The sequence below is a fragment of the Lissotriton helveticus genome, chromosome 8 (assembly GCF_964261635.1).
Source record: "Lissotriton helveticus chromosome 8, aLisHel1.1, whole genome shotgun sequence".
NCBI classification, from domain to species: Eukaryota; Metazoa; Chordata; class Amphibia; order Caudata; family Salamandridae; genus Lissotriton; species Lissotriton helveticus.
The window spans coordinates 1,548,520,515-1,548,592,603 of NC_136069.1; the positions used below are offsets into that span (position 1 = coordinate 1,548,520,515).

General features: G+C 44.5%; 1 protein-coding gene across 1 annotated transcript; it reads left to right on the plus strand.

The window, feature by feature from the left end:
* Positions 1-28,287: 28,287 nt before the first annotated feature.
* Positions 28,288-47,610, plus strand: LOC144772044 (P2Y purinoceptor 2-like). The gene is made up of 2 exons (XM_078656245.1): positions 28,288-28,325; positions 46,270-47,610. The coding sequence occupies exons 1-2, from the start codon at positions 28,317-28,319 to the stop codon at positions 47,272-47,274; spliced, it is 1,014 nt and encodes a 337-aa protein (XP_078512371.1). The 5' UTR covers positions 28,288-28,316; the 3' UTR covers positions 47,275-47,610.
* The last annotated feature ends 24,479 nt before the right edge of the window (positions 47,611-72,089 follow it).

Here is a 72,089-nt window from a genome sequence, read left to right on the forward strand (position 1 = left end):
CATTTCAGACAGACTCTCAAAAAATTGGTCTACGGCTTCAGGTGAAAGTTTGACCTAGTTTGAAAATGCCGCAACAGTACAGTCGTGAGAATGATTGCTATCATCGATGTCAGGATCAGCAATGCTCACAGAAGGTCGTACCTGGGTGATGCTGCTCTCACCTCGTACGTCACTGCCACCTAATCGTAGTGGTGAAGTCTCAACGAATGCCGTCATCAGAATGGGTAGCCGCTGGGGCCAACACGATGCATGAGCCGTTACAGGACTTAGCAAAGTATCTGTATCCAATGGTACTGCTGATGGTAGTGTAAGACCGACGTCCAACACGCATTCTTCTCCGCATAGCATACATCGAAGCACAGGTAAGATGCAATTCTGCCAGATGGGTCTGAATGAAAGAAACCAGGTCATATTCAGATCTCGTAGCCGGGCTAGTCCAAGGACTTTAGTTATGGGGTCCCGATAACGTATAGCTAGGATCGTTTCTTCCATCGTTGCTGGAGTCTTGTCTGCGATTTGGCTTGCCATAACGGAGCAGAAGAATAACAAATAAAATTCCTGCTACGAGTCCCAAAAGAAGTGGTAGGCCGGCAACGACAGAATGGACAAAATTAGGAAAAATGCCCAGAACTGTTTTGAAGGGTGTTAACAGTCCCGAAAAAATTGTCTTAAATACATGTGGGATACCACTGGTATCTGACATATTTAGGATTTGGCTTAGCATTTCTACGAAATGCACGGGGCAATTTGTTGAAAAAAGGGTATGTATCTCTGCCGTTGTCCTTGCGACTTGCAGATCATACGTTTCTTTTGATGACGTTAAGGGCACAGTTGTCTGTAAAAGAACAGACTTTATTCTGCTTAAAGTATCAATTCGAATAGAAGAGATATTCAAAGAAGGCCAAATTGTTGCCTCCGTATCTGGAGTGCTGTTTGGATACAATACTTGCATACAGCAAGTGACCATGGAACTCACGCTGACGAGATAGGCTTTTCCTGGCACCATGCCACAACAGCTGTGGTCATTTATTAGAATATAACTCCCGTTAGAAAGTTGTCTAAAGAATGGCTCTATCTGTGTTGTAGGAGTGCTGTGCAGGTGACATGAAAGGTTATTTGAATACCCATCACAGGCCCCGTGTAAGTTAATACCTTGACACAGAAGTATACCGCTTAGTGATCTTTTACAATGTTTACCACTAAGAAATACATTCTGTTTCTTTTCACTGTAACATGTGTGTGTATAAGGTAATTTCCATGTTGACTTGATGTACCCTTTACCCAACCTTTCATACTGGCCCGCTGGTATATACTCTTGGCAGTATTTAAATTGGAAAGTTTTTATCGGAATTGTAATTATTCCGTGTATTATCCATTCAATGACAGGTCTTTCTGACATTGTCAATGGTAATCTCTCAAGTTTTTCATTGCTCAGAATCGTATAGTCTGCTCCTTTTTGTGCCAAACTGATTTGTTTATCAGTAAGGTTAAAGATAGAGAATAAGGATGTTGTGTTGATTAAACGCCATGGTACGTAGCCTGAACGCAGATTTTGCAACGTCCAGCCAAGCTGCACAATAGAACGCAATTGGGACTGACCGTGTTGTAACATCAGTAAGTCCTGCTCTATTATATCAATAGCAGATGATACAATACTGTCCAGTGAATATATTCTGGAGGACAGAGTCGTTAACCCATTGTCCACAACAGAAAGTGATTTTTGCAAATTAATACGATCAATTTCTCGTATTTTTTCTGCTGTTTCAATTTGCATTACTTTCCAAGCTTCGTTGTACGCAGCGTATATACCGGCCGCTATGAAACGTTTTTGACGCTGTTTGCGTGGTCCCATTATGAAATCACGCAAGTCAGCACCGTCTTTAAGTAAAGTCAAGTGTTGCTTAATTTCAGCCAGTGTGAATTTCTGTAGCCATTCGAGGCAGAGTTTCCCTACACTGTATGTTGTTACTATCCCTGGATGTTGTCTCTGGGAGTATCTTGGGTCTGACCTGTTCAGTTTTAACCCCTGTAACTTCTTCAGGAATCTATCTTGACAGTTATTTGTGTCTGTGGGCCAGATCAACCATTTTTTCCAATCAGGATGTGTTCTGTTTTGGTTTAAAATTTTAGGTACGTCTTTCTCCATGTCTGTAGTGCTAATATTATCAGGTATTGGCTTTGGAATAGACGGTTTGTTTAAGTCTTTAATTTTGGCTAGGCCAAGACAGGTTGTCTGTTGAATGGTATCATTCAAGAATATTATTTGTTCTAGGATCATGCAGGCTCTAAATAATGCTTCTAGGCCTTGTACCTGCCAATCTTTTGTACCGCAGATGGTTTTTGTTTCAATATTGTTCTTCCAGAAATCAAAACCGAATGTATTAATTTTTTCATAAAATGTTTCAGAATAAATCAATTTAGTATTTGTCAACATTGTTTTCATTCCTGTCTTATTTAACATTTTAAAATAAAACGTTTCTGCATCACTTGTGTTAAACCCTGAGAAGTATGGGAATTTCTCATAAAATGTTTTCGAACTGCTTTTTGGTGGAGTTGCACAATGTTCCCATTGCTTATAATTAAAAACATTTCTAGGTTGAGCAGATTTATGCAAATAGTTATGTGCAAAGTGATTATAACAATACATTTCTTCATAATTTGATGAACCGTGTAAGTAATCATGTTCTGTAAATTTTGCTGACATTACTAAATCTGACATCATATCATTAATACTTTCAAAGTCCCAATCATCAGAGAATGTACTCTGTTTTACAAAGTCACTTAATGAAACCTTGAACTGATGTAGATATTTCAAGAGCTCAACCGGGCCATAGATTTCATAATCCGTTTTGTCCCATGCTATTGGATTGGCTGTGATATTCACTGATGATAGTTCTCGTTTCTCGATGTGAGATGACTTGTGTGGCTTTAGGACCAAGTTGATGTTCTGACTTGCTGTGTCCATTGTACTGTATTTTCCTTCAATGAATTGTCCAAAACAAAGAACCATGATGAGCCAAAGCAGGAGGAAAAGTTCACCTAACACAATCCAAAATTCAATCCATGGAGAAATCAGATAGGTTTCTTTGAGTTGATGAATGAGTTCAGTTACTTTGTCTTTAAAAGTTTTATTTCTGGCGTTTCTTCTTGTTCGCTTGGATCTTCAGAAAAATTATCGAAATTGATGAAGTAGCCAGATGCAGTTCTGTCAATTGTTGGAATTGCCTCCGGATTCTCATTTGCTTTTGGATTTTTCTTCGTTTCTTTAGCATAGTCTGAGGCTACATCATGGTAGACTGGTGTTTCTTGACGAACTGTTGCAATTTGGGTATCAAGAGGCACAAGTTCCATGGCATTGTTGCATAGTCCTTTTTTATTCACTGCAGGTTTATCGAATGTGATCAGTTTGAACCTCTTGTATTGTAGCAAATTTTGGTACTCTGCTATTTCTTGGGAGTCCACTGGGCCTACTACTTATTATTGGCCACATGATTGTGGTTTTACCAGGTCGATTGATACAACTCGGTTCTCTTTTTTACCAGCAAGGGGCGGTAGTACAACTGATCTTGTTCCGCTGACAGCTAAGACAGGTACTGCTTTTCTGTAAGAAGGCCCAAATTCCTTCTTTACCGCGATCTTCTCTCTGACCAGATCCCCAATCTTTGGAATCCAGACAGGCCTTGCTGGGACAGGTGGTTTATCTTCAGTGACTGTTGGCTGCTGTTTTAACTTTACGTTGCTCAGGCCTTTTCTTGTTTCATTTAAGTCCTGTAAAATAGCCAAACGATCTTTGATATCAAAGCATTTTTCTTCTACCACTGAAGTCTGACTATCAAGGTCCTGAATATGCATTCTAGTCCCGAACAATAGTTCGCACGGACTGAAACCTTTCAGAGAATTTCTTGGCAGATTATTAAGACTACGTTGGACACTTGTTAAATGTTGGACCCACCCATCACCCGAACCTAATACCCTCGCCGTTATAGATTGCTTTATGTCCCGTTTTTTTCTTTCCACTACCGCATTTCCCTCAGGATGGAAGGGACAAGAGTACGGCAATGCAATGCCCATGCTGGTCATGGCCTCCTTATAAGCTCGAGAGCTAAAAGCAGGACCCTGGTCAGAATGTAGCATGCCAATTGCGTATGTGCCAATAAAGACTCGCAAATCTTTTATAACAGTTCTGGCGTCAGCCGAGCGCTGGGGCCACATCCAAATGAATCTCGTGCAGGAATCCACTGCGACCATGATATATTTATAGTTGCCATCCCTGTGTAAGGAACCACAGTGGTCCAGGTAAACACAGGCAAATGGTTTATCTGAGATTAGAAGGGGCGTCTGTGCTGGTCGTTTCACTGTTGATACTTTCATTCTTTGGCATATTTCACATTCTAGAACATAGTTCCTAGTTTGTTTTCTCATGCTTGGCCACCAATATCTCTGTTTTAATAACGATATTGTGGCGGAAACACCAGCGTGTGCAGAAGCCAGCCCTTTGTGTGCCACTGTAATTAGTCCTAACCTGTGTTCCATGTTTGAAATTGCCCTATCCCCCACTCCAGGGATTCGAGCAAATGGAACATTATTCGCATCAGTTATGTATGAGTACTTTACTGGAAAGCCTTTCGGGAGTGATTTTATATCATCTTTTACCGTAGCACTGACAGCTTGCATTATATCGCTGTCTATTTTTGTTTTTGACCGGGTGATAGCAGCTACGGAAGCCGTTTGCACAGCTGCCTTCACGGCCTCATCAGCCAATGAATTCCCCGCAACGTGAACGCCATCACGTTGATGACTCAGTGTATGGATCACGTGAGTCTTTTGTAGTTCTTTCTGTAAAAGAACTACTTGTTCCCAAAGCGTTTTATGCTTGATTGTGCCACCTTTTGCATCTTTGAAACCGTTTTGAACCCAGTTCTGCAACTATTCATTATAAGACTGAACGCAGTAATATGAGTCGCACACTATTAGTGAGGAGAATTCGCGATCGGTATTTTCAAGCGCCATCTTAAATGCTAGTAGTTCAGCTCGCTGAGCTGTACTATCTCCTAGAGATTGGGTTTTAGTGACCAGTGGTCTAAATTTTCCTTCGTGCCAACGACCTTTAACAATCGCGCACGCAGCACTGTAAGCTTGTTTACCCCCAACTGCGGGTTGTGCTGATCCGTCTGTATATATTATACAGCCGTAATGTTCCAGAGGCAGGATTTCGGTCGGCAGAGGACATTCATATTCATATTGGAGAAATTCTTGTGTTTTTAAATTTGGATCCAATTTGTATACTACGTCTGTTGCAGCAAGAGAATTAACCCATTGTATCCATCTTGGATGTAGTGCTTTAGCATTTGGAAAGCTTGCTTTTGTTACTGCTTCTAGGGCAGGTACTGGTGTAACGATTATTATTCGTTTACCTTGTGCTAGGGCTCTTTCTTTTGCTACAGCAGTTTGAACCGCAGTTAGAATTTTTTCAGTTGAACTGAATTTCATTTCAGCTTGTGTGTACAAGTGTGATTTGTAAGCTATTAGTACCGTTTCTTCCTCATTAGAGGTTAGGTACGTGAATCTGCATCTTCCTGGGATGACTCGGATTACAAGGTTGCGTATGTTTTCGCGAGTTTGTAATTTTGTTTTAGCTAACATGTCTGTTTGCAATGATCTCAAAATTTCTGTGTGTTTCTGAGTCCACTTGATTGGTTTGAAATCAGGTTTTATTAGTTCATAGAGAGGTTTAACCCTCTCCGCATAATTTAGAATGTACGTTCTTCCGAAATTCAGGAAACCTAGTATCCATTGTAAGTTCTTCAGCGTTTTAGGTGCTTGGAGTACAGCGCACTTCTCTAAGAAGTTGTCTGCTAGGCTTTTGCCTTCACTTGATAATTCATATCCTAAAAACAGGACAGTTAGATGGGCAATTCGTGACTTTTTAAAGTTGAATTTGTAACCCTCAGCTGCGAACCCAAGTATTATGGTGTTCACTCTTTTCAAGTGAGTATCCAGGTCATCATCTGTTAGATAGATGTCATCGACATAAGATAATGCCTCATCATCATATATTTGTAGTAACTCTATTACTCTTGCTGAGAATAATCCTGGGCAATTCTTGAATCCCTGTGGGAGTCGACAGAAATATTCATGTGACCCCATTATTGAGAAAGCGGTCAAATATCTGCTTTCAGGTGCAATGTTTTGACAAAAGAATCCATTAGAGATGTCTAATGTCTTTTGCATTTTTTACGCACGATGTTATTCATTAGTGCTGCACTGTGTGAGTTTTTTACTGCAAAAGTTTTGCAACATGAGTTAAGGTGTCTGTAGTCCAAAACTAGATGATATGAATCGTCTTGCTTGGAGACAGGAAACAAAGGATTGTTCAGTTGTGAGGTGCATGTTTCAATCACCCCCTGGTATTCAAGTTGATCTAAGATCTCCCTGACTTGCTTTTTAGCTTCTTGTTTAATTGGGTACTGCCTTTGTGCAGTGGGTTGACATTTTAACTGGATTTTGAGAGGAGGAAAGTCCTCATCCCATCCTACATGATTTTTATATAACGCAGGAGCTTGGGCTACTGCCCATTTTCTTGCATATGTATATTTTCTATGAACTGGAATATGATTTGAGAAGGCAGGCATAATCATTTCTTCGCCATGAGGGCACTCCCTGACAAATGGCCAGTCTTTCTCAGCTAAAAGGATGTCATAGCCTTTCGAAAGATTATCCCAAAAGAGACCTCTAACTTGACTGGTCTTATCTCCCTCTATATGTAAAGTTATCTCGTATATTTTATGAGGTTCGCTAACCCTGGTATCCGCAGTTTCCACCTGAATGTATTCATTTGTGTCCACTGTCTCCAGAAGATTCATCAGGATCTTGCGAGCTATGGTCACTTCTGCTGCGCTGTCTAGCATTGTCTGGGCCCACTCTCCGTTTTTCAGTTGTGTCCTCAGTATTCTCGGCATGTTTAATTATTTTAATACTGGCTAGCTTCTTTCTAGGAAATTGTAATTTTTTACTTTGATTGAGCTGGCTCCTTGTCTTTGGACTGGACATGCTCTTCCCTGTGTTCTGACCGTCCTCTTCTTTCCGATTTCTGAGAGGAAGTCTGAAAAGATCGAGAGGGACGTGTATCAATATCTTGATATCTATCAGGTTTTTTTAAATTATCCCTATTTCTAAGGTTGTATCTTTTCTCAGAGGGCTCCCTCTGGGGAGACTTGTTTCCTCGGTCAGGAGATCTTTCTCTTCGTTGAGGAGACCTTCCTCTGGACTGAAATCTTTTTTCTTTTGGAGTGGATTGTTTATTTCCATCCCAACTCTTTTTTGGAGTATTTAGATTATTTTTAATAAATATTTTTTCAGGATTTTCAGTTAGTTGGGGTTTTACTGGTTTCTCACCCAAACTATCTCTACCTAGTTCTTCATAGGACTTTTCTATGATTCTGGCAAGTTCAAATGGTTGTTCTGCTATATCTGTTTCTTTCAATTTCTGGCGGATCGCCACAGATGCTGCTTCTCCTTTTATGTTGGCTAATAATATAGCCGAGACCTGCTTGAAGTCTTATAGTAATTTCATACCCAGAGTTAAAGCAGGTTCTGGACCGTATTCATTTTGAATCTGTCTTAGCACATCTGGTATTACCGCCATGGACGGTACACCATGTGTTTTTGTGTAAATGGAAGCAAAGACTGTGCCCCAAGTGTCACAGTCCTCCACATGTGGTGCGATCCCCATTGGAAGACAGATAGTCAGAATTCTGTGTTTCTCAGTAGGTGTAGTATCAGGAAATACTGCCTCTATTTGAGTGATTTTTTGTGCTAACCAGAATGGAATTTGTTCCCGTTTTGCAGGTGTTTTACCAAGACAGGATTGTATGTTCTGTGGTGTTATTTTGTTTGTGTTCCCCTGATGAGGGGTCAGCTGTGGAATGTTAATTGCTGGTTGGACTGTTGACGTCCGCATTACATATTGGACTAATTGTCTATGTATTTTAATTAGCTGTTTTAGCTGAGCTAAAAGATCCCGATCTGTCATTGTATCAATGTCGGGGTGTGGTGTGTAGCTGGCTAGAACCGGCCACGTTGCTCCTGGTCTACCTAGTGGACCGAGCCTGGTGATGTGATTGTGATGTTTTAGGGCGCCTTTAAACCAGAGCAGGTGCTCTTGGTAATTTAATGGGATTTCAACATCCTCGAAAGGAGTATATACATCCGGAGGTTCCTCTGTTTTGTAATAGTGGAATTCGTGTGTTACAGCGTTTGCTGCTGGAAAGTTTATCCATGAATAGAATACCTCTGTCTGCCGATATTCATGGGCCTCTACCACGAATATGACTATACCACCTCTTGATGTCAGTCCATTTTCTATAAGTTTGATAGTTATAGTTTTTCTTACATTTACCGGAATGATTATAACATTCGGGTCGCTTTCCCGGAGACTTGTGTCATCCGCTAGGAGTTGAGCTGCTATTCTAGCTGTCTCCCTTTCGTTTTCACTTTCCATCATTTTTACTAACAGAAAGGTTTTTGTTGCAGATCAAGTTTCAAGGTAACAAAGATTAGGTGCACAATATTTTGGAATACTGTATCCTTCAACGTTGACTAAACCACAAACTATACACAGGAATCTCTTGCTACTAAGTTCCGGCGGATTTTAACCTTTTACCCACTCCAGACGTCTTTTGGAGAATTTACGGGAAAAGGGTTCTGTGTGAAAAAGCACGACTGAGTTACTCTACTGTCTTGCGTTAGATTATCGCCTTACCAAACGTTGGGCGCCATGTAGTGTAGTTCCTATATTCCCAATAGGCTCTGCGCATTGGAATAATATAAACAGCAGTGTAGACGTAGGACTGAGGTCGACTAGGTCTCTACTGATTATATTAGACTTAAGGTTTGCCAGCTAGCTCAGAGGTCACTAGAAATTTCTCGAATAAACAAGGAGGAGTTTAACTTCCCTGGATAGACAAGAAGGGATTAGCTTCTGACAACCATAAAACATGACAACTTTGCTCCCTCAGAATAAGAGTGTATCTCTAGAGTCGTGTGAAAACAATAGACAGCTATTTTACTCAGTCAATCATGCATACTTAGTTTCACCAGAGTGCAGAGAAAAGAGAGACGGGCGTTTTCAATAAAAGGTGTTATTTATTGAGCAGTCTTCTTTCTCATGCAAGAGAAATGAATTGCCACAATTGCAATACTTAGTATAAAGTAAAGTGCGTACAGTAAAAGGAGTATTATAAAATAATACTGTAAAAGCATTAATATGGTTTCTTAGCCATATGATACTTTAAAATAGATAAAATATATAAATATACATTGACTAACGTACTCAACTGGTGCTTCTAAATACGCCTACCCCGTGTACCTGACCTAAGCCTAATACGTGGGAAGGAGTAAGTAAGTAGCAGTTTAAGTTAAGTTGGTTTTGCCAAGGAATCTGAATCAAGAATTCTCTTTAAGGGTTTAGTCAGCTCCGTACCTGGGTAATAGAAAGCAGGAGGTCTGGTATCTCTCTCTCAGGACTCGATATCCCAGTAACCCGCGAGGGTATCTGGAAACACCGGAGCTGGATTTCTCGGCAGGAGAAAAGACAGCGTCTCTCAGTGCGTCAAAGGGGAGGGGCGGTGTCCGTGGGCTCTCGCATCAGCTGGGCTCTCAGGCAAGTAGATAGCCGCTCTGCTCCAAAACCACCGTGTGTTTGCTTAAGGCAACGTTGGTATATTTGTACGTGAAAGGTGCCGGGTTTGACGTAAGGTTGGACATAAGACGTCAATAAAGATGTCACTAAGAACTGGCCATTCTTAGAGTGCTCACAGGAGTTCTAGGACGAAATCAAAACAAAAGCAATGGGGAATTCCCAGGTTGCTGGAGGTTTGGTTTGTTTACAGAACTCGTTGTACCTTCTAGGAGCCTGGGGAAGTAGCCTTGCTTAATTTGGACAGCATGGGCTATGACTAAATATGGATATGAACCTTATGCCTTTATAAGGATATTATTTATTATAACCACATGAGGGCATAAATCAGGAATATCGAATTAGGGTCCTAGATAGAACTACAACAGTGGGATGGGTATGCCCAGACGTGGGTCCCTTGCTCACTGTGCCACTGGATTCAAGCTAGCCTGGCTGAAGAAGGGTGACATACCCTGAAACCGGTCCCAGGATGCTTGTTTCCAGTCCAGGGAGGACCTGGCCTGGCAGTTCGGTCTGGACTGTTCCCATGGGGCACAGGGTCAAGACTGATTTGCATATGGCTGGGTCCAAACTGGGGTGGCCTAGTGGGCAAAAGAACGATGTGTTTAACCCAGATCTTTTGACTGGGGGAGAATGTTTGCATTGTTGGCATTTGGTCCATAATTTGTTTGCTGCTTTTGCACTTTTAGAAAGTTGTCATTTTCCTGACTTAGCCGTTTAGTGCCTGTAGCCTCTGGCTGGTCACTTGACTGGGTATAGCTGACAGTTGGACTTTGTGTATTTCTCCTATACAGCCACATACAACAGGGAGCTAAGGTAAGTCTGGATGGGCAGTCACTGGCACGACGGGAAGGAGGAGCTGGGCTCAGCACCACTTACACCTGAATAGGCTGTGTCCTGCTTCCATACAAAGGTCTGCATACCCCTTAGTGTTAGTCTGGAGCCAGGACAGGGAAGGCAGGATGCCTGGGGACTTCAAAGAGAAACATCTAGAAGCATCTCCTCCACTTCAAAGGCACAGCTGGGTATAAATACTGGATCTCAGATTCCACCACTTCAGTACACATCTGGACCTGTGGATACTCTGCCAGGAAGAAGGACTGTTGTGCTACTGAAGGACTCCCACTCTGATGGACTGCATTCTGCTGGACTACTGCCTTGCTGTGCTGCTGCTTACCTATGCTTACTGGCTGCCTGCTGCCCTCCTGCCTGGGTGAGAAGGACGGGGCCTACTTCTCTTGAACGCAGAACCCCAGAGTGACTCCAAGAGGTAGTTGGCTGGCCTCCTTATTTGAGTCTCAGAGACAGAAGGCTCCAATAACCTTTCACCTGCACCTGGACTCTGCCATCCGTGAGTCTAATCAATAAACAAGGAGGGGCCCCCTGAAAAAACAGATGAAGGGCAAACTAGCAGGGGAATAAAAAATATTGGACAAGAAAGAATAGAGTGCCCTTAATGGATAATTCTGGCCCACTGAGGGTTCTGTTTTACAAAAAATGCAGTGCCAAACTCACCCCGACCAGAAGCAAATCAAACTGTCCAAGGCCAATTCATTATAAAACAAACTTAGTTTTTTTATTTATTCATTTTTTTTAGGATATAAATACACCATCTTTAGTCACAGAGGACATGATAACATAAATATTACAACCTACAAGTGACAGTTCAAAAAACGGTTGTGACAAACAATTTTATACACTCAATTTCACACACCCATTCGTGCCATCAAACATTCAAAAAGACTCATATCTCTCCATGCATTCTAGAATCATTTAATACATCCATACATTCCCACACATACTCATACATTCAACATTCATCATCCACATAATATATAACAGTTGCCAGATATTGAATGATGCACTAGGTCCCGAAAGGGTCACTCCGTGGGCAACCGGAAATAGCAGGACCAACTTTAGGCGCCAACGTGCGTTTCGGTGCTCTGCCGGATTACAGGCCACACCTTCATCAGGGCACACAGCATAAACAAACAAACAGGTGCACAACCGCAAGTAATCCTAAAAGAAGGAAGGACCTTCTTCACCAGTTAGGCCCAGGGCCCATCTCAGGAGCAGCGTAGCATGAGCGACTAAGCAGCGAAGGGCGATTTCCCAGAGAAGGAATTGCTAGTGTAGAACACGATATGATGACAGTCCAGATTAGCTTGTTCACAAATAATCAGATACCATGTGAAAAAAATAGACATCAACCACAAGGGTAGTCTGGTAAGCCATACACCATGGGCGAAACAGGGTCAGCAAATTCCAGAATCGAGGAGTAGGAAAATGCGAGTCTTTACATCCAAAGATGCAGTTCAATAAAGATCTGTGAGGATACGAAGCTCTTACAGCCCGAATGCCACACGAGTAAATCCTAAGGTGTCCACAAACTTCACGGGGGAATATATTCTCCAAAGATCTCCTAACCGGCGCTGGAACCGTCACAAACAAGACATTGGGCGGAAAACTCCAAACAGCTCTTTGGATGTAAAGACTCACATTTTCCTACTCCTCGATTCTGGAGTTTGCTGACCCTGTTTCGCCCATGGTGTATGGCTTACCAGACTCCCCTTGTGGTTGATGTCTATTTTTTTCTCATGGTATCTGATTATTTGTGAACAAGCTAATCTGGACTGTCATCATATCGTGTAGTGCACTAGCAATTCCTTCTCTGGGAAATCGCCCTTCGCTGCTTAGTCGCTCATGCTACGCTGCTCATGAGATGGGCCCTGGGCCTAACTGGTGAAGAAGGTCCTTCCTTCTTTTAGGATTACTTGCGGTTGTGCACCTGTTTGTTCGTTTATGCTGTGTGCCCTGATGAAGGTGTGGCCTGTAATCCGGCCGAGCACCAAAACGCGCGTTGGTGCCTAAAGTTGATCCTGCTATTTCTACCTCGCGTTCTCCGGTTGCCCACGGAGTGACCCTTTCGGAACCTAGTGCATCATTCAATATCTGGCAACTGTTATATATTATGTGGATGATGAATGTTGAATGTATGAGTATGTGTGGGAATTTATTGATGTATTAAATAATTCCAGAATGCATGGAGAGATATGAGTCTTTTTGAATGTTTGATGGAACGAATGGGTGTGTGAAATTGAGTGTTTAAAATTGTTTGTCACAACCATTTTTTGAACTGTCACTTGTAGGTTGTAATATTTACGTTATCATGTCCTCTGTGACTAAAGATCGTATATTTATATCCTAAAAAAAATGAATAAATAAAAAAACTAAGTTTGTTTTATAATGAATTGGCCTTGGACAGTTTGATTTGCTTCTGGTCGGGGTGAGTTTGGCACTGCATTTTTTTGTAAAACACGACCCTCAGTGGGCCAGAATTATCCGTTAATGGAACTCTTTTCTTTCTTCTCCATACATCTGTGAGTCTACCCTGCCAAGTGTTGCCACCCCAGTCCTGGACCCTTGGAAGTTGGCTTAAGTTGCTTTGCAAACATCTGTGGATCCAGCAGGATCCACGCATTCCCTCTGATCCCCCAAGCAGAACTGAAGCATCGCTGCTGATAGGTGGATGGGACCCGTCGAACTACAATGCAGCCACAGCCTGCATGGAATTTGGAACCTCCGCTGCTTGATGCATCCTCAGTGCAGGCCCTCAATTCTCTCATTGATGACATCCTCAACAATGACTACAGACTCTGCATCTCAACCCCACAGCTCTGCAGAAGCGATGCATCATCCCGACTGCACGATAAATCCCCTACTCCAAAATTTACAATGCAAGCCATCATTGATGAGATCTTTAATGAAGTAGTGTGGCTCACTGGTTAGAGGCGGCAGACCCGAGAGCAGAGGACGGCCCGGGACCAGGGTTCGATTCCCGGCGCGGCAGGTTTCTGGACCAGGGTCAGCGGACTCGATAATTCTCTCGCCTCGGTGCCCACTCTGATCAGCGTTCACACTCGGCAACTCTGGGCATTAGCTTGCCTCAACTTCACTAACGGCCCCACCAGACCGCTGGGGATGCCTGGTCTCACCCTGGAGATACCCATTAAGGGACCATCTCACAGGGAAGCCAGGAAGGGTTTCGCAGCGGTCGAAGCGCCTTGGGACCCTACGGGTAAGTAGTGCGCTATATAAATGCCTATACATTTACATTTACATAATGACGATGCAACAGGACCTTGCAGCTCAGCCTAGCTGCAACTCGGAACCAACGCATCACTTCGTTAAGCGAGCCTCCACACTCCATCGCAGTCGGCCTGAACTTGTGACTATGTCCCGGTCTGGCACAACCAGATAGCCACAATTGGTTTTTTATGCCTTTTGGCACTATTTGCACTAAGATCTTGAAAACTGAATATCTCCGGTTCTACGGATTGGATTTTTGTATTTTTGGTCTTGTTTTAATAATGAAACATTACACTCTGTTCTGGGCTTCTTTTGTGCTGTGTGTTCACTGTGTTATTGGTTGAAGTGTTGCACAAATACGTTACACATTGCCTCTGAGTTAAGCCTGACTGCTCTGTGCCAAGCTACCAGAGGGTGAGCACAAGTTATTGTAGGGTTTGCTTTTGGGTGTTTGCTTGTGACTTCACCTTGAAGAGAATTGTGTTTGTTGCTTGTGGATGATTTACCCCCCTCAACCAGTAACCAAATTTCTTACATCAACTCCACCAGATTCACTACATTGACATCAGAAGGATGAAAGTCTGACTGAACCTGCTGGAATTCAAATGTGTGACCATTGGTTAAGACAGAGAACTTTGCAGTGGATGCATTAGCCCTCTGAGTTACCAGAACATAACATGCTGCCACATGAAACCAATAGCATGAGTAAGGTCCACCACTCCGTAGCAATAAAGACATGCAAGAATGAGAGTGCCTCTAATCAAGATCAAAAATGTAGAACAAATCAAAATTTATAATGCTAATTGGCATGGAGATTTCTCCATAAGTGGAAACTGTACTTAGGGTCTAATTTTGGCAGAGGGCTACAGACTCAATTTGTCCCACAAATGTGGTGATAGTGTATCTTGTCTCAAAAGTGCAACAAATTAGAGATAATTGAAATTAGTGAAAAATCTACTAGGCAAATACCAAAAGTACATCCTTGTTTGCACCTGACATAGGAGGGCAATTAACTGATTTTGCCATTGGTGCAAAATGTGCCATGTTAAAAGTAAAAAACGGGTACAAAATTGGCAACCTATGTGCTGGTGTTTACTGCTATTTATGATATATCTTAAAAATATGACATTTATTTATTTATTTATTTTTAGAGGTTTCTATAGCGCAAACCAGACCCAAGTAGGGAGCAGAACACTTTACACAGTGAGCAAGGTATAAGTAACACATTTACTAAAATATAGCACATTTAGTAAAACATAGCATATAAGAACAACGCATATAAAGTAATAACATAGTATAACAGAGTTCGGGGAATAACCATAGAGTAGAGAACTGTTCTGAGCACAAAGAGTCGATTCGAGATTGTGCACGTCTTAGTTTCGAAAAGTCAGTACGGAGAATTTAGACAAGTTTGAGGTTGTAAGCTGGCGTGACATTTGTGTGGAATTTAAGGGAGGAATTTGTTCATCAAGAATGATTTTGTTTCCTTTTTGAAGAGGGATGTCGAGGCAATTTTTCTGATGGATGGCGGAAGTGAGTTCCAAATTCTTGGCGCTGCTCCAGAGAAAGCTCTGTTGGAGGTTTTAGTCTTGTTGAACCGTTAATCCTTGCTATCTGCTCGCAAGATATTACTCATCATCAGTATTGTTTCTGCAAGACGCAGTTCGTGAACATGAATGTCAAAATATTGATAATACTCTATATTGAAGACATAATATCGCGGGTACCAGAAAATTAAGATTTGAAAATATCACGGCTAAATGTATTATTTTTTTAACTGTAATATCAAAGTTGTAAATATTATTAACCGTTTGATTATGATGTTGCATATATTTTGAGGTTTTTCTTATATTGTTTAAGGGGTATTTATTATAATTTTATTTAATGTTTTATTTTCATTGTTTCAGTTATGTTTTATGGGGTATTGGGTGAGTGTTCTTTTATTTGGATTCTACATTTATAATTGTTTAAACTTTTTCTGAATGTTTGAAATGTATTTTTAATTTAATTTTTTTTCTAATTGTGTGGTTTAAAAGGGGTATTGGGTGGTTAGTATTTTAAAGATAATTTCTTTCAAGTATTTGTTTCGGTGTTTAGATACATTTTTTCATTTTATTTTGATTTCTTTTAATAACATTTTTATTTATTAAGCTGTGGGGGTTTATTGGATTTTTGGGAGTACTATTTGAAAAAGTTACTTATTTTAAATATATTGTGCATAGTTTGAATAACTTTAAAATATTTCAGTAAATATCTAATTTCTATGTATTATTTTTTTTCACTAAGGTTGGTGCATTTTGTTACACTTTCTGTGGGTACATTTTTAAAATATAATTATTTAAATAATAGTTTTTTTTGTTTGTAATTATCATGTTCATTTAATGTAAAGTATACTTATTTATAAGTGGTTATGTGTCATGTTTCTTGATAACATAATTATAACATAATTATATTTTTAACCTTGCATTTATTGCCCCTTTATTTAGTTAAAATTTACATTTTCTTAAAATTGTTTAATATTTAATGCGTTTTAATAAAGTCTTAACATTTGTGTTTATTTTTTAGTAATTTGCATTTATTTTAAATACATTTGGAATAATACATGTTATACATTTCTTTTTAATGTAATAAATACTTGGATTTTGGATTTTACGTTGTCACGCCCAAACTGCTCTTCTGATTTCTGTTTTTCACGTCACCTGCTTATCTCATTACCACACAGTTCTGTTCCTTGCAAGATATTTCCAACATATATCACTGCTACTTTCTGTGAACGGCTCTATTCATTCAATATCTAAAAACACCAGTGCAAGCTTTGGTCTGCGTGCAACTGGCTTAGAGTGCAGAGACATGGAGCATAGTAGAGTATAGTAGATTGTTGTAGAGTAGAGTGTAGCAGCATAGAGTGTAGTGATGCAAGGTAGAGTGGAGTGGTTCAGCATAGAGTGCAGTGGGGTAGAGAGTGCAATGGTGCAGAGTAGATTAGAGTGGCATAGAGTGAATTGGAGTTCAGGGGTGTAAAGTGGAGTGGTACACAGTAAAGTGAATAGGCATAGAGCGTATTGGCCTAGAGTGCAGTTGCTTAGAGTGCAGTGTTGCAGAGTACAGTGGTGTAGAGTGCAGTGGTGTAGAGTGCAGTGGTGTAGAGTAGAGAATAGTGGCATAAAGTTCATCAGAATAATGTAAAGTGGTGCACTTTAGAGTAGAGATGCGTAAAGTGAAGTGGCACGCAGTGGTGTAGAGTGAAGTGGTGCTGAATAGAGTGCAATGACGTAGAGTGGAGTGGTGCAGAGTAGAGTGCAGTGAGTGGTGCAGAGTAGAGTGGAGTGGTGTAAAATGGAGAATGCATGGTGTGGGAGTATGCTGTCATTACAGACACAATATTTTCAATTGAATTGACCATAACATTTGCACAGACATGCAGTTTTGCTGATACAAGTATACAGCTTCCAAACCATAATGACTGAAAGTGTCATCACCTAGTGCAGTGGTTCCCAAACTTTTGACTCCTGAGGACCCCCATTGAGTCACCACTGGAAGCCGGGGACACCCAAGCAATTTGTATGAGTTAAATTTCAAATATTAAAACAGTAATTCGAACAAAATATACACGTGTGCACACAAAACAAATACTCAAAGTACTAAGGATTTTGGGGCCAGATGTACGACCATTTAATTTAGCGCCTCGCAATTGGCGACACATTGCGAGTATAACAACACAAAAGGACTGTCAATGGTCTGTACAACTTATGGGGGCAAAGAAAAAATGTGACTGACTCTGTGTCTACCTGTAAATTGTGTTCCAAGTTACTGGACAATATCGTCCTGTATATGTGTCAATATTGAGAGACAGCATGCCATACTCTCAGTAGGAAAGGCACAATTGTGTGTTCTACTATTAACAACCAGTGGCATATAAACGGTAACAATAAATTCACAAACAGGTAATTTATGGAGGCGAAGAAAATTAAAGTGAAATTTATTACACAATTTTATAACAATTCATATAAAAATTAATTTAAAAACACATCACATGAGTTAAAAGATTTATCTTCAAATACATAGTAAAACAAGAAGAATCAAACAAGGTCGACGCGGCGTTTCGGCTTTCTTTTAGTATGCCTTCATCAGGACTGATTCTAAACAAGTAAAACATTAAGAACACACAGTTACCAACCATTTAAATTTAAGCAAGTTTAGCCTCTTTTGTACACGTACAATACAGTGCAATCATGGTTTTTCCCATCGTTATACTATTTTTACAAGACATTATGGAACTGGTTGTATAGGATTTTATCATTATCTACATGTACAAATGTACAAATTCTGTTTTCTTTAAAAACAACATCCATATCACAGTGTATTTTATCTACAACAATATTCTTTTGCCTCTCCCTTGGATATCAATCCAATACTATACTCTTACAATATTGACACTAATGTCGTGCATCCTCATTTAGCACTGGCATACCTTTTTTTGGGGGCGTGACTAGCTGAAAACTGCTAGGCTGGTTCCCAAAGATTATGAACTCCTGATATTGTTCTCAGGCTGCAGGGTGCTTTAATCAATTTGCAATGCCTGCTGTTTGAAAATGACAAAATTAGGGTCTCATTATTAACCTCATACTCCATCCCTTGTAGGACTGTATGAATTGGTAAGTGATGATGTTGTACTAATAACATACCTATATCGTGATCAAGGACTTCCCTGGTTCCTTTGGTCACCTCTGTTTCTTTTAGAGACAGGATTTCTTAATTCTGTAAATATAAGAATGGAATTTGCCAGTTCTCCTTGGTTTCTTACAGAGCCACCCCACCAGATTTGAGGAAATGTGTTGTCAAAGACCTATTACCTGTTCATGGAACGTGATCCTGTTTATATATCTACCAGGAGGAGCCACCGTTTTTACATAGATCGTGTGGATTTTTCTTCCTAAAAGGTTAAAAACAATATTCAAAGGATGGCTACTCCCATTTGGCCATTTCATACTATTGATAAGTTTGTATTACTATCTTTCACTCACCATTGGAGCTGCGTGCTCAATCGTTGCAGTCTGGAGCCTCTTATAATTTTAAGCTGCCTTGTGAATTAGGATCGATCATAAATTCGGGGATGGCCTCATGGCTTTGAATACTGCAGTATCAGCCAATGGAATCGTTTTTACTAAAACAGGAAAAGGAAACTGCATTATCAGCCAATGGAATCGTTTTTACTTGCCTGGAACAGAGAGAAAGTTAATATGTGTTACATGGGCCAATGAGGATGCTCCATAGCTGTAGGACCAGAGTGGAAACTGGAGTATCAGCCAATGGAATCGTTTTTACTAGAACAGGAAGTGGCTGCTTCTCAAAGGAAGTATGCCACGGTACTTGGACCAGCCCACACACAGGGTAGCTGTAGGACCGTAGTGGAAACTGCAGTATTAGCCAATTATAAAATATTTCTGAGTAGTTTTGTAGGAAGACCTGCACAGACTGAAAGGGATCACCCATGTTAGTGGGTACAAACCCAGGTCCTCTATTAAGAACTTGTTTCACAGGGTCACTGAGGGTCCAGGAGCTAATATTCACTATGAGACTCTCCCCTCTGTGAAGGGTCCTGCTTGTTGTTGTTGTTGCTGCAGATGGCCCTTCCTGCTTCGGGTGTAGGGAAAGGATGGTTCGTCTTCCAAATGAACCTGGGGCTGGCCTCTCCTTCTGCCTCTGCTTCGTCCACGGCCCTGTCCTGAAACAGCCTGGTCATTAAACCATTGTGGTGGAGGCTGAAAATTGGGCATTGGTTGCGGGAATTGTGACTGATGATATCCCCAAGCAGCCGGAGGCCACCACAGACCTTTTTGGTCAAAATTACCTCCTTGTCTGGCCCCCCTACGATTGGGCCTATTGAAACGAGCTCTTCCCTGCCCCGTTGATGTACTACTACGCGGTGAGTCTGAGTCACTGAAGTGTGGGTCTAAGGAAGATGTAGAATAGTTAGACCCATGCTGTTTCCCCTTCTTGTTGTAATCTGGAGGATTATAGGTGTCGCTTGTGTATGGATACATTTTCTCTAAAGAAGATTTGGCCAGATCTTTACGAAATTTTTCAATTTTGGAAAAAAGTATAGACTCTTTGTACTCCTTGTTCGCTTTGGTAGTTTCATGAGAATTTTTCTTAAAGACAGTATTGGTTAAAGTGGTCTTGATCTTCCCCTCTAGGGTTTGTATTTCTATCAAGATGGCATCTGCCACTCTTTTGGCTGTGGTGATAATCAAGATCAACCAGTCGCGGGTACATCGCATGCGATGAGCGACCAGTCTTTCAAAAACGTCTTATCTGTAAGAAAAAGCCGGGGAGCATTGGTGACTATAAGTCCTGTAGGAGCGCACTTCCCATGGAGATATTCAGCCATAATCTGCCCGTGGATGCATGTACGTGAATAGGTTTTCTTTAAAGTCAGAACGGTACCCCAATCGCCCTGCTGACTTGGTCCTCCCGTTGGTAGGGCATCCAGAATACTAGGATTCTCTGAAAGAATGGAATTGAGTTTCTCATCGTCAAACGACAAGCCGGTGAAGTCCGCCATCATACAACCTCAGAATAAATTGCCTAGGCGAGCAAATGCAACTCTAAAGTGAGAGCTGCTCAAAATATATATATTCAAGAAAGAAGACCCGCAGCCGTGGCTACTCTAGAACGTCAAAAACAAGGTTGGTGGAGGGTCTAAGGGGAAAATTATTTAAAGACCAAAGGGCAGACAAACCCCTTATTCACAGTATAACAACACAAAAGGACTGTCAATGGTCTGTACAACTTATGGGGGCAAAGAAAAAATGTGACGGACTCTGTGTCTACCTGTAAAGTGTGTACAACAAAAAGGAAATGAATCCCATCAGCCCACCCATATGGCAGAGCTTCATCATCTGGGATAGAACCAAAGATGGTCTGGTTAGGGAGCCACACACCTGTTCGAATTATGTGCTTCTCCAAACCCAAGGAACCACCAGTGATGGATCATATCAAAAATCAAATCAGTTTGGAATGGTGTGGGATGTTACATTGCAGTGAGAAAAAATGTGTGCAAAAAAAATCAAAAAGTGAGACGTAAAATTGGCTACCATGATTTGAGGAAATCTTTATTAGGGAAAATCATGGTGTCAAAATTAAAATGAGTGTGAGACAGTTTGACACAATAACTGTCTATTAAGGATGGTATTTGGTCAACATGTTTCAGCCATTGTAGGAAAGTTAAGCCTAACGGGCTTTCGTCAGGACCTCTTAAACACTACTGCAATTAAGCTTAACCTAAGCTTAGTGAAAAAAGCAAAAATTAACACAAATAAATGATACCAAACATCCTACCGTACATTGGATTTTCCAGACGGGTATGTCTGTTTCATAAAGTATTTAGGATTCTTTCCTAAAAAGGAAGATACACAACAAATAGGTAGAACACAGACACACATTTCTATTATTTTTGCGCCATATGTTTCTTTATGCCAATAGGTCATTCTCCAAAACGCTAGAGATATGTTTTTTTATTTATTTTTACTCACCCAAAAATGCTTGGGAGAAAGCCTCACCTCATCCTGGCCACTGCTCAGGGTTGGAGGCCCCGCTCTAATTCGTGAAATAAAATAGTGGGTGTCTGGTTAGATCACATCCATACTAATGATTCACTGGCACAAAGTGCTAAAAACCTAGGCATTGTTTCTGAGTACATGACAGACAGCAACTACAAGGGCTGCCGTGAGAGTGAGACACAGTTAGTAACAGATCTCTGATTCTAACACTATATCAATGTAAGAGCAGTGAAAAAGGCTCTTCAAGGCTGGCTGATAGCGAACCTAGTTCTTTTAGTAACAATAATACATAAGGAGCTCATCAAAAGTCCGCTTTGTAATTGTAATCCAACAGCCTGTATGCTCATATCCAGAGCGCTCTCCTAAGAATGAAAATAGAGAAACGCTTCGCTGTGTAAAGCTGGAAAATGAGCGCTCTCCTAAGTATGAAGTAGGAAACCGCTTCGCTTTACAGAGCTGCATGAGCTTAGCTGGCGTCTCTTCCTCACCTGTCCGTCGGTACCCCTGGACTGATCCTGAGCCGAGGGGGAGGTACCGACTGGATCAGGGAGGAAGTTAATATATGTTACATGGGCCAATGGGGATGCTCCATAGCTGTAGGACCAGAGTGGAAACTGTGTTGTCAGCCAATGAAATCGTTTTTACTTGACTGGAACAGGGAGGAAGTTAATAAGTGTTAATAAGTGTTACATGGGCCAATGAGGATGCTCCATAGCTGTAGGACCAGAGTGGAAACTGCAGTATCAGCCAATGGAATCGTTTTTACTAAAACAGGAAAAAGAAACTGCGTTATCAGCCAATGGAATCGTTTTTACTTGCCTGGAACAGGGAGGAAGTTAATATGTGTTTTACATGGGCCAATGAGGATGCTCCATAGCTGTAGGACCAGAGTAGAAACTGCAGTATCAGCCAATGGAATCGTTTTTACTAAAACAGGAAAAGGAAACTGCATTATCAGCCAATGGAATCGTTTTTACTTGCCTGGAACAGAGAGGAAGTTAATATGTGTTACATGGGCCTATGAGGATGCTCCATAGCTGTAGGACCAGAGTGGAAACTGGAGTATCAGCCAATGGAATCGTTTTTACTAGAACAGGAAGTGGCTGCTTCTCAAAGGAAGTATGCCACGGTACTTGGACCAGCCCACACACAGGGTAGCTGTAGGACCGTAGTGGAAACTGCAGTATTAGCCAATTATAAAATATTTCTGAGTAGTTTCGTAGGAAGACCTGCACAGACTGAAAGGGATCACCCATGTTAGTGGGTACAAACCCAGGTCCTCTATTAAGAACTTGTTTCACAGGGTCACTGAGGGTCCAGGAGCTAATATTCACTATGAGACTCTCCCCTCTGTGCTGGGTCCTGCATGTTGTTGTTGTTGCTACAGATGGCCCTTCCTGCTTCGGGTGTAGGGAAAGGATGGTTCGTCTTCCCAATGAACCTGGGGCTGGCCTCTCCTTCTGCCTCTGCTTCGTCCACGGCCCTGTCCTGAAACAGCCTGGTCATTAAACCATTGTGGTGGAGGCTGAAAATTGGGCATTGGTTGCGGGAATTGTGACTGATGATATCCCCAAGCAGCCGGAGGCCACCACGGACCTTTTTGGTCAAAATTACCACCTTGTCTGGCCCTCCTACGATTGGGACTATTGAAACGACCTCTTTCCTGCCCCGTTGATGTACTACTACGCGGTGAGTCTGAGTCACTGAAGTGTGGGTCTAAGGAAGATGTAGAATAGTTAGACCCATGCTGTTTCCCCTTCTTGTTGTAATCTGGAGGATTATAGGTGTCGCTTGTGTATGGGTAGATTTTCTCTAAAGAAAATTTTGCCAGATCTTTACGAAATTTTTCAATTTTGGAAAAAAGTATAGACTCTTTGTACTCCTTGTTCGCTTTGGTAGTTTCATCAGAATTTTTCTTAAAGACAGTATTGGTTAAAGTGGTCTTGATCTTCCCCTCTAGGGTTTGTATTTCTATCAAGATGGCATCTGCCACTCTTTTGGCTGTGGTGATAATCAAGATCAACCAGTCGCGGGTACATCGCCATGCGATGAGCGACCAGTCTTTCAAAAACGTCTTATCTGTAAGAAAAAGCCGGGGAGCATTGGTGACTATGAGTCCTGTAGGAGCGCACTTCCCATGGAGATATTCAGCCATAATCTGCCCGTGGATGCATGTACGTGAATAAGTTTTCTTTAAAGTCAGAACGGTACCCCAATCGCCCTGCTGACTTGGTCCTCCCGTCGGTAGGGCATCCAGAATACTAGGATTCTCTGAAAGAATGGAATTGAGTGTCTCATCGTCAAACGACAAGCCGGTGAAGTCCGCCATCATACAACCTCAGAATAAATTGCCTAGGCGAGTAAATGCAACTCTAAAGTGAGAGCTGCTCAAAATATATATATTCAAGAAAGAAGACCCGCAGCCGTGGCTGCTCTAGAACGTCAAAAACGAGGTTGGTGGAGGGTCTAAGGGGAAAATTATTTAAAGACCAAAGGACAGACAAACCCCTTATTCACAGTATAACAACACAAAAGGACTGTCAATGGTCTGTACAACTTATGGGTGCAAAGAAAAAATGTGACGGACTCTGTGTCTACCTGTAAAGTGTGTACAACAAAAAGGAAATGAATCCCATCAGCCCACCCATATGGCAGAGCTTCATCATCTGGGATAGAACCAAAGATGGTCTGGTTAGGGAGCCACACACCTGTTGGAATTATGTGCTTCTCCAAACCCAAGGAACCACCAGTGATGGATCATACCAAAAATCAAATCAGTTTGGAATGGTGTGGGATGTTAAATTGCAGTGAGAAAAAATGTGTGCAAAAAGAATCAAAAAGTGAGATGTAAAATTGGCTACCATGATTTGAGGAAAACTTTATTAGGGAAAATCATGGTGTCAAAATTAAAATGAGTGTGAGACAGTTTGACACAATAACTGTCTATTAAGGATGGTATTTGGTCAACATGTTTCAGCCTTTGTAGGAAAGTTAAGCCTACCGGGCTTTCGTCAGGACCTCTTAAACACTACTGCAATTAAGCTTAACCTAAGCTTAGTGAAAAAAGCAAAAATTAACACAAATAAATGATACCAAACATCCTACCGTACATTGTATTTTCCAGACGGGGGATGTCTGTTTCATAAAGTATTTAGGATTCTTTCCTAAAAAGGAAGATACACAACAAGGGACAACAAATAGGTAGAACACAGACACACATTTCTATTATTTTTGCGCCATATGTTTCTTTATGCCAATAGGTCATTCTCCAAAACGCTAGAGATATGTTTTTTTTTATTTTTACTCACCCAAAAATGCTTGGGAGAAAGCCTCACCTCATCCTGGCCACTGCTCAGGGTTGGAGGCCCCGCTCTAATTGGGATTCATTTCCTTTTTGTTGTACACACTTTACAGGTAGACACAGAGTCCGTCACATTTTTTCTTTGTCCCCATAAGTTGTACAGACCATTGACAGTCCTTTTGTGTTCTTATACTGTGAATAAGGGGTTTGTCTGTCCTTTGGTCTTTAAATAATTTTCCCCTTAGACCCTCCACCAACCTTGTTTTTGACGACACATTGCGAGTGGCAAATTGCGAGTCGCTAAATGAAATGTTTAACACTGTTTGGGATTCCCAATGGGGTCGCAAATTGAAAGGTTCATTAATATTAATGAGCCTCTCGCAATTTGCGAGCCCATTGGGAATGCCAGCCCTCCCAGGAATGGTGGCCTGCTGGGTTCTGCAGGCCACCATGTCTGGGACTGCTTTTAAATAAAGCAGTTTTAAAATTTTTAAAAATGCAGCCCGTTTATAATGCATTTAAAAAAAAAAGAAAATGAAATGTTTTTGTTTCATTTTCTAAGGGCAGGCAGAGGTCCCTGGGACCACTGCCTGCCCTTAAAAAATAATTTTGCATGCATTTGCAAAGGGGAAGGGGCCCCCGGGGACCCCTTCCCATTTGCGAATGCATTAACATCTACTTGAAGTAGGTGGTAATTGCAAGTGTTTTGCGACTGCAAAACATTTGTACATGGTTTTGAGACTCGCTATTTGGAAGGGAATGCCCCTTCCAAATGGCAAGTTGAAAAACCTATTTAGCGAGTCGCAAACAAATTACGACTCGCGAAATAGGCAATGTACATGACCCAATAGGTTTTTGCATGCGCAGAAGGGTTCGCGAACCCGTTTGTGCATATAAAAACGGATCGTACATCTGGCCCTTAGGATTTTATATTGAAGTAATAGCCCCTCTGTCACATGTATTTCATTTGTTTTATAGCATCTCTCATACCATTGTAGGATGTCAGAGCACTTTACATCACACATATAGAGACATTGAATCATACATGTAAATCAGTGTTTATATAAAATGTTTAAAGAGTGCTTGGTCTGGAAAAGCACAAACTCAGGATTCAGACCATAACACAGTGGCTAGCACTGATTTTAACATTAAAAATGTATTTCCACCCAAATAAATCTGTTTAGCAGCATCAGGATAATGAATAACTGGGAAAAAACATAAGTTACTAAATGGTACTATGCAGTTTGCAAGCAGCTCTTTGATGACAGTTTATAGGTCCCTCTGCTACATTACGATTGTCACTTAAGAAGTGCACAGTAACAAAATAATCTCTGTGACAAAAGCAGTAACCACTAACCTATTCACATAAAATACTGCTTTTAAAATGCATGTTACATGTTCTTTGCAGTAGGCACATTACCCATCTATGCTACATTAGTTAAGTCAAAGCTGCCACTGAACAAAACTCTCCTCCAGCAGGTACATTATTCACTGGCATTATCTTGACACTTTTATTGTTGCTGGAAAGCTGCTACTTATACAAGAAACTTTTCTGTGCTTTTAAAACTGTTGCCTACGGACCCCCTGGGAATGTGTCATGGACCCCTGGGGGTCCGTGGACCACAGTTTGGGAAACACTGACCTAGTGTATTGAAATATTTTATCGTGTTAAAATTATTCTTTCCCCCACACTTCAGAACTGCAAAGAAATTTGCTTCATTTATGCTTTCCTAATTCTGATATATTCGGAAATATCTGCACAGTTCATTTACAGACATTTACATTTCTTTGTGTGCTAGAAAAAAGCCTTTCTTTCACAGCAACATTGTCACATATCCTTTCACAGCAAAATTGTCACATAAATCCTCTTACTCTGAAGTCATAGAAAAAAAACATCAAGCTCCCTCAGAAGACAGAGCCTGATATCAGACCTCTGTCTTTGAATGCACAGGAAATGTGACAGATAAGAACAGGATTTAAAGACTTGCGTACAGAAGTCGAACAATCGGTAGAAAAATACAGCAGCTAGTGTGTGAGTCACAGGAGGGACGAACTCATGCTGAACACCCTAAATCAAACACAACTATCAAATAAAAAGCAAGCTAGTATGAGTTACAAAGTACAAAGCAAATGGTAAGCACTGGCCTGAATGCAAAATGTCCCTAGGTGTCTTTAGCAAGCCTCGAACTAAAAATGGACCATTTGCCTCATTTAGATTAACAGGCAAGCTGCAGGTTATAGGGGACTCCATACCAAGATAAGCCATGAAGTGCTTTGTGTCTGCTGGTGATGCTGCTGGCATGCTGGAAGAAGACTTCAACTTATCAGGCGCGCTATACTAAGCATATGGGCACTTTCCCTACCCTTTGTTGGTGGATTGCCCATACCCACATATTCTACAGATGCATGGTGGCATTGTCACTATGACAAACACACGGGACCCCTGAAACAAGGATAAACCCTAACAGGGAAATAAACTTTTTTAGTAAAAAGCAATAGCACCGGGCTCAGTGCTGTTGATACAAAGAATCTGTGCGCCCACTGTAGATACTTTTAGTTAGCGCACAGATTCTGGTGGCATTGTCACAACAGAGTTTTCCTCTGTCATGGAGACTGAAGCTTCCTTGTGGAATTCCCCTGCGCCTCTCCCTTCAACGCATGGCAGCCACCTTTTAGTAGAGGTGGCTTTCCACCACTGGTGCTGTGGAGGTGTTTCCTTCACCGCACCAGTGATAATACGCCCAGCTTTGCAAAATTACAATCTGTAATCAGTAGTCCCAAGTGTTGTGTTTTTTCGATTATTTACATATTCATCATGTTAGTATATTCTAAATTATATCAGAACATTGGAATGTTGAGCGCTCCATTGAAGAAAATTAAGTGCTCTGGGCTTCTAGGCCTAGTGGAAGCCCGGAGCATCAACATACCAATGTTTATCCACAACAACAGCTGTGAATAAAGGCCACAGGGACCACGAGTGGATTTCAATCCCGTTGGGCTCCGTGAGGCCTATGTTTTACAAATTAGAACAATCTGCCCTTTAGGTGTGGAATGTTCTGATAGACTTAGAGCCCTCCCTAGTGGGCTCTACCGGCCATTAAAGGTCGCTTCCTGGTTAACACGGGAGCGGCCCGTTAATAGACAGCAGAGCCCACTATCTCGGGCTCTAAGGCTATATTCTGCAGATTATCCAGGTGTAACTATTGGCGAATAGACAAAGACAATGCTTGCAAACCATGCAATAAATAGATAAACAATTGATTGTGTAAGCCAAAAACAAGCTCTGATTTACTTTAAATTCAAACTAGGCGCAAATGGCAGATGTCTCACTCTATAAACACCTGGGCATATTTATAGCTGTTTTTGTAGATCGCAGCACCCAAGGCTTCAATAAACAAACTAAATCAATGATAACAATAGAAGGCATAATCATAATATCATAAATCTACCCTGGCGCTAACTCACTCTTCCAGTTGCAAGGGTTTTCCCACAGGCCTGGGAGAGCAGCATTCCAGGACTCTGCACTCATCTGCCAAACAGAAGCATGTCTTCCTGTAAGCTGCTCAAGTCAGGTCACAGTCTGCCTGAACCTTCAGTCCTGCTGGTTACACCGACACACCGCAACTGCTCTGCGTTGGAGAACAATCTGCTTTAACTCGGTACTCAGATGGGGCAGGTGAGTGAAAGAGGACATGGTCTGGGAGTCTCTAATGCCACAGTATCCAGGTAGGCAATATTATCCTGCAAAAATGGTACACTTATATTATCGGCTACTACTACATCATATAGGTAAGCGTAGATTTAGTGTTCTCACCTTGAAGACACATATATTGCCAAGGTACAATGATGTATTAATATTAAACCTAAGCTGACCTATATTCAGTTACCTTCACAATGTAGTGGTAGACGATATTTTGGGGTGAATATTTTTGCAGGATGATATTAAATACTCAATGATGTTGGACAACTCCTACTGAGAGTTGAGTTGAGGCATATACATGCAACGAATGGGGAAATGGTAGGCATGATGAGAAACAAAACATGTATGCACTTGGAAAACAAGCATTACATTTAGCAAATACTAGATTCCTCAAATTTGTTACATGCACCTGTGCCTTTCTCAGCCATCCATCTTTAACATACAGAAGGCTTGCATTTGATTTGACTCACAAATGCTTTATCTAATTCTGAGTCTGTGGACCCTACTCGGGTAAAGAAACCTGTCCTGACATCAATATGGCTAAATTGAGTCGTGTAAAGTAACAACTCATATTTTGTGCACATCTAAAATGAATGTATTTGTTACATATAACTCCATAGCGCAGTTTTGCCGATTCTCAGCAATGTAAGTAATATTGCCCAATTTAAGGGTACTCAATTTATTGACTTCCGGCTACATTGAAACTTACCTTGATTGAGATTCTAACTTGTGACCTTTCGTTATCACTGAGTTTGACCCGTCTCTACTGTCCTTTAAAAAAATGAAAACTTACTTGTTTCAGAAATATTTTGGACCTTTTTGATCCCTTTGGTGACGCAATTACTGTAAACGACTTAGGAGTTTTTTTTCTGTGCAGTTGACCATGTATAATACATTTTATTTTTCTGAGATGCCCAGCAGCCCTTTAGCCAATATTTGTTTACCAAATATCAGAAAGAAGTACAAAATAAACACAGGATTTGCTGATCATGACAGAAGTCAGCATCGAGTGCTGAACTTGTTGGGCTATTTTGATGGCTGGTGGAAAAATACTTGTGTACCGTCACCGAAAAAGGTTTGTAGCACCTTATCACTCGGTCCCACTGTCAATGAATGGTGTCACTGGAGTTTAAAAAGTGTTATTACTTTGGAAGAGATCTCTTACTCAGCAGTTAGAATTCTACTACTTCTGTTGGACTCATTAGAACCTAATTTACAAAACTCCCAGGAGAGTAAACAGAAATTTACCCTGGAGGCATGTGACTATTGCGTATCTAAACTGTGGCTGTTGCAACTTCCAAGAACTGCTTTCCTTTATGCATAGGGTAATCTAGTAAATGTACATCAGGTGTGTGGAAATCTAGAAAATGTACATTAACACACTTTTCACTTGGACAGTATAACTATTTTGTTTGTTTCTCCACGAGGAAGATATTTTTGCCTATGTAGAAACTGCTTACAATTCTCCCCATTAATTCTGGAGTGTATAGTCCTCCTTACCAACCTGAAAAGCACACAATGAGCCACCTTTAGTTGGTGTCTCCACCCTGCTGCACCACAGGCAGCCCCCCGGAGCCGACCTACTCACTCAGAAAAGTTTGTGATACTGGCGGGGGCATAGCGCAAGCCCCTGCACCCCTCAGCACTTCGGGGCCCCCCAAACCCTTCAGGACCCCCCATGGCCCCAAACACTTCAGCCCCCCCCCCCCAGATTAAGCCCAAGGCCAATCAATAACTGTGATAAATGATGGACTAAGGGGGGGGGCTTCAGATTCTGGGGGGTGTGGTGGAGGGCGGAATCATGTTACTAGTGAGTAAATCAGTTTACAAAGCTAAAGTCCCACCATTCATGGTTTTGTGATTCAGGAATAGGGTTTAGTATTGTAAGTGCTTCTATCTGAATCACTTAAGCACTAGTGGTGAACTGGATTCTCAATATGTTTCGTTGAATCCATGTAGCTACTGTACATTGAATTTGCCTTAATTTGATTGTGTTGTAGTGCTGAACCGTTAAAGGGGTTTTGAGAAAGCCAAACATTTTAAAAGGAAGTAAAAAAAGAAAAAAAATCAAATGACTTGTGATGAGAAATATTTCTGACAATCGGTTAGAAACATTTCTGAAAGAGGAATAAGAAAGAAAGAGCTTTTGTGCTTTTCTAGCCTGGTAAATGATCTCTTATATTTTTGTTATAGCATAATATTCATATCTCTGAAAGGCCTGAATGTTACCCATAGAAAAGCATGTCAATATAAAAAAGTTGCTGATCCTGGCAACCATAGCAAAAGTCTGTTTTCCCTGGCTGCAGTAGTCTTGGCTCCTGGCCTGACCATGATGTCTAGTACCAGCCGGTTCTAGACATCAAAGTAGAAGCCAAAGTAGAAGTCTTTCTTTGCTGTCCATTGTAGCCTAAGCCAAAACTGAATAAGATGCATTGGTGTCAGGTTGGAACAGACATGCATTGGACCCATAAGTAAGAGGTTAGGATGGCTACAGAGAGGAGTATGGGACTTGCTAGATTGAAAAATGTAATCGTGAAAAATTAGACTAAAGTGGGTAAAATTATTTTGAAGAATAGAAAATCTGAGAGACAAAAAGCAACTGGATCCGATGAAACCAATAATAAATTAATGGTGAGAGCAAAACTGACTTAAGGGTAAAGTTGGCAATAGAGTTCCTGACACCGCCTGCAGGAAGAATTGATGCCACTGAAAATTGCTTCATTTTTTACAGAAGAATTTTAACTGACCGCTGGTGAGAGGACCTCTGAAGTGCACATTTGCATCAGGTTAATGCATGTTTAGAAGTTATGCAATGTCGTCAATGAAGTGTGTCACATGACTTACAATATCAAGGAAATGGTTGTATGTAAATGTGAAATAATTAAAGGGAGTGTTAGAGTCTTAGGGTGTGGGCATGCTTTGAAAGGTGCTGTAAACTATGCCATCCTGTTGGAATGTGTGACACCTGTGGTTGCAAGGTGTTGGCAATGAGGGCTTGGGACATGTTGTGCAATTAGGCTGAAACTGGCAAGCATGTACCCTGGAATGTTGAGGTGCATGGGTTTTTTTTGGGGCACCAAGCCAAGGTGGGTTTCTCCCACAATTGCGTGCCCGATTTCCTGTTTTGCAACTGGCAAATTGGCCACAAGGATATATCCATCCTCAGGCATTACAACAGTGTTTGTGTTCCATGCTATTCATTAACAAATAGGCATTGGATCAAAGAGAAGGGAAGTTCACACCTTTTATTGCATTGACCATAGACTTATATCTATGGTTTCTAAGATGGTACAAAGAATGAAGTTTCAAAATCAATGGGTCTAGGAGTCTCCAAGAGCAAGGAGGCAACATGGGAAACCTTTCTTTCACTCTTGAAAATATTGATGTACCTATCAGCAAGGTACACAGGTGTGGAGTTAAGAACAGTACATCTGTAATTGCCCATATACCAGTAATGGCCGGTGCAGGTAAAAGCAGTGGGGGGCAAATCGACAGACAACGCTGAGAGAAAATAACATATAAAAAAAGAAAACCACTTACCTTGCGCTCGCCGCATTGCCGACTTTCATTTACATTTTATTTTCCCTCGTCGCCGTCTGTGTACTCTTCTTCCCCCACCTCCCCCCCACATTGCCCCACCGCTACAACGCTCTTACCTGCACCGGCCATCACTGCTATATTGATTAACTTCCTTGATATTTTGTCCTCAATATTATGGTAGCATGATAGCTTTGAAGCAATATTTGACATAAAACTGTGTGACTGCCTTCTTTAGGCTCCTTGCCAGGAATCCATATAAACGAAGTTCCAATTAGAGAAAAAGAGCTAGCTTATTCCCAAAAAGATTGCTCCTAGCTTCAAGATTTCAGTTTAGCAACAAGAAATGTCCAAACAAGTGAGCGTTCTACAATATCAGTTTAGTGTAGCATTGTCAGCTCCAAAGTTATAGACATAAGCAATTTCTAACAGGGCGATAGTGGTCTTGCATTTGATATTAATATATGACTATAACCCATATTTAGGATATCAACGGTTACCTATATCTGTAATGTGATGAATGATAAACAATATGGGCATAAAAATAGGGCAACATTGTATCATTTGTTTTCAGTCTTGCTCCTTTAATACAGGATAGAGTTTTGAAAAAACCCGAAAATGTAAGAACTAGTCTGAAATAACCACAAGCATATTATTTCGGGAACACTGGTGGAATAAGCCAAAATATCCCTATCTCCTCTACTGACATTATTTACTGTGCAAAAAAGATCAATAAGCGTATGTTTGCTAGTAGTGTGGGATTACTAACCATCTCATTCCTCACCTCATGTAGGTCATGATTTCTCGTGGCCCATAATGTGACATTGTGCTGATCGGAAATTATTTAGTGTGATAATTATTATTGTACTGATTTTGTGGAGTAAATATGTAGGGGCAGATTTACAAGCCCCGTGGGCCACTTTTGCGCCACCGTTGCGTCACTTCTGTCACGCAGCGGCGGCGTAAAGCTAGCGCCATGCTGCGACGGATTTACAACGTGACGCATCTAGGGAGATACGTCACGTTGTAAAGCCCTGCGCCACAATAAAGCTGCGTCAGTTTTAATGTATGCAGGGTGGGCGTTCCATTGGAAAAAGCCATTGAAAAGTGACGCCGTAAAATCGACAAGATTTCACGGAGTCACTTTTCCGACGCCGCTGCGTCAAAAACCCTGCGCCTGCTTGAAGCAGGTGTAAGGAGTGAAGCAGCATGTTAGGTATGGGCAGCCCCTGAGCATTGCTGGAGTTGCATCGCACTTGCGACACGACTCCAGCAATGCGCCGCCCTTATGCCATCAGATACGTCTCGCATCCGATTACCCTTGCGCCACGATGGGCCGCATTGTAAATGCGGCGCATCTGTGGTGGCGCAAGGGTAAATTTGCGTGACGCATCTTACCTGGCGCATCCCTGCTGATGTGCAGGGATGCGCCAGTCCTTGTAAATCTGCCCCATAGATTCTAGTATTTATAACTCCAAAGTGCACCTGCCTTCAAAAATATCAGGCTTTTTTCCCCTGTTTCATTTCAGCAGGTTGACCTGCTGAAATTTTACAGACTTCATTGCACACATGTGGCCTTATTTATGAGGAATTGGCGTAGGGCAGCGCAGCAAGTCTTCTTGTTGCGCTGCCCTGCGCCAATGTGAAAGGGCAGGAATGCACCATATATATGAAATATGATACATTCCTGTCCTTTCCCCCTTGGCACACAATTTGCTGCCTAGCGCCAATGCAGGCACCCTTGTATGATGATGTAAGGATGCCTCCGTTGCAGGCAGGATTATTTTTGTGCCAAAGTAATCCCGAGAGGCGTTTTCCTCTTTCCATGTGTGCTGCAAAATATTTCTCCTTGTTACTCCTGCTCTGGGGAGGAGTGAGGTTTTTGCCCTGCCCAAGGTTTACGTGATTAAGTAAATCTGCAGCAGTGTGAAAATCCATGGGTGTTGTGTGGGAAAACCCACTGCTATGACCATGGAGTGCCTTCTTAATGCAGAGGAACGCAAGACAGTGACATGCACTACTTTGTCTTACTCTATATCTGTGAAGCCATGCAAAAAATGCAGAGGGGTTTTGCGTCACCTCATAGATATGATTGAGAGGCTTACGATGCTAGAACATTAAAAAAAGTGACGCTCCCATGGCGCAAGCCTCTCATAAATAAGCCCGTTGATGCCATACACATCTCATCATGTATAATTGTGATCCCTGCGCAAACATTTGTCTGCACAGGGATCTCAATATAACAGGCTACTTGCAATCAGGCCTTTAGAGTCGGCTGCACAATGATTTGCAGTCAGATGTGTCTCGTTATTGAATCATTGTGCATTAGCATGGTCAAGTGATGTGCAATATGCTCATAGTTATTGTGATGGGACTGCGGGGGGTTAGTATACAACATATGCCTTATTTACATGAGCAATAAAAATACCATACAACAGGAGTGTAGAGAGCTAAATGTTTCCAGAATGTCCATCAATGCATGCAAACCTAACACTGTGTAGGCCGCAGTTTCTAAATTTCAGACATGAAGATTACTACCAGCCGAAGGTACCCAATTTGGTCATACTGCATTTGACAAATAATACACGACTTAGCAAGCTAACAGCATGGCCAAAAACATTGTCATTTCCTCAAACATTTATAAATAAACAAAAAGCAGGTGGTAAATCCCTTTAATGCGGTTTAAAGTGGCCTATCACCAGAGTGCACACTGTTGTCACCATGAATGGAGCAGCTGCGCATATCTTGGCAATGGGGTACAAACAAAAACTTGTTTTTTATATGATGATTTGTGCTGCAGTCCTGCCCTTTCTAAGCATTGTAAACAGTAGGCCATTTGAAGAGGGTTGGGTGCTCGCAGGGGTTGGGCGTAGGACCTGACCAATCCGGTGCCATGCGCAGTGATGAATCTTATGTTTACTACCCCTCCTGCGGTATAGGCCATCAACCAGGATTCTCCAGCCATCTCTGTCCTAGGCCAGTCAGTCAAAATTCTTTATTTCGCTATTTCATAAATAGCATAAAAAGCATTTTGCATACAAGTTAAATACAAGGGGCCTCATTTATGAGGCCTTGCGTCAGTTTTGTGCTTCCGATGCGTCACTTTTTGTGACGCATCGGCGGCGTAAAACATGCCTCCTGTTGCGCACTATTTACAAAGTGACGCATCTAAGCAGATGCGTCACTTTGTAAACCCCTGCGCTACATTATACCTGCGTCAGGTATAATGTATGCAGAGGGGGCGTTCCCTCGCAAAAAGCCTCGTAATAGTGATGCAGTGAAATCTATGAGATTTCACTGCGTCACTTTTAGGACGCTGTTGCGTCAAAATCTTGCGCCTGCCTCACAGCAGGCGTAAGACTGACGCAAGCCCTTTCACATGGGGCTTTCCCCATGTGAAAGGACACATTGCTGGAGTTGCGTCACTTTTGTGACACACCCCAGCAATGCGTGACTTTTGCGCTTACAGATACGTCAGAAATACTGACGTATCTGTAACTCCTTGCAACATGATGCGTCATACTGTAAATATGACGCATCAATCATGTCGCAAGGAGTGCGCACTGAGAAGTGATGCATCGCTGCTTTCACGCAGCGATGCGTCATTACTCATAAATGAGGCCCAAGGTGTTAAAAATGACACATTACTTACTCCAGGACTTACAGCCTGATTCATGAAGCGAAATAGCGCCCGCAATGACTGCGAAAAAGCAATTGCGGGTGCAAAACACGGAATCGGCATTCAAGTACGAAATAGCGAATTCGCAAAAAAAGAATAGCGATTTAAATAGCGATTACGCAATAATAGTCGCAGACTCCGGGTAGTCGAGCATTAGCGATACGGAAATAGCGACCAACCACGGAATCTGCGAAATGAATAGCGAAACGCAATATTGTCTCAATCGGCATTCATGAAATAAATACAATAGCGAAAAAGCGCTAATTCGCACGTTTGCGCGGCGCAATTTAAGGACAACTCAAAGCAGGTGGTAACCATAAAAGCCATGATTAAGTAAAATTTGAAAAACTGTTGGCCAATCACCAACAGGTCCAGGCCTGACCAATCACACATAAGGACATTCAGCAGCAGCATTAGGCGTTCCACAATGCCTGGGATGTACATGGTGGTGAGGCGGCGAAGGCTACAGCGAGCAGCACGGAGGAGACGCATGAGGCAGCAAAGGATTTACCGGCAGCGGGTCACCTTGCTGGGCCAAACCAGAGAACAGATTTATGCTAAATACAGGCTGAATGGGGAAATGATCACCTGGCTGATACAAGAACTCGACCCCATCATGCAGCACCCAACAAGGCGAAACAATTCTGTGCCCACACATGTGCAGGTATTGTGCAGCCTGCACCTCCTGGCCTCCGGCAGTTTCCAGGGCATAGTAGCCGCTGCTGGGGGGATATCCCAGCCCACCATGTCACGCTGCCTCCACACTTTTGTTGACGCCATGCTCAGCCAGCTCCACCGCCACATCACATTTCCCACGAGCCAACAGGAATTGGACCTGACAAAACTACAATTTTACAATGTCGCCCATTTTCCCCATGTCCTCGGCTGCATAGACTGTACCCACGTCGCCATCTGCCCACCAGCTGCCACGGAGTATATGTACCGCAACAGGAAGTCCTACCACTCCCTCAACATACAGATGGTCTGCAATGCCAAGACCATCATCACTGACATTGTGGCCCAGTACCCAGGGAGTACCCATGACTCCTTTATCTTCAGGCACAGCGGACTCCACACACGACTGCTCAGGGGAGAGTTTGGGGAAGGACACCTACTTGGTAAGTACACTTTGTCGACCATGTCACATTGCTATGAAGTAACTGCGCTGCACAGGCAATCAACATCTGCTCCTCTCATTCAGGTGACAGTGGCTACGCCCTACGGGAATACCTCCTGACCCCTTACCTCAACCCTGCCACACCTCAGCAACGGCGCTACAATGTTGCGCACATCCGGACAAGGAACTGTATAGAAAGGACATTCGGCCTGCTCAAGAGCAGGTTCCGTATTCTGCACAAGACAGGTGGGGCGATGTATTACAGTCCTGCAGCGTGCTGCCGCATTGTGGCTGTCTGTGCAATGCTTCATAACATTGCAACCAAGCGCCGGATACCTGTTGACATCTCAGGCAGTGAATCTGAGGGGGACGACCGGCCACCAGCACATGCGCACCATGCACGCGGGGAGAACCCAGCTGAAGGCCACAGACGTCGCAACCACATCACAGCGAACAATTTCTAGCCCACCCTCTTCCCCCAACCCACATATCACAATTGCATGCAAAATGTAATGATTACACAAGGCTAATGTGTGCAGCAAAATAAATGTATTTGTTCCATTCACAAGAAAAAGGTTAATGTTTCAACTATTTACAAATTACAGTATTCCTGCATACTGCAGTGTGAAGTAGGTTCTTGGCAGGCTTAGCGTCAGCCTGTGGCAGTGTCCCTCAGACAATGTCATTGGCGCCTCCGGCGCGTAATGCCCAGGCGCCTGTGAGGCTCATCCTCATCCTGGGCAGCTGTACCAGGCGTTGCCCTGGTGCTGCGCCTAGGTGGCGGGACCTGCGTGGCAGAGTGGCTGCTCACGCTGGAGGCACCCTCACTGGCATCGTCTCCCCCTACAATGGCCGGTAGCACAGGTGTATGCAGTGCCGTCACGGCGGTGGTCAGGTGCTCCAGCACCCTGGTTATGTCCTCGCAGCACTGGACCAGTTGGTGCTGCTGGGTCAGAGAGCGCCGCGACAGCTGGGTGGTGGCATTTGCTGCCACATAATTTGACCTACTATAGGCCGACAGCCGGCTCATCAGCTGGTGGTGGCGCCTGCTTGCAACACTGCGGTGCTTGACGAGCGCTGCAGTATTGTCCTCCATTGCCGCCGTCATGCGGTCCATGGCCGCCGTCATGCGGTCCATCCGCTCTCCGACTCCCGCCACATTGCGGCCAATTTTATGCAGCTGGAGCTGGATGGCTCCTTGCTGCTGCGACTGGCGCTGGTGGATTCGGAGCATGCGCCGCTCCACGCTCATGCAGGCATGGAGATGCCCATTGCCCCTCCTGCTGTTCGGCCGCTGTGTTGCGGATGTGGCTGGCCCAGATCTGGTTGCACGAGCTGCAGGTGGTGTAGCAGCTGGTGTTGCTGGTGCGGCAGGAACTGGAGGCACATTGGTGGGGTGCCTGGCTCTGGCAGCCGGTTGGCCGGCAGATGTAGGAGCACGTACGGTGGGGGGCCTGGCCTTGGCAGCCGGTTGGCCGGAAGATGTAGGAGCAGGTACGGTGGGGGGCCTGGCCTTGGCAGCCGGTTGGCCGGAAGATGTAGGAGCAGGTACGGTGGGGGGCCTGGCTGCTGGTGTTGGTGCAGCGGCAGATGCAGGAGCAGGTAGGGTGGGGGGCCTGGCTGCTGGTGTTGGTGCAGCGGCAGGGGCTGGTGGCTGGGTTTCGGGTAGTGATTCCTCCTCCTGGGCCTCCTCATCAATCTGCAGCCTCTCGCTGTCACTGCTATCATCGCCACCTGTGAGGGTAAGTGGATACTCATTAGGTGCATGTGACTGTCAGACGTGCAGATGTTACATGCATGCTGGGTGTCATTCCCTGGATGGCTGTGGATTTGCGCACTTTGGAACCTTTCTGGCCGCATTGTGGTACTACTACATTGTGGACATACTACATCTCCCACAATGCTTCAGGGCATTTCCTGATGCACAACATAGGCATGACTAAGGGCCAATGAGTGAGCCTATTTGGTCAGGGACGGTCATAGGGGACAGGGTCGCAGTCGCATGCCACTTACCTTGGGTGTCTTGGGTGGGGCGGGAGGAGTCCAGAGGGGTCACGCCAACACACGCCTCCCTCTCCAAGGTGTTCTCAACCTGGTCCTCCAGGGGTGTGTTGGGTGGGACAGTCGGTCCGCCACCTCCAGTGCCCGATGCCTCACCAAGGCGCTCCGCCACCCTCTCCTTGGCACGCCCTCGGAGGTCGTACCAGCGCTTCTTCAGCTCCTCCAACGACCTGTCCGCCACGCCCACCGAGTTTACGCTGGAGGCTATCCCCAGCCAGATCCTCCGCTTGTCCTGCTCTGGGACCTTCCTGGAGTTGGGGCCAAACAGCCTGTCGTGGTTGGCCACCACCCCTTCAATCAGGTTCTCGAGCTCCTGCTCGGAGAACTTGAGCTTGCGCTTTCGTCCAGCGCTGTTGCTGGGGCCAGGGACAGGTTCCTCGGACATGGCGGTCGCTATTTCTGCCGTTTCTGGAGTCGCTAACGGTGGTTTAGCGTCTGCTTTCCGACGTGCACACTCGAAGGATAGCGTCACTGTGGTGTTTGGGGGTGGGAACTGGCTGCTTCCTGGTTGTGATGTCATCACGGTGCTCGGAATGCGTCTTCCCGTTTTCCCGATCGCGCGAGAATGCGACTCGCATTCCCGATCGCACGGGATTGCGAGTCGCAATCCCGTGCGATCGGGATTGCGAGTCGCAATCCCGATCGCAGGTAGCCGGGAATAGCGATTTTTCTGCGTTTTTTGTAGGTCGCTAACGGCTTTAGCGCCCGCGTGCGAGTCGCTATTTTTTCCCCGAAAAGTACATGAATGCCGTTTTGCGTTTCCTCAATAGCGAGTCGCTATTAATCGCTATTAGGGACACGCAAAACAGCCCGTACATGAATCAGGCTGTAAGGTCCTTAGCACTATAGGATGGATTTCCTGATCATTCACCATTCCTCTTGTCTTCTGACTGTTTGTTTATTTATTTACTTATTATAGTTATATTTTAACTAGTCCTGATTTGATGTGAGCATCCTCCAACCAAACTTGTACATGTATACTATTTCTCCGCTTTATTTATTTATTTATTTATTATTTATTTAAGAAATTTATAAAGCGCTCGGCTACCCCGAGGGGGTGTCCCGGCGCTAACGACTGAAATTCAGAAAAGAAACAAAAAACAGATCAATTAAGAGGAGAACAGCCACGTCTTAAGTTTGCGGCGAAAGACAGATTCAGTAGGAGCAAATCTTAAATCCAAGGGAAGTTCGTTCCAGAGTCTGGCCGTCAGAACTCCGAATGCTCTTCCGCCCATCCTAGAGAGACGGAAGCGTGGAACAACCAGAAGACGAAGGCTATTAGATCGAAGAGATCTGATTGAATGAGAGAGGACAATCCGCTTTTTCAAATAGTCAGGACCAAAATTATTCAGGGCTCGGAAAGCAAATGTTAAAATCTTGAAGTGGATACGGCGAGTGACAGGAAGCCAATTAAGTTTTTTACGGTAAGATGCCACTGACTGACGATAGGGGATGTTGCCGATGAGTCTGGCCGCGGCGTTCTGCACAATCTGCAGGCGTTCAATCTGGTACATAGGGGTGCCGGCATAGAGACTGTTAGCGTAGTCCAGGTGAGAGGTAATTAACGCCTGGACCACAGTTCTACGAGCATTTAAAGGGAGGTAAGGAAAGATCTTTCTCATCATACCCAGTTTTGCAAAGCAAGCGGCGGTAGTTTTGTTAATGTGGGGGATACAGGAGAGGGTGTTATCAAACTGGAAGCCTAGGTTGCGGACTGTGGAGGCAGGAATAGGTGGGGGGTCAAGCACAGTCGGCCACCAGAGGCTAGGGGAAATAGTAGTTCTCTGATTAAAGAACATTACCTCCGTCTTGTCTGTATTAAGTCTAAGATGGTTGGTAGTCATCCAGGTGCATATATTATTCAGACATTGGCGGAAGTTGGCAAACCCAGGGTCAGAGTGATCCTTAAATGAGAACACAAGCTGTGTATCATCAGCGTAAGAGATCACCCTGACACCCCAAGATTCCAAAACATTAGCCAGAGGGGCCAGATAAACATTAAACAACAATGGGCTCAGGGCCGAGCCCTGGGGGACACCACAAAGAAGGGGCTGAGCCACTGATTTAAAAGGTCTGAGGAAAACCCTCTGAGAGCGGTCTTTCAGAAAAGAGGCAAGCCATGCCAGCACCATGCCCCCAATTCCCGCCTGACTAAGGCGAGCCAGTAGTATTTCATGTGAGACGGTATCAAAGGCCGCGGACAGGTCGAGGAGGACTAACATAGCTTCCTCGCCCCTGTCCACGCACTCTCTGATTGTCTCAGAGACCTCCAAAAGAGCTGTCTCCGTACTATAGCCCGTTCTAAATCCTGATTGGGAGTCATGGAGTAGCCGGCTAGCCTCCAGATATTCTGCCAGTTGGAGTTGCACCGCTTTCTCCAGAATTTTAGCCGAATTAGGCAGAAGGGAGATTGGGCGATAGTTATTAAATTGGGAAGGGTCAGCGTTCGCCTTTTTCAAGATAGGAACTAGCATCGCCTCCTTCCACAACATGGGAAATTGGCCTGATTCAAGAGAGGAGTTCCAGATAGAAAGGAGAGGATTGATCAGCACGGGAGCTAATATTCCCATCATTTTAGCAGGAACAAGGTCAAGAGGAGAGCCAGATTTACAATGGGTGATTAATTGTAGTGAGGACTCACAGGTCAACTCCTTAAAGGATATGAAAGAAGAAATACCCGGCTCTACCTCTCTGGAGGTCAGGAAGGATCCCTCCAAGGGAAATGCCGATCTGATAGTCAAGATTTTCTCCTGGAAATGGTCCGACAGACCATTGCATAGGGCTTGACTGGCCACAATCTGAGAGGATAGGGCGGAAGGATGAGTAAAATCTTTTACAATTTTAAACAGAGATTTAGAAGAATTCTTGGATGTCTCAATTTGTAAAGAGACAAAATCTCTCATTGTAGATCGTTTGAGGTTGAGAAATTTTCTTAAGGCGATTTTATAGACGGATTTGGCCTTTGGGTCATAGTCTTTCCGCCATTGACGTTCTAATTTTTTACATCGGCTCTTTTCCTCCCGAAGGGTCGAGGAAAACCAAGGAGCTGACGGATGAGATCTGGTGGATGTAATAGGTTGAAGAGGGGCAATGGAATCAATGGCAAGCAACAAAGATGAATTAATCTTTGAGAGCCTTTCATCAGTATTGTTAGTCATGGAAACCATAAGGTCGGGGAGCAATGGGCTCAGGGTGGCGCAAGTAACTTTGTGCCATTTTCTCCCAAACTCCTTATTGAGGGCAATAGGCATGGGTGCCATAGTAAGGGCGAGATCAAAAGGGAGAAGATAGTGATCTGACCAGGTAAGAGGGAGGAGTGGCTGAAGCCTGATATCCAGATTCCCTGTGAAAATCAGGTCCAAAGTATGACCAGCTACATGAGTAGGGCCCTGCACTAATTGATGGAGATTCAAACTCTTCATAGTATCAAGGAACTGGGTGGCCTGCCTACATAGTGGATTATCCACATGCAGATTAAAATCACCCAGCACCATAAAGTGGGAATGTTTGAGGGATAAGTCTGCAATCACATGAACCAAAGAGGTAAGGGAGGCTGCCGTTGCCGTGGGGGGGTTATATACTAAAATCCCAGCTAAAATAACGGCCGCTGAATCAGCAATGGTAAAATACATAGCTTCAATCTTGCCAATATTCCCCAATTTACTAGTAATCAGTTTAAAATGGTTTTTCGATATAATGGCAAGCCCCCCCCCCATTTGACCATCTTCACGATGACAACCATGAAAAAGCTGTATTGTTTTCCCATGTTCCTTTTCTTAAAAAATTGCAATGAATTTCATTTAAATAAAAAAAATAAAAAAATTCAATACTGTGGTAGAACACCTTTCATTGATGCAGACTTTTATTTTCCAAATTATTAAAATTGAATTCTCCTTAGCTTATGATTCAGATAGAAGAATAACATTTGTTTTCTATTTTTGTGATTTTTTTTGTTTATGTCAATTGTTTTACTTTATTCTTATACTAGCAGCCCGTCCCGACGTTGTCCGGGTATGAATTGCTGCCGTCCAGTAGTATATTGTTTTGTAGGATTTCATTTAGATAGCATTTCTTATCTGTGACAGGCCTGTGAAACGCTCCGATTCACAGTGCACTGCTGATGCACTTAAGAGTGCGCGTTCAGTAGTGTGTGAACTCGTGTTTCCCTACTTTATTTTTCCTTGCAATATTATATAGCACGAACTCGACAACATGGCATGAACACAATTTACATTACAGAAGAACACATTCATTTGTGGTAGGCACGGGGAGACAAAGCGATTTGCCTGGAATCACAGGATGTTGAGCTGATGCCGAGATTCGAACGTAGCTCCCCAGCTCTAAAGTTCGCAATTCTAGAACTTGTGGCGGGAGGTGTGTCTAAAAGTGTATGTCGGTGCTGGCCATCAATGAGAGAGACTTGTGCATTTTTCAAATGGGTGGTGAAAAAATATGAGTATGTTGCTGGAGATGTGGGCCGCCGTGCCACCAATGTACTACCGGGGGGAGGGTAAACACCCATTATTCTGCAACTTTCTTTCCACATACCATCACTCCGCATACTTTCATTACGAAAGTACCATGACTCCACAATGCCATTATAACGCATGGCATTACATTTTATATGGTTTTACCACGCATACATTTACAACGAAATTCGTTGTGAATAAATGAATGGTAAAAGCATGTTTTTTTTGTAATGTTTGGATAAGGTAAGTATGGGTATAGGGGCATATGTTTTGGGGTACTGAGGTATATGTTTTGGGGTGTTTGAGTATTTTAAGGGTTCAGATATAGTTTTGGGTTATGGGGTACAGGGGTAGTTTTAGGGTTTAGGGATAGGTATGGGTTTTGGGGTACAGGGGTATTGTTAGGGTTCAGGGCTAGATTTGGGTTTTGGGGTGTAGGGGTATTTTTAGGGTTCAGGGCTAGGTTTGGGTTTTGGGGTACAGGGGTATTTTAGGGTTCAGGGCTAGGTTTGGGTTTTGGGGTACAGGGGTATTTTTAGGGTTCAGGGGTAGGTTTGGGTTTTGGGGTACAGGGGTATTTTAAGGGTTCAGGGCTAGGTTTGGGTTTTGGGGTACAGGGGTATTTTAGGGTTCAGGGGTAGGTTTGGGTTTTGGGGTACAGTGGTATTTTTAGCGTTCAGGGCTAGGTTTGGGTTTTGGGGTACAGGGGTATTTTTAGGGTTCAGGGGTAGGTTTGGGTTTTGAGGTACAGGGGTATTTATAGGGTTCAGGGCTAGGTTTGGGTTTTGGGGTACAGGGTTATTTTTAGGGTTTAGGGATAGGTTTGGGTTTTGGGGTACAGGGTATATTTATAGGGTTAAGATGGGTTAGTGTTTAAGGGTGTTGGGGTATTTTAAGGAGTAAGGGTGGGTTATGATTATGGGGTGCAGGGGTATTTAAAGGGAGCAGGGTGGGATTAGCACACGATATGAGACATGGCATGAAGGGCGGAACGTAACACACGCCCCCAGCACACGCCCACAGCACAACGCAGACACGCCCACAAGGGACTACTTTGCTGGCACGGTTCTTTTACCTTTTAAATGTATATGGTGGGCGTCTGCATAGCCTATGTCCTTCTGCTGCAACTGCCCTTTCCAACGCTGTATTTGGTGTTGTGATTGGTGCTATGATTCCTGAGATTACCCGGCTCAAAGGTTTGGGCTCTCTCTTTTTTATATTAGTATGGATTTTCTGCACGTCCTAACTTTCCCATTGCGGAAATAAATACAACTACTACTTTTATTCCTACTATTGGGTGGATGACGGTCGGTTTACTATGGACATTGTGAACAGACTATGATGGAGGAGGGAAGTGTGCCGGAGCAGTCCTGCAGGAAAGGAAAGAAATGCATTTGTAACTGTTTTAAATAAATTATAGAAAGCCAACCACCAAGAAAGACTCCAGAATTAACTTACTGGTAAATAAAGCATTGTCAAAAACAATAGAAAACCATAAAAGAATAGTTGCAGTGCCCTTCCAGAGCCTAATCTCCAGGCTTTAGAGAAAAAAGCTTGTCGAAAAAGGATTTGACTAGATGGACCAATTCTCTAAAGCAGCTTTGTTTGATCCATTAAATCCCTGTGGAAATCTTTCAAAATATTTGATGGGTCTAGAGGGTCAAAAGACAAACCGATTGGGTCCATGCCTAGACAATCCAAACACTATATGACCCAGAGCATAACACTGGTGTAGAAGCCCTGCCCTGGAGTGCTGAGTCCTCGATTCTTTGGACGTGTTCACTACAAGATGCAGCATAAGGCAACACATGCTAAACACAAATCATGTACTATGATAAAGCAAAGGGAATTCCTGTGATGAACTACTACACCATGTCTCCTTGTATAGCCAACAAGATGGCTCTTTAAGTTAAGTGCTTGCTGTGGACATCTGTGTGTGACCTGCAGGTCACAAGGTCGAATCTGTGTATGCAAATTCAATCTTCCATTTTTCTGTAGTTGGGTGATTGAGTACTATTAAACTGTGACATAAGGCCCTCAGAAAATGCAGTACTAAGTGCTACATTAAAGAAGTTATTATTTAGGGTAGGGTTTAGGTAGTAAGAAGCATGCTATGAAAGCAGTGATTCTACATGGCACAGGTGAGAGAATCTGTCCCTGGTATGTCAGATACTTCATTTCCTTTGAGAAGTATATGCCAGTGAACACAATGATAAGTACTAAACAAATAATCTCCACTTTGTAAGGCAAACTTTCATTTCCCAGAGCACACTGTGCAATAGAGCACCGCAAGCCTTCATTGTCTACAGGGCCGGACTGGGGACCACAACCAGCCCTGGCAAAGTGCTCAGCCGGCCCCCCCCCTCCCCACTCGGAGGGGAGGGGGGGGGGGGGGGGGTTGGAGGTGCCGCCCAGCTCTTTCCCGGGCCCGGTTTTCGGCCGATTTTGGTACAGGGTCGATTTTGCAGCTATGCTGCATAAACGGCCCTGTAACAAAAACGGCCCCCAGGGGCCCAAAACCGGCCCCCACCCGTGCGGCGCACCGGGGGGATAGCCCGGTGCCCGCTATGGCCAGTCCGGCCCGGATTGTCTAGGTTTCAACCAGTCACACAAGTGACTGGTTGAAACTGGTTGGTTGCAGGACAACAGAATGAATACTAGTGTATCTAGAGAAAAGCAGTTCTTCATTAGGTAGCTGGCAATGTCAGCAGAACCATCTGTTACTGAATGGAATGTCTATACTGAATGGAATGTCTATACTGAATGGAATGTCTATACTCAATGGAATGTCTATACTCAATGGAATGTCTATACTCAGTGGAATGTCTATGCTCAATAGAATGTCTATAGTCAATGAAATAGCCAAAATGTATCCAACAAAAGCTGTTTGTGGAACACTGCTGAAGAAATGCGAACAATGGTTGTCTTTTTCTTTCATTTACAATAATGCAAGATTCATTTTTTGAAAGAACGTCAAGTGAGTACCACTCTGAGCTTGATAGTCATACAATACCATGCAATATAGAGAAATAACGTTATGTTTGGTTTTCTTTTCAGCCCATGGAAAATGTTACCACTTCCTACCAATGGAGTACAAGCCTGACGACCACAGGAAACTGGACGACTGATGATCAACCTGATCTCATTCCATACAAATGCATATACAATGAGGACTTCAAATACCTTCTCATTCCCATATCCTATGGCATTGTGTTCATTCTTGGCCTGGTACTCAACTGCGTTGCACTCTATATCTTCGTCTTTCGGATGAGACCATGGAACGCTTCCACTATGTACATGTTCAATCTGGCAATTTCGGACATGCTTTATGTTGTCACTCTACCACTCCTGACTTACTACTACTCAAAGGAGAATCATTGGCCATTCGGCAAGGTCTTGTGCAAACTTGTCCGTTTCTCATTCTACACCAACCTGTACTGCAGCATCTTCATCCTTTTTTGCATCAGCATCCATCGCTTTTTTGGCATCTGCTACCCCATTGAGTCCCTGCCGTGGCGGAAGGTCCACTATGCAAAGATTGCTTGCCTCTGCGTCTGGGTGATCATCATTGGGTCCCAGTGTCCCATCCTGTACTTTGTGACCACAAGCACCAATGGTGACAATATTGTCTGCCACGACACCTCCAGTATTGATCTGTTTGATCAGTTCATCATTTACAGTAATGTGAAAATGGCTGTGTTGTTTTGTGTCCCATTCACCATTATCATTGTGTGCTACTGCCTAATAGTGAGAACCCTGATGCAGCCTTCGGCAGCAACCTCGCGGACCTCTGATTACAGGAAGAAATCCATCAAAATGATAGTCATTGTTTCAGGGGTTTTCATTGTGTGTTTCTTACCTTTTCACATCACCCAGACTTTATATTATTCCTTTCGGAATCTGGACCTTGACTGTGGAACCCAGAATGCAATGAATATCGCATATAAAGTGACCCGGCCCCTTGCCAGTGCTAACAGTTGCCTTAATCCATGCATATACCTATTGGCAGGCAAGTGCTTTAGAAGCCGTCCTCAGCAGCAACGGAACTGCTGCAATCCTTGAGATAATGTCTCCTCCTCTTAGGGGTCAACAAACTGAAGTTTGTCTCAATAAATTGCTCATGGAAAGTATTGGGCAGAAAGGGCGTGGTGTCCAATGAAGACGCTCAAATTCTATTGGAAATGGCCTGTGCTTGACATACTCTCATCCGGCATGCAAGGACAAAAATGCATCTGAAGATCTGTGATAGACCAACCCTACTGTTAACAATGGAGGATGGGGTGGACCTCAAACAGAAGGGATTTCAGTTAATTTCAGAAATATAGGAGCAATGGGACACGCCTGTTGTGTGTTGGAGTTGGAAACCAGTGAAGGCGGCTCGTCTTCTTATTTTTGACTTTTTTTAACTTCTTTACTTTGAGAGGAGCAATATATTGCCTACTTGCTTTAGAACAGCCTCCAATAATTAAAGGCTTTTTTTGCCTGTCATTCCTGTGCATTGGTTGTTACAGCTTTGTATGCAATGTTGGGGATTTGAAGATGACTAAAAAGTAGAGGGAAAGCCTGTGCAGATCTTTTAAGGTGGAGTGAGGGAATTATATTTGCTTAGTGCTTTGATGAGATGACTTATGATGTAGAGAACACGTTTCACTGGGGCCAGTGTTCAGTTAGGTACATCAGTTAGTCGGACACTTCCACCTTCCATTTGGGCGAGGATCAGAAAGTAGACAAAAAGTTCCCTAACTCTCTTCCAATTTCAGAGAGTTTTCTCAGCCATCTTGATGACGTGTTTTAATTGACTGAAGTAGTCTAAAAAATATGTCTCGTGACATTTTAGTTTCATCAAATGCCTTCTGGCATGGCACAGCATAGTTTGTTGTACAGGCCTATGCTCTGTGGCTGTTTGTACTTTCCATTGAAATGCTTGATTTGGTTATACACATGCTGTGAGTGCTCTTGCAGCAACCATTTTGCTTTTGTCACATACGTTTTACAACCACCACCAATATGGAGGTGGTAAACCTCCAGACCATCTGAACACAACAGTTCTGGATCTACAACCTATGAGCTGAATGCCAACATGAATGCATGGCAATGCAAATCAGAATTCCACTTACGTCTTAAAGAAACTAGGTACATTTGTATGTACTGCTCATACCACCCTGTTTCCTGCTTGTGAAATCATATGTAGAAACAATGGCCGAAGATAACGCATGTCTCAGAACACTGAAGCTATTAGATATTGCTTGACTCCGCGTGATGGCTATGCAGTTGGTATCTAGAGCCTATGATGATTGGTGAGGACTGTTCCACGTCTTTTATTGCACAATATGTTATTGTTTGCCAGGATAATGATATCAATTTTGGTGCCAATAGCAGAAGCACAAAAGGTTCAAATTATTTGGAAGAAGCTATTTATTCTGTTTCTAAAGCAGTGTCAACACCAACAAAGGTTGTTTTCTCCTAGGTATATCACTGAAATCCATTCCAATGATCCTATTTCCTGCATGGATGTCTTGGCCACAGATTTTATGGCCATGGTTGAAATCTGCGTTAGGTTGGGCAGGGCAGGCTCAATACTCGTGGTTCTGGTGTTTTTTGCATCAATAGTAGAGGAAGGGCACAGTGAGCTTTTGTTGGGCAAGTGAGGTAAATGATTTAGTGTGGAGGATGGTTATTGACTATACGGTAAGATGACAGCGAATCTTTAGATCCAAGGGGGATACGGCTAGTAGGGGAAAAACTAGCAGCCAATGCATCCATTCTTGGAGGAGTGAATTCAGTGTGGCTATCCATTCGGTCAGGAAGAGGACAAGTCAGGAAATAATAGCAGGCCCAGGGAAATCAAAGTAAGAAGCACAATGGACTGGTTACTCCTTCACAAACTTGATGGATTTCCCGTTTCCGTATTACAAGTGCATTATATCGAATAGTGCTTGTAATACGGCGGACAGGATACTAGTCATGTTTGTGATGGAGTAACCCCTCTTCCAAACTCTAAATTGGTTCCTGTGTGACTTAATTTCTCTCAATGTCATTTTTATGGGATGGATCCCTACAGAACAAATAAAGCCCAAGTCAACCGTAACGTCTCAGTATTATAAGCTGGTTAGGCGATAAACACAAAAGGCCTGATTCACAGAGGGCCTCGGCACTCGTGTTGGAGGCTCCACATTTGTGGGAGAGTCTCCTCACTCAGTGCGCAATCTTCACAGTAAAAATTCTCATTGCGGAGATTCTGCCCCAAAAGTGGAGACTCCCACACGACTGCAGGGCCTCTGCCACAAGTGTGGAGGCACTTTGTGAATCAGACAAAAAAATTTGAGTTGTTAATATGTAAAAAATATGCGCCGTGGCTCTGATCAGTCAGGTTGCACCAGCTCATTTCTCCTGTTAGCGCCACCTAAAACAATACCAACTACTAACCATAAAAGTGGGTAGAGGATGTGGTGTTATGGCCAGAGCTGCCAGCATCTTGTAATTCCGGGCAAATCCCTTAATCTCCCCGTCAATAAATATGTCCTTATTTAGTGCTCATGAAAAGTGGCAGTGTTGATGATTAAGTGCCTGTGCTGAGCGCCGGAAACCACTGGCTCAAATTAAGCACTGAAAGAATGTACCTTATAATTACTGCTTCTATGGAAGACCTGTGTGATCCATTGCCGCAATAGATGTTGTTATGTAGGACTAAAGCATATTAACTGAAAAGGAAACAAGTGACACATACAATACTCTGCAAATCAACGAATGCACAAATAAACATATGATCCCTTGATTTATTCTGCACTAAAAAAAATTAAATTAATCAGCACACTGAGCATCCTAAATTATCCTGTGACACTCGCTCGTAAATAAATGGATATGACCACTTCCAATAGTTGTAAACCAGAATACAAATAACTTTCGGTGTTCAAGTTCCCCGGCAAAGTCAAGAACCCAAAGTTTACCAAGATTTCCAGGAATGGTTAGAATCCAAAATCACCCTGATGATTCTATTCTACAACGGAAGTCTGGTAAATGAGGCCAGTGAAGTTACTGTGCAGGTCTGCCTTAGAAACCAGTGCAAGCGCGTCTGCCTTAGAATAGAAACCAGTGCCAGCACATCTGCCTTAGAAACTAGTACAAGCGCGTTTGCCTTATATTAGAAACCAGTGCCGGCAGGTCTGCCTTAGAAACCAGTGCAAGCGTGTCTGCCTTAGAATAGAAACCAGTGCTGGCAGGTCTGCCTTAGGAACCAGCGCCGGCAGAGGGGAGAAAGCATTTACAACGCTGTGACTACCACGCGCGTTGGTAACAACGAGGATGTTACATTGTACGCGTTGTTACCATGCATGGCATTACAACACACGTCGTTTCTACGACTTGCACTAGGTGGCGCGCAACACCAGGGAATGTGTTGGATTTTAAGTCCAACACATTCCCTGCTGTTGCGCTAACTGGAGTAGGAATAGTAATTTATACTATTCCTAAGTCCAGCGCGCCATCTAGTGCAAGTCGTAGAAACGACTTGCATTGTAATGCCATGCGTGGTAACAACGCGGACTATGTAACGTCCGCGTTGTTACCTACGGAGATGAAATATGTGGTGTTGTAACGTCACATATTCCCGGCAGAGAGCCCAAAAACCCACCACAGGGTGCAGATTTCCTCACATAGATACTCAACCAATCAGGTGGAATTCCCTTGTGAAAAATCCCAATTGTGAGTCTGGAATCTTTCTATCCGATGTTTTGCCATTGTAAATTATGCTTTTTGCTCAGATAATTTGAAGGTACATGTGCAAACAGATTCTTTGATAAGTGTTTGCAAACCTATCTGCATCCATTGTATCTACAAAGCTGCTCTTTTATGCAGACGGACAACCTTTTCTCTTTGCACCCTCATTTAATGCTAACCATGTTCTCAAGCTATTAATTGGAAGAAGTGAAATATGTTTGTGTAAAAAGAAAGGTTGTATGAAATGCAGCAAATCTATTATTCATATTGGTTTATGTATGAACTGTGAATGAGTAAGGTCTTTTACTAGCATAGTCATTGGCCAACGTGACATTTTCCTAAGAAAAAAAAAGATATATTTTTTAATTGTTGAAAATATGGATTTTATCTATTTTTGTATTCCATAAGATGTACGATATATTTATGTTATTTTTTCATAAGTGGCATTGAACAAAAATATATGTTATAAATAAAGTTCTTATACTAGCAATATCTTGTGTCCTTATCGTCAAATCGTATATGCTGTCTTTTTATCAGTTGTATCACTCTGACATGTGCCAAAGTACAAAGTTTGATTGCTTTTATGGCAGTGGCAATGAGTTTAAACATATTTGTGCAGTATAGAAATATACCATATCATGTTTGCATATTTAGCTGAAGTCCAACCTAGTTATCAAACATTCGAAAATGAAATAACTATATATAAATATGTTTTGTACAGTTGTCTCAATCTGTGGTCCTCACTCATTGTCCAATTGATCAACCAATATTGTTAATTTTACTTAGCTACTCTGGGTCCATTTTCTCAAAGCATGATCAATGAGTAAGATCGAGACAATAGCAAAAATACAGAAACAGAAAATACAAATATATTGAAAACTGCGATTGGCAGTCCTTCAATCCTAATTGTATTCATCTATCACAAAAATGTTTGCTACCTTTCAGCTCTAGCAAGTCATAGCGTTTTCACCAACCAGGAAATGGGTTACACAGAGATTGGCATAAGGCACACCACACGCCTCAGATTTGCAACGTTAGTGAGTAGGTCAGTGCAGACTTTGTGAAGGCACACACTATAATGCCAATTGCTTCTTTTCCACGGTGGAGAGCAAGATGAGGCACTGCTGGAACTGACCGTATTATGGGGTCGATTAGGATGGCAGACGGACAAAGTCCGTCCGCCATCCTGTCTGGGGCAGGTACCGTCCGCCACAAGGGCGAAGGAACCGTGCCCCCAATTAGGATGCACCCGCCACAGTGGAGGGTGCATCCCGCATTTTTAACATTGCGGCGGACGTTGCATAAAGCACCGGCCGCAGCAATGTGAAAAATGCATGTTGTGCGTTTCACAGCACAACATGACAGGCACCGCACGGTGCCTGCCATGTTGTGCTGTGAAACGCAGAGGGGTACCATAGCTACCCCCCATGTGCACTCCCCACGTCCCCCTTCACCCTGGGGGCCCGTAACAGGTCCCCAAAGCAGGAACCGTATGCCTTTTCGTGGCGGCATTGCCACCACGGAAAGGCATTCCCCTCATGCCATCCTAATATGGCTGGCGGTGTCTGATAGACACCGCCACCATATTAGAGCGTTTCCGTCACGGTCGCAAGCCAACCGCGGCGGAAAAGCAGCAGACGGTCTTCCCATCCGCCACGGTCCCCCCCGCCATTGTAATATGGCAGGGGGAAAAAAGGTGGCGGACGGGCAAGGATGGCGGACGGATCGCCACTGCCTGCATGGCGGTGGCGATCTGTTCGCCATCCTAATGGACCCCTATGTCTGGTTCTCCCCAATTAAACATGATGAATTTGGTGCACACCTGATTGGCACTTTTAAATCACATATAAGTCCCTTGTATGTGGTGCAAAGTGTACACAGTGTTGTCAAATTTCAGCAGTGGTTGCAACACACATTGTGCCACCCATTGCAGTTACATAACAAACTGAACTCCAGGCCTATCACTGTAGCCTGGAAAAGCAGTTCTAAACCTGCCAATTCGACCTCTCAACATAAACCCTTTTGACAGGCCTACACCGTCCTTTCAAATACTAGTAAGTCACCCTTAAGGTAGGCCTTATTGACCAAAAAGTTAAGGTGTATCAGTTTATTACATTTAAAAGAATAAGTGGCCTTGCCCTTGTCGGGAGTTCACTGCAGCTTCCACAACCCATTGCCCCTGCCAGTGCTACCAATGACCGTACCAACACGATTACCAACCATAACGCCACTTTGTAAATATGGAGCTGGGCATTGCGCCACAGGTACGTCAGTAAAAGTGATGTTCCTGTGGCACAATCCCTTTGTAAATATGCCCCCCCAGTGCATGGTCCACTCACCTCAGTAAGAGAAAAGGGAGTGATATACTATGTGATTGGCCTCCGGAAATGGATGGTGCAGTACCAGACTGAGGTAAAATAACATCTTCAAGCAAGCCAAGAGCATATGAAGGAGTGGTATGACCACAAAGCAACACTGACTGGACATATAGTATAAAAGATTTCTGAGGTGAAGTTCTTGCTGAACATAGGTGCCACACAGAAGCCAAGAAGAGAGTTCCATGTCAAACTACAGAAGCTTGTTCTCCTGAGAGATTTTTCATGAAGAGTATGGCAATGACAATGGTGGTTGAGGAGGATAATGATCCACTCACTGACCCATTGCACAGTGATGAGAAGGAAGGTTCTATAAAAGGGGTCCAACTTACCCTTGAACTGATTCCTAATCAGCAAGAAAGGTGTAGAGAGTTAATGGTATCATTTTTCCATCTCTTCTCACTGACCCCTGGGTTGACAGCTCTTTGTGTGTTTGACATAGACACAGGAGATAGATTGCCAAGGAACAGCAAGGTCCATGGGATATCAGACCGCTTCGAGAGAGCATAAAAACCAAGATTGGTAAGATATTGGACATGGGAGTGATAGTGATTGAGCATTCCAGTAGTCCATGGCACAGTGCAGTGGTATTAGTGCCCAAGCAATGGTCCATTGATCCGCTCTTTGAAGTTGGCTGCTGGTCCCTGGTCAATGAGGTGACCATGACTGATATACACCCTATTCTTTGAGCTGATGAACTGATGGACAGACTGGATGCTGCCAGCTTTTTGAGAATCTTTGATCTGAACAGTGTCTGTTGGCAGATTGCATTCATGCCTATTGCCAGGAAGACTATTCTCAACCCCATAGAGCTTGTAAGAGATTAGGGTTATGCCTTTGGTATGTAAAATTTCTCCTCCCACCTTTCAACACTTGGTGAAATAGAACTTTAAGAGTTCTGTGTGGCCTATCTTGATGACATTGCCATATTTTGCATTTTGTGCAAGAACCACCTAAGGCACCTAGTACAGGCATTGGCCAGGATAGATGGAGTGAAACTGAACAGCAAGATAAGCAAGTATCAGGTTGGGTTGCCCTCTGTAGTCTACCATGGACATCAGACGGTGAATGGGAAGATCTTCCCATTCTGTGTTAGAGAGGGCAGTGGTTACTACCCAGTACTAGTTAGGTGTCTTTCTAGGACTCACTTGATACCACAGGAACTTTGTGGCCAATACTTGCACTCTTGACAGACATGACATCCAATAGGTTGCCTATGAAAGTGATTTATTTGGCTGAACGTCAAAAGGCCTTTGACGACTTGAAGGTATGACTATTCAACACCACTGTCTTTAAGGCACCTGAGTACGGTCAGCCCTTCATTATATAGACTGGTGCTTCTGAAAAAGTAGTCGGAATGGTAATGACTCATCTCTATGAAAGTGGTAGAGAGTATCCAGTGGCATTAATCTGTCACACACTGCTTCCTCAAGACGAGAACTGGACTGCCAGTGGAGAAAATGCTTTCCAAGAGTGAGGAGGCGGGGGATGGGGCTGATGTTTTCGTCCAAACACTTCACATGCCACTCAAGTGGTTGATGACAATGTTGGGTAACAATCCCAAGTTTTTGGTGTGGTCAATTTCAATGCAATGCCTAGAGTTCCCTAAAGAGCCTAACGCCAGAATGCAATATGGAAATACAAATAGTCTTTCCTGCCAGTTTTGCTGATCTGAGTCAAACTTCACAAAACTGTGACTTAAGGTCTGATCTGGTAAGGGCATCTGTTGGTAATTAAGCTTGTACACTTGCAGTGAGTGACCCAAATGTATATGAAATTGGTATCTTGACTTTTTAGCAGCCCAACAAACATACTCGTTTAGCAAGTGTGCTGTGGCCTAGGCCTATTCTTGGTAATGCAAAGGCCCAGAAATGATTCTGTGACCTGGCGGGGCACTCCAAGCAGCCCTCTTTTGTCCACATAAGATTACTGTCATCTTGTGGCTTGCTGACATAAAGCAATTAAGGCAGTGCAACAATTTGTATGAATTAATAGACCTAAACAGAACTTAGGTTAACCCCTTCGACGCTCATGACGAGCTCATCTCGTCATGAGTTACGCCTCTCGTACGCTCATGACGAGCTGAGCTCGTCATGAACCGCGGGTTTTTGCAAAAGTCTGCGCACAGCGGGAAAATGCGCCGCACACGTGGGGTTAAAGTGCTGCTATTAAGTGGCATCCATTCCCTTGTGCTGACATTCAATGTCAGTAGCGGCTGGCAGGGAAAGGTAGTGGTGGGTGGGGAAGGCGGGACAAAATATCAAAAAATAAATACACTCAACTTCTCTCAGTTGCTGGCCGCCGTCTCTCCTCTGTTGCTTCGACCCGGACAGAAGAAGCACACAGGCTCCCCTAAGCTCCCCAAAGCCAATCACAATGCTGCATTGCAGCATTGTGATTGGTCTGAGCGCCATGGTTCGGTGCTCAGATGGAGACAAGGAGCATTACATCCTGGTGGGGTACATAAAAAATGCGCATGACTGTTTGGTCGGGGCAAGACGGCCGGCCAAGCAGTCATGCACAATTGGTGTACACTGTTCAATGTGCATGTTGATTGTGTGCGCATTGTGTATCATCAATCAAGCAAGGTCTGTCCTGATTCAGACCCAGAAGATAGAGTTGACAATGTCTCCGCATTCAGGTACATCAACAAATTAGGGCCACAAAGTGGAGAAGACTTTTGGCACTTCTGCCTGAAACATTGGAGATCAGTCATTGCAGAGTATATTCCAGACCAGAATTTTTTTATTGCAGACTGGAATTCCATGTTCTTGACAGATGCCATCGGATGAAAGCTTCACCCCCAAGTATTTAATTGACTCCTGGACCTTCTCAGCCCTTGTGTGATCAATCTCTTTGCATCCAGACTGAACCAACAGCTCCTGCGTTTCCTCAGTTGTAGGTCAGTACCCTTAGGGACAGCCCTGGTCTCTGGGACTGAACTATGCCTTCCCTCCATTTGCCATGATAGCGAGAGAGACAGCACATGTTAGGAGAGAAGAAGAAACAATTGTGTTAGTAAAACCGATATAGAATGCTCAACGGTGGTTCCTGGTTCCTCTAGAGATGGTAATGGATCTCCCAGTTGCTCTCCTGATGTTTCCGTAAATCTGCAGGCTTGGGTTGTCTTCACCCCCTGATTCTGCAGTGTCATAATAGTAAAACAACTAACATTAATCCCACATCCAGAGACATTAAAATAGAATAGAGTTTTGTGAGTATCACCCTACTTATTAGAAATAATTAGTAGTTTTTTTTTGTTTTTTAATGCAGACCTACAGGTAGAACTGGCTGTTGTGGGTATATGGGTCACCCTTGACTCTAGTGTCTGATAGGATTCCAGGCCATGCAAAGGGTGAAGAGCCCCAGTGACAGAATGGTGCCTTAGGGTATACCACAGGTTATAGGAGTGCAACTAGAGGAGCTAACATCTGTTTCAAAGGCAGGGAGAAAATCATGGCAGCGTAATGTTGTAGAAGCTCCTTCTTGAAAAGAGAGTGTTGAGCAGGCCTTGCTGCTCATCCACGATTTCAAATATGGCAGATAGGGTTAGAAGGGCGGAGAGACAAGTGACAAGCGCCACCATCGCTCTTGATCGGGAGAGTGTCAGTCAGTCAGTCAGTCAGTGGATGGTAGCTATCTCTGTGCTGCAATAGGACCTAAAACCAGGGTGCTAATCCTGAAGCAGGTCTTTGGTCTTGACTTTCTCCTGAAGCTGGATGGCGACTGCCTTTTAGATAATCGATCCCAGGGGCCTCATTTATGAAAAGTGACGCATCGCTGCGTGAAAACAGCGATGCGTCACTTTCCACTGCGCTCTCCCTGCGACATGATTGATGCGTCATATTTATAATATGACGCATCATGTCGCAAGGAGTTACAGATACGTCAGTATTTCTGACGTATCTGTAGGCGCAAAAGTGACGCATTGCTGGAGTGTGTCACAAAAGTGACGCAACTCCAGCAATTCTTCCTTTCACATGGGGAAAGGCCCATGTGAAAGGGCTTGCGTCAGTCTTACGCCTGCTGTGAGGCAGGCGCAAGATTTTGACGCAACAGCATCCTAAAAGTGACGCAGTGAAATCTCATAGATTTCACTGCGTCACTATTACGAGGCTTTTTGCGGGTGAACGCCCCCTTTGCATACATTATACCTGACGCAGGTATAATGTAGCGCAGGGGTTTACAAAGTGACGCATCTGCTTAGATGCGTCACTTTGTAAATAGTGCGCATCAGGAGGCAAGTTTTACGCCGCCGATGCGTCACAAAAAGTGACGCATTAGCAGCGCAAAACTCACGCACGGCCTCATAAATGAGGCCCCAGGAGTATTCCATCCATCCAGATAAACTGTAAGGTCACTCATTCCATGACTGCTTCAAGGTCAATGGATCTTTTGTAGTAAGCCACTCTGCATCAACCTGAACCTGAGGCATGCTGCATGCATAATATTGTCTTTTTCAGCTGATGATCTAGGCTGTAGAGTGCCACTTCTGTGCTTACCATATCTCCCATGTGTACTGTTTGCCTCTACAATGGCACTTCTCCCTCGTTCTTTGTTATGTCTTGTGTTGCATCATGGTTTGCTTTTCAGGCACCCAACCATTCCTTCCTGTGACATCAGCTTACCTTACCTTCCCTTTATTGAACATTCTTAGCAGTTGCTGGATGTTATTCCTCCTATTGACATGGCGCTGCGTGGTTCTGAAATAAAAGCGCCAAACCATCATTCATATTTGCGTCATCAATACCACACTAACTCACTGGAATATTTTTTGGGCTCGGTCAATAACTAAGCCAGACATACCAAATTCACATCAATGGTGGCCAAATAGAGAATTTTTTTCAGAACTGTGTATTTGTCACAAGGTGTCAAGAAGCAGGTCTGAAACTTTTACTTACCCCTTGGAACTTGGAGAGCACAGAGGAGTAAAACTCCTAGCATGTGGCATTACGTTTCTTCAGGGAAAGAAAGGCTGACAGTCCCTGCAGAGTGTCAGCCTGTCTGGGCTTTGGCTTCATGATGTGCACAAAGCATTGATTTTGCGAAAGAATCTCGGCAATGAAATACATTTCCCAGCAGGCTTTGAACTCTTGCATAGTCTGGAGAGATGGCAATCATCTTGAACATCTGTGTATAACTTCCACCATCGCCAGCTGTGTCTTTGCTGGGAAATACTGCAGCCAGTACCTTGCTATGCAGTTTTTGGATTTCCTTTGCGACGGACCATTTGCTTTCTTTGAATTTATATTGAAGGTCTTTAGGAATAATGACAAATATTTCTAAAAGAAGTGTTATTGGGAGAAATTAAATTTGAACTATTTTTTAACATTTATATGAACTCTTCTAAAACTGTGGATTTGTAACATTTTACTAAGAGTTAACTATGACAGAACAGGAAGGATTCTTGAGCCTGGTTTTAGTGGCCTGTGCTAGCTATAAATGGCAAAACATTAATGTTGGAAAATGGCCCTCTCTGAAGGATCACCCCAAACTTTTTGCCTTCCTCCTCCTCTTTTTGCTGAACTCTTTTTGTTGGCCTTAGAACTCTTACCACTTTATGACTGTTAACCAGTCTTAAAGTGTATGTGCTTCTCCTCTAAACATGGTAACATTGGCTCATACCCAATTGGCACATTTGATTTACTAGTAGGTCCCTTGTAAAGTGGTGTAACATATACCCAGGGCCAGTAAGTCCAATGCTACTGGTGGGCCGCAGCACTGATTGTGCTACCCACATATGCATCCTTTCAAATCTATCTCAGGCCGACCATTGCATTACTTGTATGTGTAGTTTACTGCCACTTTGACTTAGCAATTAAAACTACTTGCCAAGCTTGAAACTCCATTTTTATTACACATATGTCACTACTAAGGTAGGCTCTAGGTAGCCCTAACGGCAGGGTGCTGTGTAAATGGAAGGTAGGGTATGTCCTGGTATGTTTTCCATGTTCTGGTAGTGACAAACAGCCTATTTGTTTCACTACTGTGAGGCCTATCCTTCTCATAGGCTAGCATTGGGAATTCCTTAATACACTTTTAAGCTGTAATTCCTGATCAGAGACAAGTAGATTTATTATGTTTCATATATTTGGAATGCTAATGACAATTCCTCCTTTCTGGAGCTGGATTTGGCATTACTATTTTAGAAATGCCCCTTTTACTCTGGACTGTTCCCATGGGGCACAGGGTCCAGACTGATTTGCATATGGCTGTGTCCAAACTGGGGTGGCGTAGTGGGCAAAAGAACAAAGGAATTAACCCAGATCTTTTGACTGGGGGAGAATGTTTGCATTGTCAGCATTCCGTTCATCATTTGTTTGCTGTAACACTTTTCGCCCTAAGTGGGATAAGTATGCCCAGACGTGGGTCCATTGCTCACTGTGGCACTGGATTCAAGCTAACCTGGCTGAAGAAGGGTGACATACCCTGAAACCAGTCCCAGGATCCTTGTTTCTGGTCCAGAGAGGGCCTGGTCTGGCAGTTCGGTCTGGACTGTTCCCATGGGACACAGGGTCAATAATGATTTGCATATGGCTGGGTCCAAACTGGGGTGGCATAGTGGGCAAAATAACAATGGATTTAACCCAGATCTTTTGACTGGGGGAGAATGTTTGCATTGTCAGCATTCCGTCCATCATTCGTTTGCTGTAACACCTTTTAGAATGTGGACATTTCTCTGCTCTTACCCTAGGTCTGTGTGCCTGCAGCCTGCGCCAATACATGTCTGGGGTGGGGGACAGCTAAGTGTGTCTGAGTATCCATCTACATACATCTACATTCTGATTGTCTTGCCTGGACAGGATGGAAGGGAGGGGATAGCACTTCACTTGAATAGGCAGTGTACTGTCATCACAAAAGGACTGATTACCCATCATTGACAGCCTGGCAGACAGGACTGGTTTGAAAGGGATACTTGTGCACTTTAGAGAGCTGCTTAGAAGTCACCCCCACATCAAAGGCACTTTTGGGTAGAAGTACTGGGATCTCCGACTCCATAAAATCAGACACTAATAGACTTGTAACTAATCTCTGCCAGAAGAAATGCTGTCCTGCTTAAAGGACTCAACTGGACTGCTGATCTGGAAGGCCTGTGTTTCTGTTGGTTGCCCAGCTGCTCTCTGACTCTGCTGAAAGAGAGCTGGGCTCTGCTTCCACTCTAGGTGATCTCCAAGGGCTTGTTGGCTTGCTTCGGAGAGACCCAGGGATATCAATGTCTTAACCCCTGCTCCTGTGCCTGGCTCACTAGAAGTGGCCCAGATACTTGCAAAATGGATTTCGATGCATCTCCAGTCTGCATGTAGCAGAACTGGTGCACTGACCCAGTTGCAGGAGTAAAATCGGCGCATCGCCTCAAAATCAGCACTATGCGCCAGAGATCGACACATCAGACAGCGTATCACCACCATTGCAGCTTGGTGAGATAAATGCATCCCCTCAACTTAGTGGCAGAAACCGGTGGATCGCCCGACTCCGACACCCGTCTTCGGAACTTACACGTAACCTTCACTGACAGGGAAAGATCGAGGCATCTTGTTGTTTGCGACCAGGAAAGGTACTTTGTTCACTGGGGCCTGCGAGGGTCCTGTGGCCTGCCAGCGCTCCATTGGGGTCCGCCCGAAGTTTGACTTTGCCCTGTTCCAGCACGGCTTAAATTAACCTTTTAGTGCTACTTACTTCTAAGCCCTTTTACTGCATTTATTATTTTAAAATTCAATACCTCAACTCTATACATTGGATTTTTGTTGTGTTGATCTTGTTTTGTTTATAATATGATAATCTATTTTTATAAACCTGTTTGTGGTGTGTTCATTGTGTGCTGTGTGTGTGTTTGTGTGTTGCATAATTACTTTACACATTGCCTCTTTAGATGAGCCTGACTGCTCTGTGCTAAGCTACCAGAGGGAGAGCACGGGTTATAATTTAGTGTAAGTCTAGCTTACCCTGACTAGAGTGGTGATTCCTGCCTGGACCGGGTGCATACCTAAGCCAATCAGGATTCCCATTTCTAAAAATAAGGTATTATAGCTCTAAGTGTTTGCAGGTATTGCTAAACTAGCGAATATATCTGCTATATCATGCAGACATCACTGACCTAACGAAAAGAAGAGTCAGAGTAGTGGATTCAAACTTTTTAGTTTTCTCACTAATCCCATGCCACTTTCTCTTTTTTTCTAACCACTGGCCCTCATATTCCTGTGTATGTGGCCATTGGTATAAGTGGTGAGAGAAAGAAAATCACATTGCTTCTTTTTGAGGTTATTGGTTTTTAAAACAAGGAAGTATAACGCCCACTACACTGGGTACAAACCCAAAAGATAAAAATCTATTGCTTTTCTACATAAAAACCAAAACAATCTCACCTGTTGGCAGTTTCACTATTTAAGAAAGAACTGCACCAGGAAGGATGATCTCTAGGCGCTATCTTAGTCTATTGGTTGCACAGTCTGTTGTCCTGTCTTACAGTCTGTGGGCCTTATTTACAAGAGTTTGACTCATGGCAGTGCAGCAAGCCTTACTGCTGCCCTGCCGTGTGTCAAGATAAAAGGGCAGGAATGTGCCGTATATACAAGATACGGCGTATTCCTGTTCTTCTCCCCTGTGCCGGCACACAAACAGCAGCCGTGCGCCAGCGCAGACACCATTGCGCCATTTTACGTGGGTGCTTGCGCTGAGGGGATGATTGTTTTTGTGCAGGAAGGGACACTTTCCGGCACAAAAACAATAATTAAAGGCATTTTCCTCTTTCTATGTGCAGCACGCATAGAAAGAGGTAAAACCGAGGAGAAATAAAAGACTTTCTCCTCGTTGCGCCTCCTGATGCCTCCCCTGGGAAGGCGTAGGAATCTGACGTGTTCCCAGGTTTACAAAATGTTGTAAATATGGGAATGCATCAAGTTCCATTGATTTTGCATGGGAACACCCACAGCAACATCCATGGAACGCCCCTTTCACGCAGGGTTAATGTGTGAAAGGGAAACATATTTACAAGGCCATGAAAAGTCACACAAGGTGGCTTTACATGGCCTTGCAAATACGGGGAAGCATATTGCGCTGTCGGTGTGTCATTAAAAGCGATGCACCGGAGGCGCAATGGGCTTGTGAATAAGCTAGGATGTCTGTGATGTAAAGTGGAATCTTTTTGTGCAGGGGGTTCCACCAGTCTCTTATAAGAGTTCATTATTACAAAGGCTGACCTGGTGTTATCATGTGATATTAAAAGTATCTTAAATCTACACCTACTTTTGCCAGACATTCATCAGAAATTTGGCGACCACTTGTCTGGAAACAGAACCTCACAATGTGAAAGAGAAGTGTGGTTAGGTGTGATACAGTAACACAGACAGAACAAGCTAAAGAAGAAGAAAAAGTGCACTCCACCAGATCCAAAAGGTCATCTGGCGCCCAATGAAGCAGAGTAAAAATAGACTGGATAAATAAACAAGCATTGGAAATGCAATAGGTCTCGCATTAGAAAAGTTGGAGTTATTGGTCTTGTAAATAACATATTTTATTTATTTGTTGATTTTTAAAATTGCTAAATTGATGGCTTTGTCATTTACAATGCCAATAGTTATAACTTTCGCGAATGTGACACCTATAGCATTTGGAATGCAACATGTTTTGTATTTACGTGACTTAGATGGCAGCTCTGGTCGTTAGGCCACATCTCTAGAGAGCAGTAGAGTGCAGCAGGGGAGAGAAGCACAGCAATGCAATAGGTCTCGCATTAGGAAAGTTTGAGCTATTGGTATTGTAAAGCACACATTTTTTATTTATGTGCTTGTTTTGAAAATAGCGAAATTAATAGCTTTGTTATTCACAATGCCAATAGTTTTATCTTTCGCAAATGTGACACCTATTGTAACACAATATGTGTTGTGAGGGTGAGTGAGGGTGAGGTTGAGGGTGAGGGGTTGAGGGTGAGTGAGGGTGAGGGGTTGAGGGTGAGTGAGGGTGAGGGGTTGAGGGTGAGTGAGGGTGAGGGTGAGTGAGGGTGAGGGTGAGTGAGGGTGAGGGTGAGTGAGGGTGAGGGGTTGAGCGTGAGGGGTTGAGGGTGAGTGAGGGTGAGGGTGAGGGGTTGAGGGTGAGTGAGGGTGAGGGTGAGGGTGAGTGAGGGTGAGGGTGAGTGATGGTGAGGGTGAGTGAGGGTGAGGGTGAGGGGTTGAGGGTGAGTGAGGGTGAGGGTGAGTGAGGGTGAGGGTGAGTGAGGGTGAGGGGTTGAGGGTGAGTGAGAGTGAGGGTGAGTGAGGGGTTGAGGGTGAGGGGTTGAGGGTGAGTGAGGGTGAGGGTGAGGGGTTGAGGGTGAGTGAGGGTGAGGGGTTGAGGGTGAGTGAGGGTGAGGGTGAGTGAGGGTGAGGGTGAGTGAGGGTGAGGGGTTGAGGGTGAGTGAGGGTGAGGGTGAGTGAGGGTGAGTGAGGTTGAGGGTGAGTGAGGGTGAGGGTGAGTGAGGGTGAGGGTGAGTGAGGGTGAGGGGTTGAGGGTGAGTGAGGGTGAGGGGTTGAGGGTGAGTGAGGGTGAGGGGTTGAGGGTGAGTGAGGGTGAGGGTGAGTGAGGGTGAGGGGTTGAGGGTGAGTGAGGGTGAGGGGTTGAGGGTGAGTGAGGGTGAGGGTGAGGGTGAGGGTGAGTGAGGGTGAGGGTGAGTGAGGGTGAGTGAGGGTGAGGGGTTGAGGGTGAGTGAGGGTGAGGGTGAGTGAGGGTGAGGGGTTGAGGGTGAGTGAGGGTGAGTGAGAGTGAGGGTGAGTGAGGGGTTGAGGGTGAGGGGTTGAGGGTGAGTGAGGGTGAGGGTGAGGGGTTGAGGGTGAGTGAGGGTGAGGGGTTGAGGGTGAGTGAGGGTGAGGGGTTGAGGGTGAGTGAGGGTGAGTGAGGGTGAGGGGTTGAGGGTGAGTGAGGGTGAGTGAGGGTGAGTGAGGGTGAGTGAGGGTGAGTGAGGGTGAGGGGTTGAGGGTGAGTGAGGGTGAGTGAGGGTGAGTGAGGGTGAGTGAGGGTGAGTGTGAGGGTGAGTGAGGGTGAGGGTGGTGAGGGTGGGTGAGGGTGAGTGAGGGGGTGAGGGTGGATGAGGGTGAGTGAGGGTGAGTGAGGGTGAGGGTGAGTGAGGGTGAGTGAGGGTGAGTGTGAGTGAGGGTGAGTGAGGGTGAGTGAGGGTGGGGGTGAGGGGTTGAGGGTGAGTGAGGGTAAGGGGTTGGGGTGAGTGAGGGTGAGGGGTTGAGGGTGAGTGAGGGTGAGTGAGGGTGAGGGGTTGAGGGTGAGTGAGGGTGAGTGAGGGTGAGTGAGGATGAGGGGTTGAGGGTGAGTGAGGGTGAGTAAGGGTGAGTGAGGGTGAGGGTGAGTGAGGGTGAGGGTGAGTGAGGGTGAGTGAGGGTGAGTGAGGGTGAGTGAGGGTGGGTGAGGGTGAGTGAGGGTGAGTGAGGGTGAGTGAGGGTGAGGGTGAGTGAGGGTGAGTGAGGGTGAGGGTGAGGGTGAGTGAGGGTGAGTGAGGGTGAGGGTGAGGGGTTGAGGGTGAGTGAGGGTGAGGGTTGAGGGTGAGGGTGAGGGTGAGGGGTTGAGGGTGAGTGAGGGTGAGGGGTTGAGGATGAGTGAGGGTGAGTGAGGTTGAGGGTGAGTGAGGGTGAGGGGTTGAGGGTGAGTGAGAGTGAGTGAGGGGTTGAGGGTGAGGGGTTGAGGGTTGGTGAGGGTGAGGGTGAGGGGTTGAGTGAGGGTGAGGGGTTGAGGGTGAGTGAGGGTGAGGGTGAGGGGTTGAGGGTGAGTGAGGGTGAGGGTGAGTGAGGGTGAGTGAGGGTGAGGGTGAGTGAGGGTGAGTGAGGGTGAGGGTGAGTGAGGGTGAGTGAGGGTGAGTGAGGGTGAGGGTGAGTGAGGGTGAGTGAGGGTGAGGGTGAGGTGAGGGTGATGAGTGAGGGTGAGTGAGGGTGAGTGAGGGTGAGTGAGGGGTTGAGGGTGAGTGAGGGTGAGGGTGAGTGAGGGTGAGGGGTTGAGGGTGAGTGAGGGTGAGGGTGAGTGAGGGTGAGTGAGGGTGAGGGGTTGAGGGTGAGTGAGGGTGAGGGTGAGTGAGGGTGAGGGGTTGAGGGTGAGTGAGGGTGAGGAGTTGAGGGTGAGTGAGGGTGAGGGTGCGTGAGGGTGAGTGAGGGTGAGGGTGAGTGAGGGAGTGAGGGTGAGTGAGGGTGAGGGTGAGTGAGGGTGATGAGTGAGGGTGAGGGTGAGTGAGGGTGAGTGAGGGTGAGTGAGGGTGAGTGAGGGTGAGTGAGGGTGAGTGGGGGTTGAGGGTGAGTGAGGGTGAGGAGTTTGAGGGTGAGTGAGGGTGAGTGAGGGTGAGTGAGGGTGAGTGAGGGTGAGGGTGAGTGAGGGTGAGGGTGGGAGGGTGAGTGAGGGTGATGAGTGAGGGTGAGTGAGGGTGAGTGAGGGTGAGGGGTGAGGGTTGAGTGAGGGTGAGGGTGAGTGAGGGTGAGGGGATTTGAGGGTGAGTGAGGGTGAGGGTGAGTGAGGGTGAGGGGTTGAGGGTGAGTGTGAGGGTGAGGGTGAGTGAGGGTGAGGGGTTGTGGGTGAGTGAGGGTGAGGGTGAGTGAGGGGTGAGGGTTGAGGGTGAGTGAGGGTGAGGGGTTGAGGATGAGTGAGGGTGAGTGAGGGTGAGGGTGAGGGGTTGAGGGTGAGTGAGGGTGAGGGTGAGTGAGGGTGAGGGTGAGTGAGGGTGAGTGAGGGTGAGGGGTTGAGGGGTGAGTGTGGGTGAGTGAGAGTGAGGGTGAGTGAGGGGTTGAGGGTGAGTGAGGGGTTGAGGGTGAGTGAGGGTGAGGGTGAGGGGTTGAGGGTGAGTGAGGGTGAGGGTGGGTGAAGGTGAGTGAGGGTGAGGGGTTGAGGGTGAGTGAGGGTGAGTGAGGGTGAGGGGTTGAGGGTGAGTGAGGGTGAGGGTGAGGGTGAGTGAGGGTGAGGGTGAGTGAGGGTGAGTGAGGGTGAGTGAGTGAGGGTGAGTGACGGTGAGTGAGGGTGGGTGAGGGTGAGTGAGGGTGAGTGAGGTGAGTGAGGGTGATTGAGGGTGAGTGAGGGTGAGGGAGTGAGGGTGAGTGAGGGTGAGGGGTTGAGGGTGAGGGGTGAGGGTGAGTGAGGGTGAGGGGTTGAGGGTGAGTGAGGGTGAGGGGTTGAGGGTGAGTGAGGGTGAGGGTGAGTGAGGGTGAGGGGTTGAGGGTGAGGGAGGGTGAGTGAGGGTGAGGGTGAGTGAGGGTGAGGGGTTGAGGGTGAGTGAGGGTGAGTGAGAGTGAGGGTGAGTGAGGGGTTGAGGGTGAGGGGTTGAGGGAGAGTGAGGGTGAGGGTGAGGGGTTGAGGGTGAGTGAGGGTGAGGGGTTGAGGGTGAGTGAGCGGTTGAGGGTGAGTGAGGGTGAGGGGTTGAGGGTGAGTGAGGGTGAGGGGTTGAGGGTGAGTGAGGGTGAGGGTGAGTGAGGGTGAGGGTGAGTGAGGGTGAGTGAGGGTGAGGGTGAGTGAGGGTGAGTGAGGGTGAGTGAGGGTGAGGGAGGGTGAGGGTGAGGGAGGGTGAGGGTGAGGGAGGGTGAGGGAGGGTGAGGGTGAGGGAGGGTGAGGGGTTGAGGGTGAGTGTGGGTGAGGGGTTGAGGGTGAGTGAGGGTGAGGGGTTGAGGGTGAGTGAGGGTGAGGGTGAGTGAGGGTGAGGGGTTGAGGGTGAGTGAGGGTGAGGGTGAGTGAGGGTGAGTGAGGGTGAGGGGTTGAGGGTGAGGGGTTGAGGGTGAGTGAGAGTGAGGGTGAGTCAGGGGTTGAGGGTGAGGGGTTGAGGGTGAGTGAGGGTGAGGGTGAGGGGTTGAGGGTGAGTGAGGGTGAGGGGTTGAGGGTGAGGGTGAGTGAGGGTGAGGGTGAGTGAGGGTGAGTGAGGGTGAGGGTGGGTGAGGGTGAGGGGTTGAGGGTGAGTGAGGGTGAGGGGTTGAGGGTGAGTGAGGGTGAGGGTGATTAGGGTGAGGGTGGTTGAGGGTGAGTGAGGGTGAGGGGTTGAGGGTGAGTGAGGGTGAGGGGTTGAGGGTGAGTGAGGGTGAGTGAGGGTGAGGGTGGGTGAGGGTGAGTGAGGGTGAGGGGTTGAGGGTGAGTGAGTGTGAGGGTGGGTGAGGGTGAGGGTGAGTGAGGGTGAGGGTGAGTGAGGGTGAGGGTGAGTGAGGGTGAGGGTGAGTGAGGGTGAGGGCGGTGAGGGTGAGGGTGAGTGAGGGTGAGGGGTTGAGGGTGAGTGAGGGTGAGGGTGAGTGAGGGTGAGGGTGAGTGAGGGTGAGGGGTTGAGGGTGAGTGAGGGTGAGGGTGAGAGATGAGACGGTCTTTGAGGCGCCTCTGCTGTATTTGCATTTGGTAAAACAGCCTTAATGATGTGTTGAGAGGCGCCCCCCTGCCATTGTTGCAGGCCGCCGTGTGGGGGCCTGCTAAGTGTACGGGGAGGGGGCAGCAAGCACAATTTATGGTGTCTAAAGCGACCCTTTCCTGAGAGACAGCCCTGGAGACAGAGGATGTTTATTTCAAGGAAGTCCAGCGGCCTTCGCGTCTGGGCAGCATTTAGTAAAAAAACAAAAAAAAAAGTACACATATTTAGAAGCATTTACATATGCATTTAATCCATCGTGCAAGTCTCTCATTGCACGCGGGTGGAATGTTTGTCTACTTGCTGTTTATTTTTGGCATCAACAGATGCAGGGAGGGTGACGCTCTGTGAAGGAGTGCAGCGTGGGACCCGTGGTGTACGTGGCTGTTAAGTAATGTTTCGGCTGAGATAACATTGCAAAGGCTGACGCATGCAAAACGTGAATAGTGCGCATATAGTAGTTACTGCAACAAAACCTACAAAACCGCATAAAACCTAATTAAAAAAATAGAAAAAAGAGACAGGCTGTTATAAACAATGGAATTTACACACGTGCTTGTTGGTGATGTATTCGCCTACGCCTACATCACTTATAAAACAAGACGGATTGAAGGCAGAGAAGGGGGGGAGGAGAAATGCGACATGGCGGGCAGGGGAGGGGGCGGAGTGGGGAGAGGGTGTTAAGCAGCAGGGGCCTTTGAAGTGAAGCTAAGCTTCACTTCAAAGGTGTGGGAGGAGTGCGGCTGAGGGAACAGACGGCGATTTGGTGATGTGCACGCGCATTTTAGGTCAATGCGCTTGCGCATTGACCTAAAAGCCACGGGCACAGCACCAAATCGCCGCAGTTAGGTAAACTTTATTTAAAGCCCTATAGTCTCGCTCTGCTCAATGCGCATGCGCATTGACAGGCGAGACCTAAAAAACTGCTCTATTAAAGTTTCTTATGAACAAGCACCATACTGCTGTGTGAACTGTCTGCTGCTACCACACATCTATCCCCAAATTAGTGTGGGATCCCATCAGGTAGGGCAGCAAGTGACTTCTGAACGAAAAAAAATACCCAGGGACAGGCGAGGAAAATCACATTAGAAAAGCAGGGGAAAAGACAATGGGCCCGATTCACAGAACTAACTTAAGACAAAATCCTAAACTTACTACTTTTGGTATTCACAGAAGTTAGGATTTTGTCTTAAGTTTGTCTTAAAACAGGCTTAAGACAGACTTAAGACCGACTTAAGTTAGGATTTTGTCTTAAGTCTGTCTTAAGACAAACTTAAGACAAAATCCTAACTTCTGTGAATACCAAAAGTAGTAAGTTTAGGATTTTGTCTTAAGTTAGTTCTGTGAATCGGGCCCAATGAGCGCGACAGTTAAAGATTTACTTCTGACCAGCAGAGGGCGCTTACGCCTCATATTTACAAGCAAAGCTTAGTGACTGTTTTGGAACACGCAGCACCAAAGACAAACGCTGAAAGCACCCTCCGTCCCACAAAGAACAACTCAGCCTCTTGCGGGAAAAGTTCTAAAGGGTTAAACATCGATCACAATGCGCAAAGCAACCTTCTCCATGATCACACATACGAAGGACAGATGCGCTCAGCATCACCCTAAGTAATAATATTCTACACACTAGTAAAGTTGTGTTATATATGTTTAAACATAAATTACATTGAGACCTCTGTTGAGCTCAGGGAGGAGCTATTGTCCCCGGCACGTGCCTAGACACACTGAAGGGACATGGCCTGGAGCAAGTGTTCCGGAAGCTGGATGTGGTATTTCTTGTCTGTCGTCTTACACACAAGGGAGTAGTCAGAAAAATGAATACCTCCCCCGTAGGTCGAGTGGCATCGGGTAGGCGAGGTGAATAAGCGCTACCCACCAATCATCCCTCCTGCGTGCATCAGTCTCTCTAACTTTTAAGCCTTTCATCCATCCGTCCATTCATCCATCTCTCCACCTTTTCTCACTTCCATCCATCCTCCTTTCACCATTTCATTGATTCATCCTTTATCCTTTCATCCATCCGTCCATTCATCCATCTCTCCACCTTTTCTCACTTCCATCCATCCTCCTTTCACCATTTCATTGATTCATCCTTTATTCTTTCATCCATCCGTCCATTCATCCATCTCTCCACCTTTTCTCACTTCCATCCATCATCCTTTCACCATTTCATTGATTCAATCTTTATCATTATATCCATCCACACTTTCATTTTTACAGTCTTCAATTCATCCTTCCATTCTTTTGCTCAAACTGCTAGGTATCCATCCATCCACGCATCCACCCACCCACCAACCACTCCATTCATCCATCCATCCATCCATCCATCCATCTATCCATCCATCCATTAATTCACCCATCCATCCGTCCATGAAGCCATCCATCTATCCATGTATCCATCCGTGCATCCATTCTTTTCATTCATCCTTCATTTCACTCTCATTTTATCAGCCCACATAGTCATCCTTTCATACAGGTTTCCATCCACCCATCTATCTTGCCTTTTATCAATCCTTCATTCTTTCTTTCACCCAACCATGCAAATGTTCTTTTACCCTTCTTCCATACGTCAGCCCGTTCACCCTCGCACCCATCCTTTCAACCCTTCCTTCTTGGAAAAGCTTCTTTTTTTCATGTCCTTCCATTCTCGCTTCCTTTCTTCTCTCTCCCACTGTCTCTCTCTTTTTCCTTCTATCTTACTCGTTTTCCCACAACGTTTCTCTTCATTTCTCCACCTGGGCCTCCTTTACTGTGGTGGAGTTCACGTCCTTAACCTCAGTTATGGGTTTCCCCGACTTTATTCTTTCAATATATTTTGTCTGCAAAGCTGCAGACGGAACAGGACCATACATGTGAATTATAGTATCAACAACCCCCATCCCTGCTTAAGCTGATAAATCGAGGGGGGTCATAATGCCATTGGTTACACATGGCATGTGAATAAGTTTAGTGTGCCCTGTTTGTCAGTTTTCTGCTTGTGTTGCACACTTTGGAACTTATTTACAAGCCCCTTGCGCCACCCGTACGTCACTTTTCCGATGTTAAAAATGACGCAAAAGATGCGCAAGCGGCTTTTAAATAAGCCCCTTTGTACTTACCTGGTTTGGCCGCTCAGGGGGAACGGGGCAGGTTTAAGTAGGAAAGATGGTACTCCTATAAGGCATTGGTGTTCTATGTTCTGTTGTTGTCCATTGAGTGTCGAGGTCCACACCCAGGTCGTTGATTACTGGCTGCCCATGCAAGACCAGAACTGAGTGTACGCTCTACAATAAAGACTGTCGCTTTATAACAGAGCTCCATGATTGCCAACAGAAGACGATTGAAATCAGGAGTGCCCCCCCGAATATTCAAAATGAAGTTGGGTAACCAACAGGCAACAGGGCGCTCATCACAATCTAGGACTAGCCCCCAGATTCATCAATGTCCCGATTTGCGAGTCCTTAATAGCGATTATTAAGGAATCGCTATTAAGGACTCGCAAAACGGGATTCATGTAGAAATCGCAATATTATTTGCGATTTCTACAGCTTCCTTATTTGCGATTAGCAAACTGCTAATCGCAAATAAGGATGCGATTTCAAGGGTGCCAGGGGTGTCCAAAGGACACCCTGTAGTACCCCTGAAATGTCAATGTAGACTGATGTTGCACACACACATGTCCAAAGGACATGTGTGTGTGTAACATACAACTTAGAAAAATGCACTAAAGTGCATTTTTCTAAGTTTTCGCGATTTACCACAAAGTCAGACTTCGCGGTAAATAGCGGCAAAAAATAGCGAATTCGCAATTTTAAAAAGGTTCATGAATAGCATTTAAGGAATCTCTCATTGAGATTCCTTAAATGCGATCGCAATTTGAGAAATCGCAATTATTTGCGATTTTTCAAATTGCGAGTTCATGAACCATTGATGAATCTCAAATGCAATTTTTGCGGGCGCAAATGGCCGAATTTTGCGATTCGCACAGTTTGCGCTCGCAAAAATGCTTGATGAATCTACCCCTAGGTATAGGAATCTCAATTTAAGGTGGTGCTACCAGGGAGATGGATGCGGTACCCAACATCCACCAAGTTTTACCTAGATAAAACCATAAATAAACAAACAAATTCCCCCGAGCACTCCAATAGCAATCCAAGTAAATCGTAAAAAAAAGTCAGTTAGTGCAAATCATATTCGGCACAGTCACCACAGTCCAAATTCCAAAATCAAAATCCGATATTCCGGAAGGGATGTTCCAATCACGTTTATTTCTTCATTCTCATATTCATTCCAAATGGTATATCAATATTCCAATGATGCAGCCAACACGTGTTTCGTCGTGATGATTATAAACACATTGACTTCCTCAGGGCAAAATAATTCTTTATAGTAATAGCGGTTCTCTGTTAGTTCTGTATATTCGTCCTGGACCCCCCGAATATTGAAGCCACAATATCGATGGGACGTAATAA